The sequence below is a fragment of the Sardina pilchardus genome, chromosome 12 (genome assembly GCF_963854185.1).
Source record: "Sardina pilchardus chromosome 12, fSarPil1.1, whole genome shotgun sequence".
NCBI classification, from domain to species: domain Eukaryota; kingdom Metazoa; phylum Chordata; class Actinopteri; order Clupeiformes; family Clupeidae; genus Sardina; species Sardina pilchardus.
In genome coordinates, this window is record NC_085005.1 from 18866714 (window position 1) to 18938802 (window position 72089).

General features: G+C 43.3%; 4 protein-coding genes across 5 annotated transcripts in view; 2 read left to right on the forward strand and 2 right to left on the reverse strand.

Moving 5' to 3' along the window:
* The window catches only part of znf513a (zinc finger protein 513a), an 11619-nt gene extending 5995 nt beyond the window's left edge, over positions 1-5624 (forward strand). For both annotated transcript variants that reach the window (XM_062550214.1, XM_062550215.1), the window contains 2 exons: positions 3124-4062; positions 4699-5624. In XM_062550214.1, coding sequence (XP_062406198.1) covers positions 3124-4062; positions 4699-5615 — 1856 coding nt within the window. In that variant the 3' untranslated portion in view covers positions 5616-5624. The remainder of the gene's footprint in view (positions 1-3123; positions 4063-4698) is intronic.
* Positions 5625-8331: 2707 nt separating this feature from the next.
* snx17 (sorting nexin 17) lies at positions 8332-48014 on the reverse strand. The gene is made up of 15 exons (XM_062550374.1): positions 47286-48014; positions 41725-41799; positions 38799-38916; positions 36070-36134; positions 30484-30594; positions 28132-28222; positions 23830-23917; positions 20264-20333; positions 18739-18831; positions 17008-17211; positions 14740-14868; positions 14191-14268; positions 13034-13108; positions 12551-12592; positions 8332-11749 (listed from the first exon to the last, which is right to left on the reverse strand). The coding sequence occupies exons 1-15, from the start codon at positions 47343-47345 to the stop codon at positions 11630-11632; spliced, it is 1419 nt and encodes a 472-aa protein (XP_062406358.1). The 5' UTR covers positions 47346-48014; the 3' UTR covers positions 8332-11629.
* Positions 48015-49129: 1115 nt separating this feature from the next.
* atraid (all-trans retinoic acid-induced differentiation factor) lies at positions 49130-53092 on the forward strand. Its single transcript, XM_062550598.1, has 7 exons — positions 49130-49217; positions 49397-49530; positions 49791-49859; positions 49956-50027; positions 50140-50261; positions 51646-51746; positions 52188-53092. The coding sequence occupies exons 1-7, from the start codon at positions 49131-49133 to the stop codon at positions 52290-52292; spliced, it is 690 nt and encodes a 229-aa protein (XP_062406582.1). The 5' UTR covers position 49130; the 3' UTR covers positions 52293-53092.
* A 134-nt stretch (positions 53093-53226) lies between these two features.
* Positions 53227-67150, reverse strand: eif2b4 (eukaryotic translation initiation factor 2B, subunit 4 delta). Its single transcript, XM_062550597.1, has 13 exons — positions 67024-67150; positions 66425-66465; positions 66157-66334; positions 65509-65769; positions 63785-63867; positions 62658-62749; positions 58361-58475; positions 57041-57117; positions 56715-56817; positions 56438-56565; positions 55936-56113; positions 54258-54438; positions 53227-53753 (listed from the first exon to the last, which is right to left on the reverse strand). The coding sequence occupies exons 1-13, from the start codon at positions 67082-67084 to the stop codon at positions 53554-53556; spliced, it is 1698 nt and encodes a 565-aa protein (XP_062406581.1). The 5' UTR covers positions 67085-67150; the 3' UTR covers positions 53227-53553.
* Between the last annotated feature and the right edge of the window lie 4939 nt (positions 67151-72089).

Genomic DNA, 72089 nt, shown 5'->3' on the forward strand with positions numbered 1-72089 from the left:
TTCACTCCTTAACTCATGCACACCTGACATATGATACTGATGTGTTGGACAATAGCTGTGTTAGCTGGAAATAACCAGAAATAACCAGAAACTCAGTTTAGATTAAACTGAAAGGTGTTGCTTGTGTCTGCAGAATATGATAAAAAAAAAGAAAAGAAATGGCTTCGATTATTGTTGCAGGAAAATCATTGTGCCTAATCATGTTTAGATTGAAAAAATTTAGCCACTTAATCCTACCCCTAACCCTAACCTTAACCCATGCCTAACCCTAGCGCCTTCCAGGCAGCGCTGCCTTGAAGACAATGTTGGGCCCAAAACACCAAGAAACCCAGACTAGTAGCCTATTTTACTAATGTATACAAATAAGACGGTCATTGCTGTTCAACAGTTCTGTCTCTTTGATTTCTCTTCAAAATGTGTTATAATATAGTGTGTAGTTTATGAGATCATCACAACAATAATAACAACAATAGCAGCTAAATGTTGATATATGCTATGCTAATCCTGAGTGTTCAAAAGTATATCAATGTGTGTCAGCATACACATTTAAGTCGTTTATCATCTCCAGCACAGTCTACCTAGATAGCTTTTAGAAACCTCAAACTTTAGATGAATTCCCAATGTCTCTATATTGTTGTTTGGTTTTGAAGGGGAAATGCCTTTGTGAGAATTTATTGGCAAGGTTTGATCCTTACCCAGCCCACAGTGGCTCTTTTTGTGTATGTTTCCTTCCCTATCGCAGGCTTGGTGTTCGGGTCTGTTGCGTTATGATGCAAATGGAAGCCATTAGCAGCGAATGAGTGTTTTATGGTGACACATCAGTCAGGGAATGGTTAACATCCCTCATGTGGTGTGTGTGTGTGTGTGTGTGTGTGTGTGTGTGTGTGTGTGTGTGTGTGTGTGTGTGTGTGTGTGTGTGTGTGTGTGTGTGTGTGTGTGTGTGTGTGTGTGTGTGTGTGTGTGTGTGTGTGTGTGTGTGTGTGTGTGTGTGTGTGTGTGTGTGTGTGTGTGTGTGTGTGTGTGTGTGTGTGTGTGTGTGTGTGTGGAGGGGGCTGGGGGCTGAAAGGGTGGGGAGCTGTGGGACTGTTTTGCTGATGATGGTCTTGTCAGGGTGAACTGACGGAAACCGAAAACTGGTGGATCTCCCCCCACTGAAAAAGAGACAAAGAGAGAAAAAGAGAGGGAGAGAGGGGGAAAAAAATAGCATCCTGCTACCATTATTATATAAAGGGTCGTCAAGACGACCATCATCATCAAGGACACCATTACGGGAAGGCATTTATTCATCATCATCATCATCATCATCATCATCATCATCATCATCACCGCTGCCGCCTTCTCCACTCTGTGTCATTATCATCATCATCATCATCATCATCATCATCATCATCATCATCTCCCCTCATCACCATCAGGACAGCCATTATAGTCATCATCATTATCATTAGGCAGAGTAATCATCCACCGGGGGTTTGCGAAAAGCCCAATATAAAGCTCAGACCAGGCAGTCGTCTCTCTCACTCTCCGCCGCGCTCTCACTCCCGCTCGCAGTCTCCCTCTCACTCCGCGCTGGGTTTGGGGAGAGAGAGACGCCGTGTCTGTGCTCCTCTCTGTCTGCCTGTGTGAGTGTGTGTGTGAGTGTGTGTGTGTGTACAGCAGCAGCAGCTGCAGGCTCGCTCGCTCGTTCACTCGGTCTGCTGGTCATCTCTGGCTGCCAGAGAAGGCCGTTTGTCCAGCCAGACAGCACAGCCAGACAGAGAGGTGGCTAGAGAGGGCCAGCTCCCTTCAGGCTCCCTTGCCGTCTCCACATCCTCCTCCTCCTCCCCCCATTGGCTCTTATTCTCAAAGGACAGTGTTATTTTAACGTCTTTTTTTTGTTTTGTTTTTGTTGTTTGTTTTTCGTTTTCTAAAAAGCCTTTCAAAGCTTGTTGGAAGACCACGATCTCAGTAAGTATAAAGCGACGGGAGGTTTTTGATTACTTGAAAGGTGATGAAATAGCTTGAATACGGGTGTCATTGAAGGGGGGAAAAAAAGATCACTGTAATAGTTTGTCGTGATGCTCTTCTGCTTTGTCGATTTCAAGTTTGTTGTGGGATACTTGCACTGGGTGTTTAGGGGCATGCTGTTGCTGGGTTTGTTATTGTTTTTTTCCACAAAAAGGATTTTCTGCGTGTGTTATGATAAACTGTAGGGAAGTGAAGCATGCAATGTAATTATGAAACACTGTTAAAAGATTTCAACACCATATGTATTGTCTGTCCACGTTGAATGCCTTGGATTAGCGATTCAATTCAACAACTTCTGCTTGTTGATGGCAATCAATAGAAAGGCTGTGAATGAATGAAAGACAGAAATACATTGTAACAGATATTTAGCATTTATGACATTAGACATTATAGTATGTAATTTTGCATGCATGTATATCACACTGTAATGCATATGTAATTTTGCATGTCTAGATGTATTTGCTGCGTAATAATACATGCATTATGTAGATGATATAGCGTATACATACAATGTTTTTATGACCAGTGTGACCAGTTCATTATCACCAGAACAACGCTAATATTTAGATCTAATAGGGAACTTCCCCATGGCATAGTGAATATTTATACTACTGATTATGTTTCAGTTTCAGTCAGCATAAATGGGGAGTTATCCTTCATGAAGCGCTGACATGACAGGATAATATGGTGCCCTGGTTCTGCTATAGAGGAAGCCTTTGATATTGTGAACCTCTCAGATTACCTGCTGCTACACGTGTATGTGAAGTTGCGTGGTCTGTTTTACAAATGTCTCCGGATGATTTCTTGTCAAAAAGGCTTTATTGGACTTGCAAATAGCTCTTCATAACTTACAGTAAATGGGGATCACTGCAAGACTAGATACTGTTTTGTTTTTTCTTGCAAGGCATGTAAATTATAAAATAGTACTTTTTCCTCTATGATATACTATGTGTTTGATTTACATTTTTCAAATATTCTTCGGAGGTCAAAGAAAACATAATGATCCGGCATAGGGATTTATGTCACAGTTGCTGAATTACAACCACATGTTCACAAATGACCACCCACCCACCCGTCGTCACCTGTCTGCTTTGTGTCCACCTGTGTCCCCTGCAGCTGACCTGGGCTTGCCCGTGTTCTCCCTGGCCGACGAGGAAAGCTCCTCCTACAGCCGCCTGAGCATGGAGAGCGACACCGACGAGCCTCGCGGCGAACGCGACGCGCTCACCACCGCCGCCGCCTCCTCCTCCTCCGCCGCCAACGCCTCTGCCTCCACCACCCCCTCCTCCGAGTCGGCCTTCCCCTCCTACCTGGCCTGCAGGGCCTGCGGACGGCTGTCGGAGGACCCCTTGGGGACCGGCCTGGACCTGGTGGGGCCCTACTGCCTGCACTGCTGCAAGGCCGGGAGCCTGGGACTGAGGGAGGGGCCCGGGGGTTACCGGAGGGCCGCCGGATGTCCCGCGGCCTCGAGGTCGGAGGCGGAGGACGGGCTGCTGGACAGGGAGGGGCTGGGGTTGGTCGCCGGCGACGACGACGGCTCGCTGCTGAAGCTGCACTCGTGCCACCTGTGCGGCTTCTCGTCGCGCTACGCCAACCACGTCAAGCGGCACATGAAGACGCACAACGGCGAGAAGCCGTACCGCTGCCCGCTGTGCACGTACGCCTCGGCGCAGCTGGTCAACCTGCAGCGGCACCTGCGCATCCACACCGGCGAGAAGCCGTACAAGTGCCAGAGCTGCGCCTTCGCCTGCAGCTCCCTCGGCAACCTCAAGAGGCACCAGCGCATGCACGTCGCCAGCGGGGCGGCCACGATCACCGCCGCCGTGGCCGCCACACCCGCTTCTGCCGCCGCTGCCGCCGCCGCCGCCGCCGCTGCTGCTGCTGCTGCTGCTGCTGCACCACCACCACCCAGCACTAGAGGGCAGCAGCAGCAGGGAGAGGGGAGCCGAGTCCCTGGCGGCCCACGGAGGAGTGCCGTCAGTGGGGGACACAGTCTGCGGAGGCCCCTTAGGAGCCACAGAGCCAGGGCGGAGGCAGCTAGGACGAGTAATAACGGTAAGGAGGAGCTGGTAGAGAAGAGGAGTGATGTTATGGTGTGTGCACGGTGTGATGTTACGTATGCCTTACAGCCAGGCTGCACCGGGTCCGCAATGGAATCACTCTGTTTACGGAGGGTTTTTTTTTTTTAAGAATGGTCTAATTTTTTTCCAATGTGCCCATCACTGTCGTGTAGCCAATTCCACTGATTATAGTGGAAGCTGATTGATCCAGCAGCGGCTCCACTAACTAAACGCTTCAATTACGTGCCTGATGTAGCCTCACTGCTAGTTCACGTTTTGATGTTTCACCTCCAGTGTCTTCTGTTTTCTGTGTGATTTTCAAATGCACTACGGCTGTTATCAAGTTAGCAGGAACAGGTCTGCACCAAGCAGCGCAGTCATTTCTTGCCTCGAGTTATAGATCTTACACAGTCTTGCATAAAAACAGCATCATTCTGTTCTAATACAAGAGATTACTCTCTTTGTTATTAACCTCATGACAGATTAATTCATATTTAACAAGTATCTGTGCATGAGCACCTTGTCATGAGTCGCTGTTATGATCCACCGGAGATGTTAAGCTTCAGAAGCAAAGGTTAAATTATTTATGACTTAATGTTATTTGTTCTATTTATATTTTTCCCTCTTCCAGACATGGTGTCCCGAAATGACTTGGCTCATCTACCTGTGGGTGGAGGCGATGGAGGTTTCCTGCAGGCTTTCGACGGCCCCAGAGCAGAACCACAGCAGCAGCAGCACCACCACCACCACCAGCACCACCAGCGCCCCCCCGATCTCCACTCTCCTCCTCCTCCTCCTCCTCGTCGTCCTCCTCCGCCCGTTCCCCCTCAACAGCCCCAGCCTCCCGCCTCGCTGCCCCCTCTCCTCTTCCCCTTCACCTGCCGCCTGTGCGGCGTGGCCCTGGACGACGAGGACGGCTCCTCCGCCCAGATCTGCGCCCGCTGCACCCTGGAGCTCCTCACCAAGGACTCGAGCGGCCCCGGGGAGCGTTCGGGCGGCGCCAGCGAGCGCGTGTACACGTGCGCGGCGTGCCCCTTCCTCACGCACTACCCCAACCACCTGGCGCGGCACATGAAGACGCACAGCGGCGAGAAGCCGTACAAGTGCCCGCAGTGCGACTACGCCTCGGCGCACTTCGACAACCTCAAGCGCCACCACCGCGTGCACACGGGCGAGAAGCCCTACAAGTGCCACCTGTGCGAGTACGCCTGCGGCAACCTGGCCAACCTCAAGCGGCACCAGCGGGTGCACTCGGGCGCCAAGCCCTTCCAGTGCGCGCTGTGCAGCTACAGCTGCAACCAGAGCATGAACCTCAAGCGCCACATGCTGCGGCACACCGGCGAGAAGCCGCACAAGTGCCAGGAGTGCGGCTACACCACGGGCCACTGGGACAACTACAAGCGGCACCAGAAGAAGCACGGCCTGGCCGCCGACGGATGGGTCAAGGTGCAGCTGCCCGGCGGGGGCGAGGAAGGCGAGGAGGACGAGGAGGAGGAAGAGGAGGAGGAGGAGATGATGGTCGAGGAGGAGGAAGGGGAGGTGGTGTAGGTGCGGACTGAACTGATGGGTGGTGCCAGAGGTGGGGATTTTGGGGTTATGGAGTAGGGAGGGGGGGGTGAGTGTTGGAAGAGAGAGATGAGTGGGATGAATATCTTAAATAGATGGGAATGAACAGATTGAATGCAATGGACGGAATAAACTGATTTAATAAATGCAGTTGCCTATGAGGTGATTGCACACTTGAGATAAATCGATTGAGGAAAGGGAAGAAATAACTTGAGCTGTGAAACAGTTGTATAGTGAGATTTCAGATTGTGTTCAAAGGAGAAAAAAAAATCTACCAGCATAACCTTGGATGGTGTTTCTTGGTGTTTGTCCTTCCCCAGATTTCTTTTTTTCTTTTTTTTTTTTATCATTGTGAGTGTGTGTGTCCTTAAATCATCCATTGGCTGCTATGTTGACCAATTGTGCACAACTTTTTTAAAAAGACAAACTTTGTACACCAACTGGAATGTTCTGTTGCCTTGGCGATGAAGAGAACCGGAGTGGAGTGGAGTGGAGGCGAGGGTCTGCCTTGTGTCTCCGCTTGACAGAACATTCACTGCACACACCTTCTGTGAGTCCTGTTTGCCAAACATGCCACTGACACTAAACCGAATGCTCCACGCACTGATGTCCTAAGCCTGGCCTGCCTTGGTTCTGCATTCACTTCTAGGAAAGGTAACACGTGCAGAATATTATGGGATGCAGGCAACACTGTGACCTTATGCCATACATGTGAGACATTTTTAGATATGCCAATCATGTTTGATTTTTTTTTCTCTGTCTGTCTGTCTGTCTGTCCCCCACAAAGTCCTTATCTGCGAAACTTGGAAAGTTTTTCGTGAACGCTCTTAACGCAAGTTCTGAACATTTGAATTTCAGCGCCGCAGGGACTGGTAGTGGCGTTGGAGGGTGTGTTGCGTTTTGGCGGTTAGTTGAGTCTTATAACTGTGAAATAGCTAATTTTGTTTTTTTGTCTTGTCAGTTTTTTGGTTGTTGTTTGTTTCACTTGAAGTCTGATAGCAAGCATGAGAGTGTTAAGTTGAATATGTACTATAAATAGCGTTTATTTTTTTAAACGTGACTGCCTTGATCCATTTGAAAATCATATTTTTAATATATAGACTTTTTTTTCCCTTTTAGTGTCCCTTGTCTGAGGAATGTTAAACCACATTTTGCTGTCTGTGGGACTTTATTGCTCGTCAAGGGAAGGGGTGGGAAGTGGGGTGAAAACTATTAGGGACCATGATGACGACTATATGCAGTTAAAAAACTTTCAGGTTGCCAAGAGATGATTTGAGTTTGAGGTGAAGGTGTTTTAGATGTTTATGGTGCTGTGGAGTGTTCTCTTGTAATTATGCAGTGGTTTCATGATTGCCTTAAGTATTCTGAAATTAAAATAAGCATTAAAAAGTTGGTTGTTATTCTCTCATTTTTTTTTCTCTCCTTTGTTGAGGAGTCTCTTCCACTTGCCGGTTTTTTTTTTAAATAAAAATATATAAATATATATATATATATATATATATTTACAAATATATATATATATATATATATATATATGACGTGATGTGACCTCGAATAGCTTACAATAACACCGCATTTTAGTCCTGATAAGGGTGTTAGTTACATAGTTACATAATGGAGAAGGAAACCGCAGTTACGCACTGCAGTGAGCAGGTTACATCACCTTTTGTGGGCTTAGCAGCTTTGTTTTTTGAGTGCAGTTGTGTCAACCTGCAGCCCGTTTGTCCCTCTGAATTCTCTAATGCTAGCTTGCAAATGATAGCGTTTCGTTCTGGAAACGTCAAAGACAGGCCAGTGGTCACTGGGTCTAACATTCAACCAGTCAACAACCACCGATTCATTTCCCTGGCGTTAATTCTAGAATCTACCACAGGATGGCACTGTGTGAGAACACAACACAGAGATGGCCTTTTGGGTGGTTGGTTGTGAGACACCACGTTTTAACCTTTCTGCTTGACATTTCCCATGAAAATCATGCTCATTGCGGGAGTATCAGCAATAAATTGCCGGAGCCCAATTCTCATCACCTTTTCTGACTGCAACCGTTATAACTGGGGATGGTACCTCTTTGAGTGAGTTGTGTGCGTAGCCTAAATACAGCGCTAGCCTAATCCCCTACGCGCCCCTGAGGTTGTGCACTGTGGTGCTGCTACAATAGCCGCAGTGGAGGACAGAGAGCGAGACACAGGTGACGAGGCAGAAGTAAACAAGCCGGGTGCTGCTGGTACAGATATGAGAAATCAGAACAGCTTGCGAGCAGAGCAGACGCGTTGAGCCATCACCCAGGGAGAATGACACGCATGCGGGCCTCAAGAGAGTCTGTGGAAAGAATAATAAATCTTCCCTCATCCTAGCTAGGGCTGCAACGCGAGGTGAAGTAGGCGGTGAAGGTGTGGCCGTTTAAACGATCCCACTGAAATCTCAACCAAGCCAGAAAAAGTGGGGGAGAAAAAAGGAAAACAAAACCCATGAGGTGATGTTTTTATGGATGCGCATCAACCACATGGATCTGACTGCTAGGTTCCAAAAGCTTGTGAATATATCCAGACTTGGCGTCGCACTTGGCGCCACACATGTAATCCTGTGAACCAAAAAAGCAGCTAAATTGTGCCTTTTGCACTCACGTCATCATGATGTCAACTTGCCATTTAAAGCCCATGGTGAAAAAAGAAATGAATGATTCACTCACATCATGTAGTTTGTGATATTTGGCACCTAAATTTATTGGAGTTCCAGCACTCTGCAGTTCCCATTAATCTTTTTTTTCGCTCGACAGTTCATATGGCAGTTTAAAGGAAACCATGAAATCATACTGATAGGCAAGCCATAGGCTACTCTGTGCCTCTGAGTACAAACAGTTTTCCCCCTTATACAATTCAGAGGCTGGTGAATACAGCTGAGATCAGGGACAAACATAATCACAGGATACAAAAATTCCATGAAAGAACAATGATACTCTAGAATTTGTTTCAAAATGACAGTCTAGAATTTGTTTCAAAATCGACCAGACGTGAGCTTATCCGATGGGTGCTTGACCCTTTCCCTGGACCTTTAACATTTAAAACACGAGACAGGTGACAAACAGATCCTCTTCCTCAACCACTCCAGGTCAGTCAACATTCTCATGTGTTCAAAGGAAGGCTACACAGGAAAAATATGTCACATCAATGATGGCCATTGACAAATACAAGAAGGTGGTCATTTGTGCTCCAAGGCATGGAAATCAGCACTGTTGCGGCACAATCTTCTGAGATGATTTGAAAATAACAATTCCTTTCGTTTAATAGAAAATGGATTTTTTTTCTCCCTCTAAAAGAAAATAAAACAATACCCCTGGAATGACACTCAACAAAACAGAAATGTACAATGCATAACTAGTATTCAGATCAAGAAGGGGGGTGGGGGAAATCAGATGTGGAATTTGTAAACACTTCTCTCTTGCTATGATATTCTACAATTCTGTAAACAATGATACATGTTAGTTTCTAATATTTGACACAGTTTAGATTACATTTGTCTACATGATTACAATAGATTACTAGTAAGAGATATTAGTAAATGCTCAGAATACTCTTAATTGCATGTACATATATAAAAGTGACATTATCATGATTCTTAAATGCTTCTTTTGTGCAAAATGCTTTAGTAAACTATAATTTTGGCATTTATGAGAAACCTTAAAAAATCTTGGTTGGAATAACAGCAACAATGACAACAACGACAAAAAAAAAAAGAAAAAAAGAAATCTGATGATAGCTCCTCAGTATCCCCCTTTGAAATATTACCGAACGTAGTTGTCCATGGTTCGTTTTTGTTTCCGCTCTCGCTCTTTCACGCTCTTACAAATTCAATAAATTAGCTATTAGTCCCTCTTAATACTGTGCAATGTTATAGGTTCAGCAAGTGCAAGCAGTTCTGCCAAACAAACAAACCCCATCAGATTCTTCCAGAATTCTCCAAAACAAATTTTTTGAGCCATGGACTCTCATTGGCACAGAGGCGAGGATGAGGTTGAGAGCCAGTCCACCATGCCCAGTACTGGATCAGAAGAGAACAGTTGGGTACTAAGGCATCTGAACTATTTTAAGGCAGCTAAAAAATACCTTTGTACAAAAAAACTTCAAATAAAGGTACAATATGTAGATTTTTTTTGCTGCTCAAATTTTTTTTGAACAAATACTCTTTTTTTGCCTGCAATTATAATGATCAAAAATCAATATTCAACTTTTTGAAGATGTGACAGAAAACAAAACAAAAAAACAGATAGTGAAGAGGCACAGGATAAACAAATCAATAATAAAAAAAACAGTCCTCATTATGATCTGAATTTTCTGAATTTTAGATTTTTCTTAACAGCAAAAAATATCCCATATTGCAACTTTAAAACTGCAGATGATGGGCAATCAGAAGCAACAGAGAGTGAAGGCAATGATACACCGTGCAACCTTTTTAGCAGTGTTGCCTGGCAATGTTATTCTGGCACATTCTTACTGACCCTGGGCAAAACATTTATCTGCAGAACTTTAATCATTAGCGTGCGGCTTATCGTGATCATCCAATCAAATACCAGGGAATCAGTCATGTGATTGCCCAGTAAAAGTGCTCAGAAAGTTGCCTCATGTGTATCCACACCTTCCGCCCCTGACTCACAGAAGCCACACACTGCTTCTAAGGTTCAGCAAACAACAGGCTAACATCCTGAACACTGCCATCACAACAACACCAAACACTGGATTGGGCATACATTCTTTACATTCTAATACTCACTAAAGGGGACCTTATGTTGTAATTGTGGGGTGTGGGGGGAATTCAATGTGATCCTTTAATCTTCATTTATTCATACTCTGATCTGTGTGCTACATTGTTTTATAAATACTATGGTTCACCAACCAAACTTTTGTTTAGGCTCAATTCCGTTTCAACACATTTGCCATAAACACTCCACATTTCCAGCCAGATGGCAGAAATCCAGAACAACCATTGATAATTAAAATACTCATCCTCATTTTCCATTTTCTTTTGAAATGTAAATGAAATACTTTGTGAAAGAAATACTGAACCGGAAGATGCTAAATGATACCATGTCCTTTAAGTTTGACGAGGAGGGACAGGCAGTGACAACTACAATCTGGGACTGTGGTGGGGTGTCTTGACTAATCATAACCCCAGGAGTTCCTTCAAACTGATAAACATCAGGAAGAACTCGTTGGGCGATGACCTTCGAAGTAGGGCAGGGTGATGTCTTAAATTCAGCTGTTTTATTTGTTAAGTATTTCAAAATGGAGAAGTCGAAATGAGTGCCATCACTCAAAAAAACAGGTGTTACCTTTTGAAGTTGGGGGAATTTTTCCTTTAAAAATCGACTTATAACACCTACATGATTGGCACTTTTTAGAAACTCCAGGGACTATTTGAGCATGAACATAACAACCAAAAAAAAATAAAAATAAGATAAACACTTTAAAAAGTCTTTACAGTAATCCTAGTTGAGACACCCAATGGGATTTCTCTAATGAGAACAAGCAAGAACCTTTGATCTTGAAAACCTACTGAGGCTGGGAAAAGACCCTAAACAATAGGAATGGGATGAGATAACAGCTTGGTGCTATATGACAGCATTGGAATGATTCAACATAAATTTAGGCCATGGTTTACCGCTGTACAGCCACGGAGGGGGGGGGGGGGGTGGCTGGGTGGGAAGAAATGCTTCAGAGATGGATGGTCAGGCCAAAAGCGACGGGCTGATGCCTGGCAGAGCGGGCCGTTGGGCTACAAGCCTGTCCAACTCTGCTGGTCTCTCGAAGATAATCGGTGGCTCCACTCTGGCATGCATCTCCATTTCTCTCTCTGTCTCTCTCTGTCTCTCTCTCTCTCTCTCTCTCCATGACGTTTCTCTTTGTCTTTCTGTCCATGTCCAGCGCTCCCTTTCTCTCTTTCTCTCTCTTTTTTTCTCTGGAGCAGTCAAAGGGAGGGGAGGGGGGGGGGGGGGGGGGGGGTCACAGATCGTCATCGCCAATCCCCTCAAATGCGTAGTTGCCATGGAAATCGTTGCCGCTGATGTCGTTGTTGGAGCTGGAGGCGGTTATGCCTCGGAGCGACACAGAGGTCAACTTAGTCTGCCGAGGAAAAACAAACAAACAAAGACAAACAAACGTCAACTGTCGATACGCAAATTCACTTCATTTTTTCTATGCACACAGTGAATAATGTCAGATTTGTTTTATTAAGTCTGATTTCATGTATCAGCATTGTTGACGCATTCTCAAAAGAGACAGAGATATTTCAGACAAAAAGAAAATTATTGTATCTCCCCCAAAAAAACTGATATATAAATCTCTATGGTCATTTAAATCTTTATAGAATGTAATCCTAATATCAGTTTGTTCCAGAATATAGGGAGGAGTCTGCACACTTTGATAGACCGTGCTGCAGGTGCATCTATTTCACAAGGACAAACAGCGTAGGCGGTTTATTGATAAACTGACATTTTGGTCAGTTAGACCTTTAGACCATATTGTTGATAAATTGACGAAATTGATAAACTGACCGAATTTACCGAAAACGTTAGTTAATAAACCGGCTGTAGTGAGCCGCAAAGGGGTGGAGTAAGTGCTGGAGCATTTTTCTTTTTTTTTGTTTCTCAGTCTGTTCCAGAATAACATGTCAGTCAACAGTGAACTCCATGTGCTCTGCACTACATCTTAAAAAGTCTGGCATCATTTGCACTGTGGAAACTACTAAACCCTGTTGTGACAATAGTAGCCAATGCTTCTACAGGCTTTTGTCCAACAAACAAAGAATCTTTGAAGCTAGTATATGCATTCTTCATTTTCAAATCATAAACAGTATGTCCCTCATCTAAAATCAGGCACAGATTGTGTAACAGCCCTGTAACAGATATGGGAGAGGTCACCTACCGAGAGTTTGACCACTTGCTCACGGTTCGGGTCAGGGGAATCCTGGAGAGGCAAGCAGAGAACCAAGTTAAAGCCACATCCTAATACTCTGGTTTGAATTTCTACATGGCCGGACTCCCAAACCCAACACTGCCACTCCCCAAACCACCCAGTAAAATGTTCTCATCCAAACAAATCATTTTTTGGTGTAAGATCCAAGAGAAATCAGTTTAAATATGTATGCCCTAAAAAAGTCACTTAAAACCCTTTAGGACTCTTTAAAACTTAAAACATTACAAATGTCTTCACTGGCTCTCAAGGACACTCTGTCTGTCCTTGAACTGGTTTAAACATGTAAATGTAAACATGTTTATTCATCAAAGTGAAGTTGTGGACTTTTGCGACCTAAACCGAGATTGATCTTCAGAACTGTAAGACAAAAGGCATCGTCATCAACGCTCTATTCAACCAGCTTGTATGGTTGAATGAGTTCTCCCCTCTTACCAGTAACGGAGGGGACTTCACTGCCTGGTTGCTGTCCGACCTATGGAGGGCGCCGTTGAGCCGTTTCTTCTGCATCTGGGAGGTTGAAGAGACAAAGACATTGAGAGAGAGAGCCAGAATGAGAGGGAGAGAGATTGACAGATTGAGAGAGACAGACAGAGACATTGACAGTTAGACAGAGAGACAGACAGACACATGAGACAGAAGCAGAGAGAGAGAGAGAGAGAGGGAAAGAGAGAGAGAGAGAGAGATCAGTTGCTATCTTTGTGCCTAAGGAGCCCTGAGAGTGAAGCGCCTGTGGTACTGACTGAGCAACCAGCCTGCATCAAACAGCTGTGGGCTCTGTAGCTAACTACACTCCTGTGACGTAAATGTACCTCACTGTTTCACCATCATCGTGAGAGAGATCCATTATCTTATTCTGAATGAGGACGCAAGTCTGAAGAAGGGCAGTAACCCGAGACGTTACTACTTTTTTTTTTTTTTAATTAAAAACGATTAACGTGGAGTGCAGTGTGCGGATTCAGCTTTGTTTTTTTTTGTTCCATTGTCTGCCATGGTACTTAGGCCACAGATACAATACTACCACCCTTCCATATACTGACAGCAATAAAGTTTACATTAAAACATTAACTGAATGAAATATTTAATAATGGCGGCAGACAGTTTGGCTGCAAATGAGGAAGTGGAAACACAAGTGGGACTCATGAAATATACAACTGTGCCGTTTTAAACAAAAAATTAAAAAAAAAAAAATATGCACTGATGCACTGTGTGTGTGTGTGTGTGTGTGTGTGTAACTGTCGTGACCGGGTTTCTAAATATGCTGCAGTCTGACTGCTGAATAATGAGGCCAATAAGTGAGAAAAGCAAGCCATAGATGGGGAAAAATTAGGTGGCAATATGAGTGAGAGAGTGAGTGAGTGAGTCACTCAGTCACAGTCTCTCTCTCTCACACACACACACACACACACACACACCAAGTGACGCATTACCATACATTCCTATGCAAGTGTCGACAAAGCCAATGAATATCTCAATAATGACACATGTACACAGATACACAGACACACACACACACACATGCATTATACCCACACAAACACCCACACACATGACTCACACAAACACACACACACACACAGACAGACACCAACCTTTTTGATGCTACCACCAGATTTCTTCACCATCAGCTCGTCCACCATGGACTGTAGGCAAATGCTCATCATGATGGCCTGTCAATCAAGTTAGGAGCACGGGGTCAGATCAAAACACACAAAGAAAACACTGATTGCTCATGTAGGAGTTGGTCCATAAGTTGGATGCTTTAATGAAACATCTCTGACTTCGATGGCGAGACTTTTTGAAAGTTTGCAACTGTGTTTGTATATAGTTAACGTAAAACCATAACAACACCTGAAGATTTCGAAACCAATTATGATTCAAAGGAGCACACACCATTTTTGTGAAAATTAGCCTATTTGCCGTCTGCCCCAGAGCTCAATTAGAGAATACAAGCTTTCAGCTATAGGCTAACCTACTTCCTGAATTATGCTAAGCTAGGCTAATGGTGTCAGACTGTGTTATTGCTCGTACAGCAAAGAGTATGTATCTTCAGGTAGATGACAAATAAGTTCATGTCCCAAAAAAGTCGGTGTGTGTTGGTGTGTGAAATGTGGATTAAAAAGTCTTTTCTGCTCACTGACCTGTGGACTGGTGATTGTGACCCATTGCAGACGGTCTTTGCTCATCAGGTACTCGAAGGCCAGTTCAAGCTTGACCTCACACTTGGCCGAGCTACAGGGGTTAGCCGATCCATTCGCCACCGGAACCTGCTGCATGTGGGGGCGGGTTGTGGTAGAAAAGGGAAAGGACAGGAAGGGGTTTAGTGTCACTTTACCATCACAGTAAAGCTACTGTTATACTGCACAGCTTTTCAGAAATCTCAGGTTAATATCTTATAGATAGACACATCGGTCACATTTTTAAAGAGTGGTTTACTACTGTAGTCATAATGGATGATTGGAGCATACCACCCTGGATTGGTCTATACAGCCCAACTGAATCAAGTCATGCCTGGTTTCGTCCTATTCCTATTCCTAGTCCTACATTACCAGACAGCAAAATCACAGAAACAAGTGGCCATTTTATTTCAAGGTCCTTTTTATTGACCGTGATAGAAATCCAGAAATGAAAGAAAACAACATTTATTGAAGAAAGTAGCATCCACAACTACCATCGCAACTCAACACACCATAATATCCGTGGAACTTGTCAACTCCGACAGGCCAAAGTACTTGAGACTTAAGCAGACAAATCGCGGTGCCGGCCAATTGCAATCCAGGGTAAAAGTTGCAAAGTCTAACCCCAGCTTGAGGGGATGCATTTGGCTCTGTTGTTTATGACTTTGAATACCGCAGTAAATGTCACTTCATTCCCACAGAACATGGCGAATCCCCGAGACGTAAACACCCCTCACAGTGAGGACAGATGTCGCCTCAAATGCATCGGCATCTTAGGTGTCATCACTCTCAAAGTCATCAAATTGGCTTCCTGTCAGGCCGAGGATCAACAGAGACTCAATACACAAAATGCAGCACTAACGGAGAACATAGCAGGGCTCAGTCAAAAAAAAGCTTTCTGTACCAAGAGATGTGCTGTCGAACAGCTTCCCCTACAGCTTAAAGAGAACATGTTGCATTTACTAATTATAAACACAGACAACCAAAAATGTTCTCATGGGCACAGATCTACGTGTGGTCCGGATGAGTCATACAGCTGGTGTAAAATCAGACAGTTTAGCTCTGTAAATAACCGCTCTCCTTTTAACTACTAGGCCGTAGGCTACCCACTTCATGAAACCTATTTGGAGGATATTTTTGTAAGGGGGAAAATGTTCCTTCATGAGGTGAAGTGTTTCTGTGTTTATATGATGGTACCAAATCTCTTTGGGGGTAGGTTTGGGCAAATAAGAGTGAACTGGGCTGAAGCAATCATTCATTGCTCACTTCCTTTCCTGGGTCTATGGCATTAAACAGCAAGCAACATGTCCATCGATCCATTGATCTGGTCACACACAATCCCTTATTTCTGTTGGCCTTAAAACAACCTCTATGTACTCTCCAAATGAAACTACTGAAAGAGCCATTCATTAGCAACTACGCTAACGCATGTCCTTGGCCTCAGCAGACCTCGACTAATAGCAATCACGCCAGGGCTCATTCTGACAGGAGTGTGAAACCCTTAATTAAGTATATAAATTAGGAATGCAGAAACGTGTCTCAGGAGACTGGGGTTTTCCGATCGATGGACTCAGAACAGTCCCGAGAACTGGCATTAGCGTTTAGCTGAGTTAGCGGCTTTGCGGAATTAAAAACAGCAGAGTGGACACTGCTGTTCCCAACAATGGCAGGTCACTGCCGAAACACAAAGGAAGCACTGACATGCCACCAGTGCTTCCGTGATGCATTCTGTTTGACATTCATCATTCATCATTCCCATAACCGTTAACCACTTCTAATGGGAGTTTTTGCACAATTAGTAGCTGATGCTTAGTAGCTGCAGTTCCTCAGAATGTTTGGAGTTGTGTACAATAATTTCCCGCATATAAGCCGCATTGTGTATAAGCCGCAGGGCAGTGTTTTAAGCAAGTTAAAAGAAACAAAATCATATTAACACCATATTAATTGCCCCCCTGTATTAACCTCATAGCGGAAGAAATTTTGCAAAATCAATGTATAAGGCTATAGTCTAATAGTAATGGCTAATAGTCGGGAAATTACGGTATATGGCTTACGTCCTTCATCACTCTAATGTTGTAATTAGCACTATAGATTGTGTGGATAAGCTGGCTGGCAAGAGGTGCTGATGAATGGGGACGACACTCACTAAGAGGGAGGACACTTTGTGACACTTTACAAAGCTGTAAACAAGCGAGCGACTGAAACAGTGAGCAGACTGGAGGGGGCACTTACCGATGACGTGACCCTCCAGCATCTCATGCGCGTGACCTTGAAGCTGCCCTCCTTCATCTGCTCGCTGGGCAGCTTGACGTGGAAGTTGAGCTCGTTGTTGCCCGCGCTCACGATCACGTGGCAGCCCTTCTCCGGGAAGTCCGTCACGCACGGGTCGAACTTGATGTAGCCGTAGTACTTCAGCGTCTGAGCCAGTCGGATCAGCTGAGGAGGAGACACAGGTCCATGGGCACAACTTAAATACATCTCCACCAGGCAAGATCCTCCTAAGACTACAAAACAGTAGTAGGCAGCTATGGCCTACAGGTTGGGAGTGGGACACACTAGTTAGCCTTTAGCTAGCCTGTAATTAAAAGGGAGCTAAAGGCTAACCTACTTCCAGTGAATCATGTTTAAGGTGTGTCATGGTGTCAGACTGAGCTATTGCATACTGAGAGGAGAGAAGGATAGGCATCCTCTTATCTGACTTAAATCCATGGCCATAACTTAAAACATCTCCACCAGGCGAGATCTTCTCAACAGGGGAGCTACACCAGGCGCGTAATTGAAGCGTTCTGTTCGCAATGGGCATGCTGCAGCAGATAATACGCACTATAATCAATGGAAATGGCTACACCAGACACGACAGTGGCACGTACATTCGAAAAAAAATAGACCAGTCTTCTAAAATGGATTTTACACGTTGTGAACGGAATGCTTCAGTTACGCGCCTAATGTAGCTCCCCTGTTACTACAAAAACAGTAGTAGGCAACTGTGGCCTACAGGTTGAAAGTGGGACACAAGCTTTTAGCTAGCCTGTAACTAAAAGGGAGCTAAAGGCTAACCTACTCCCAGTGAATCATGTTAAGGTGTGTCATGGTGTCATGGTGAGCTATTGCATACTGAGAGGAGAGAAGGATAGGCATCCTCTTATCTGACTCTAGAATGTGGTGTGTTCCTTTAAGACAGAATGCAGACAGACTGAAAATAGTTTAAACATAATGACACAAAAGTCAACAGCAATTCATGAGTTTAACACACCTCCACCGGTGGTTCTTTTCCTTTCTTTTGAAACCTTAAAGGGATAGTTCGGGTTTTAAGACACGAAGTTATATGGGTTCCCTGTCAGCAACGTTGTGCATCAGTACTGACTTACCCCCCCACAGCGTCCTGTGAGCCGAGATCCAGCCGGTTTTTGATCGTTTTTGATGCCGGACTATTTTCTTCAGCAAGTTTCTGGGGTCACGAAAGTAAAGTGTTTTTCTTCTCAAAACCATATGCGTTCAACAGAGTGATATATTTGCACCACAAAAACGTTGTCCAGCTGTCAGTAGCGCGCAGTGATAGGAATCGCGAAAAATAAGTAAGTGATAACGAGGTTTGAATTTTTCCTGGACAACGTTTTTGTGGTGCAAATATATCACTCTTTTGAACGCATATGGTTTTGAGAAGAAAAACACTTTACTTTCGTGACCCCAGAAACTTGCCGGACTACTTTCTTCAGCATCAAAAACCGGCTGGATCTCGGCTCACAGGACGCTGTTGCGGGGTAAGTCAGTGCTGATGCACAACGTTGCTGACGGGGAACCCATATAACTTTGTGTCTTAAAACCCGAACTATCCCTTTAATGCTTAATTCTGGTTAGAAACTAGAAGCAGAACCCTTGATGTGCAGAGTGAATGTGCTTGCAGGCGTAGGCTCCACGGGGGTGTGTGCATTTTCCCCAGTGGTGGCAGGGAGACAGAAATACCTCTTTCTTTGAGCCTTTCTCCTGCAGTGATTTGAGCTGTCTGTGCTGGTCTTTGTTGACTAGGATCCAGCCTCGCTCGATGTCCGACACCGTCTAGGGAGAAAAGGAGACATACTTAATCTCCCAGCCGACAAAAACGGAAATCCACCTCCATCTGGGGGGAAATCAGATGGTGCTCTATGGCGTCTACACATGAGTCATTGGCAGAATGATCCACGGTATTTCAAGCACCTACTGTACACCTAAATAGACCCCGGTGATACAGACTGATTTCAGTGTATGGGTGCATAGCGTTTTCTTTTTGAGTAATGGTACTTTATAGGAATGTTCCAGAAGGGTGTCATTGTAAAGTTTAGGCTTCTGGCCTGTTTTGCAATTGCTTTATAGTTTTGAAAGTGTATGTAAATGTAAACAAATAAAAAAAACACCTTAGGTTAGAGTGAAGATTTGTCAGTGTAATTTCAGCGTTTTTCTAGACTGCATGTGGACCCCAAACTTCACAATCACATTTCTATTGTAAATCTTATTGTAGGAAATATTTTGGAATCTTGCTCCTTTAAGAATGTAATGACTATTCCAGAGGCTGTGATAAACAGCTTGTACAAACCCCCCATCCTCCAACCTCCTCTTCAATCCATTGCCAAACAGGACTGAAGGTGTATCACAAAGAAGGATTACCAATTTATCCTGACAACTGCAGTGGAGTAAACCCCTACACACTGGGCTGGTTAACACAAACTTTACCCAGATTTGGCAGGATTTGTGTCAGCTTTTTAGTCCACGTGTTTTTCCAACTCAAAAATCTGGCTTCCAGAGATGGTCTCTGGAGGGTTGTGCTTGCAACAACACAACCGCAGCCAGCAACTGTTTCTCTTTTTTCCTTGTCATAACGGCGGGAAAAGCAAACATAAATAAAAGGCACACTTGCAACAAAACCCGAATGACAAAGTCCAACACTTTCAGTTCCCATTTTGTGCTTTAGATGCAAATGTGACTTCCTTGCACACACGCGGGAGTGGAAAGGACTGCAGACGGTGCAGCTGACTGCTCCAAAACGCCCTTCTTGTTCTCATTACAGTTAAAATTCAAAACCACCCAAAAGCAACATCTACAATTACAGCAAGCCCAGCACAGCTCTCCCATATTTGCAGCTTTTGAACTACAACAAAAAATGTTGGACTGCTTTGTTTTCTATTGGAATGTCCGAACTGCTTGCGAGTGATGCAGCTGCAAATGTGTGCGCAACGTTTTGGGCAGAACTGTCGTCAGACCACTTTCAGGAACTACTCCGAGGAGCAGTATGAGAGAAGAGTGTGCCTTGAATCCTTTATAAATGGAGTACAATGTTTAGGAACTGAACCGTGGTTAATTGGATCTGCTATACCATGAACACGGAAAAGGGTTTTTAAGTAGAAGAAAGGAATGCATTTTAGTCTAATACTATGTACTACCTGATCTATAAAATCCCTGATGGTGGTTTTGCTCTTCTAAAGACGGGACATCAGGCTAAAGCCAGCTGGTTTACCTGAGAGTATAACAAGTTCAGGCCCACTCTGTTGTCCATGACGTCGTTGTCATACGCCGTGTCCCAGTAGCTGGGGAGAGAAGAGAGGAGAAGAGAAGAGACGTGATTAGGTAGGGAAAAGAGAAACTGCAAGTCAATGCCCATTTTTGTTCAGAGCAGAATCAGCAAAGCGTGACAGCAGCAGTCAAGTATGCGAGCAAAACAAATGGATAAGAGTCCAGCCATTTATCACTGGATGCAAGTAACAAGACATCATTCATTACATCATCCGTCTTTTTCTTTGATATAGGCCAAGACTCTTTTTTTATATACCGAGGCCAAAGAAACTTGTTACCTTGTCCTCAGAGCACCTTTTACACACTGAGATCACTACGAGGTTCAACACACCTACACAAATGTACTGTAGACATCCATGCGTGCACACACACCCACACACACACACACACACACACACACACACACAATCTGTACCACTTCTGCCCTGTTGCTTACACCTGCCCCTACAAGTGAGGAGGTAAAGGTCCAATCAAATGTAAAGGCTAGGTATTTAGCAAACATTTTTCCCGAAAGCGACTTCTAGCTCAGGTCACCTAAGCTGTGACCGTACCTGCCACATCTGCACATGTGAAATAGAATAGACCTTAACAGGACATTATTTCGCAATAAATGACCGCAAGGGTGTGACCCTGCAGTGGAGGGATGCCAGAGTGGGCAGCGTTCTAGAGTTTCAACATCACATTGCTGCTCATCGGTCATCAGTGGTCATCCAAACCCAATGGCCAACCTCTCCGGCCTCCAGCAGCGCACAAAATCCATCCGGCCGAAACCCCTTCAAGTGCTCCTGAGGGCCTGATTGCTTTGCCTGACCCGCTCGATTGAAACCAGACCTTTATCACTCATCGCCGTTGTTTTCGTGCGCAGCGACAGCCCTGGAGGACAGCTCGCTGGCGGCGGACAGCGTTTAAAGACAGACACGCACTTTCGAAACCGTTCTACACCCTCTCTCCCGAGTGACTACACTCAGCAACACATCAACGCTTCCTCGACGCTTCCGACAACCGCTCCGGGGAGCAGAGCGAAATAACATACCGCAGGTCCACCGTAACCATGTGTGGAAAACGCAAGAGGATGTTCCTGGTCGACCCCAAGTGACCCGCGTTAATGAAAAGTGGGTGAAGGAAACGAGATGGCGAGTGGACTTGAGCAAAACCCTCCAAGCTCCAGAGAGCCGAGAAGGAAAATTGGATCGAGATCCCGTGCGAGCGAGCACCGTCTGTCGGCACAGTTTAATTACAGTCGTGAAATATTAAAGCCGCTCCCGACTGAGTTAAGGATGGATAGCATAATGGAACTGTTGATGGAAATGATCTCTCAAACTGTGATATGAAATGCATGTTAGAATAGCTGCAATAACATTGGCGAAGCCGCGGCTCCTGGCTTCAAAGATCAGTGCAAACTTTTGGCATCTCGATCCTATCCTGTCGACAAACAACATCATCATCATTACTTTCCGTTCCGCCGTTCCAGTTTGGTTCTCAGAGGAGACTTGTCCGCTTGATCTTTCTGATGTTTTCCCATCTTGATTGATACAAAAACACAGAGAAAGATACTGACAAACCAAGACATACACGCCCTGATATACCGATGCACCAATCTTTCTCTTTCTCTCTTTCTCTCTCTCTCTCTCTCTATCTATCTATCTATCTATCTATCTCCCTCTCTCTCAATCGCTTACTCTTTCAGTCTCTCTCTCTCTCAAAAGTAGGTCAGCAGAACTGAGGCCATCCTTGAGGGAAACATTAAATTGAGGGGGCGACATGTCCTGAGCACTTAGCGTATGTGTTTCTTTTAAAAAAAAATGATTGAAAAGAGGTGTGTGTGCACATGTGTATGGCAGTGTGTGTGTGTTTGAGGGGAAGTGATGTGTGTGGGTGTGGGTGTGTGTTGAAGGGGGGGCTTTGTGTGTGTGCTTGAAAAAGAGAGTGATTGTGTTTACTTCTAGATCTGGATTGTTGAGATTGTTGGTATTGTGCGCGTGCATGTCTGTCTGTGTATGTGTGTGTGTGTGTGTGTGTGTGTGTGTGCATATAACTTGGGATAGCCGAGTCATTACCAAAAGCAAAGTCAGATTAATTTCCCAATTTAACAGCCACACAATCAGGACCTCTGGCTCACAGATTCATATTTACTGAGTATACAGTATACACGATTCCTTCAGCCTCCTGTCCTTTTTTTCCAGCTCTCCGTGAGAGTGTGGAGGGGCCTTTCGCACGAGTAGGAAAGCCGACGTATTTATGCAGCTGGAGGAGGCCAAGCGCTGGGGGTGCGGAGGGGTCGAGAGCTGAGCGCCGGCCTCTGGGTTAAACACCCCCGTAAGCCAATCAAGTTGGGTGAGCCGCGCGGTTCCCATGCACGCCTGTCACCAGCGCACTTCACACTCCACACTCCTACGCTGTGTAAGTGTGTGTGTGTGTGTGTGTGTGTGTGTGTGTGTGGTGTCAGAACTTGAAGAGAGGGCAGGAGGAGGGCACTGCGTTGAAATGAAGGCAGATGATCTGACAAGATTCAGTCACAGGCACCCACATGCCTGCAGAGGATTCACTCTGTGTGTGTGTGTGTGTGTGTGTGTGTGTGTGTGTGTGTGTGTGTGTGTGTGTGTGTGTGTCAGGACTCATGAGGGGTGGTGTAGCGCTCCGCTATCTCCATGACATCTGGCAGTGCATCAAAAGAGAGTGAACTGTTCGCTTGACACGACTCTTCTGAGAGATCACAGGGGATCATGCAGAGGTCAAAAGGGCCTTCTCCTCTGCTAGTTCACAGCGTTCAGTGCGCCATGTGCTTTATAGGCTTGGTGTAGGGTTGCATCAATGCATAGCCAAGGCATTTGCAGCTGATATGGTAACATCCAAGACATGTGCATGGTAACAGACATGAACTGGAGAAGTGGACTCCCATTCCACTTCAGACACTTCATTTGAGAAAACTCAAAAAATGCATCTTCCATTTGCTTCTAATAATCTTCAAAGTGCTGACAACTCTACTTCTCCTTGACTCTGGAACTCATAAAAGTGGGTGTCATCACCTTCTGGCCGTTACGTGATCAAGCCAACACATCTTTGGGGCATAAATTACAGCAAGCACTGACAAGGCGAATATGAACCCGCTTGCCGTGGCCAAAAGAACAAAGCATTCTACTGCATTGTCTGGACTGCAGCAATGGAGCAGAGTGAACAAAGGCAACACACTTCCACGTTCACAACTTCCCTCTTTCCTGATGCATCTCATGGCCGGAACTAATTTTGTAATGACTAGGCACATCAAACGGAGGTGTTTTATTGGATATTGGTGCAACAAACAATAACAGCCAATCATGGACACTACCACTAGTCAATTTATATCCCACTCCATGTTTGACTTGGGGATGGGATTTTGTGTCTTTGGGATTAAGAATCTCCATTATGCATTTCTTTGGTGTGGATTGACCTTCCCCTTTTCTGTGTGAGGCAATAGGGAAGAGGAAGTGGAGGAGTAGCCGCGTGGGTGAGGGCTACGGAGGGCGCGCCTACCTTTTGCGGAGGACGATGTGGAAGTCTGGGCTGTGGAGACTGGTGACCGACACGTAGGGCAGCTCGAACTCCTGCAGCTTCCTCACAACTTTCTCATCACCAACAGCAGTCAGGGAGAGAGGGGAAGGGGGCAGGGAGAGAGAGAGAGAGAGAAGGAAAGAAAACAAACAAGAGAAAAATCAACATACTTTTCGGAATCAGAAATAATAACGGCACACAGTGATAAGACGAAGGCATGAGAATCCATCTGGCTAAAATTCAGCCGTCCAAATTCATCACAAAGGAGCTACAATACATGAGATGGGAAGAATAAATGAGGCTAATAGAGAATTTTTTAAAAAGTGAGAAAAGGGGTGGGAGGGACAGTAAGTGTCTCTGTGTGTGTGAATGACAAACAAAACAGACATCCGCTTATGAATGACGAGACACCATTCTGCTTTTTTTATCCTCTTGTATCAAACCGCAGGTGGACAGAACAATCAGCAGCCTTTTAAACCGGAGCGAAACACATAGTTGAATACCACTGCCACTGCCTGGGCTTTGACATTTTTGCGCAATCACCAACGGCCATGAACTGGGAGTGCTGCAACCGAGGTGGCTAGGAGCTGTTCCAAACCAATCACATCGCTCAGCTATGGCTTCGGGCTACGCATACTATAGGTAACAGTGGCAGGGAGGAGACGACCACACCCAAATCAACACGCTTTGATTTCTCCTTTTGAACACATCGACATTGACGGACACAGGTTTCAGGACTTCTGAGTAAATTAGGAGATCGACATTGAAAATGTGTCTTTGCCAGTTGAGAGTTTACAGCGATCGACCTTTGAAAAGTAAAGGAGAGGAGAGGAGAGAATACTGAACTTGCCTAAGGAAAGGTTACTCTTTACAATTGTGCTTAAAAGGTCAGAGAAAGTCCTCCTGCTGATCAATTAATATCGTCAGCCAAACGTTGGGAGTAACCGTTCACGTTAACGTCACATATAAGTGTCATATTGAACACTCCCTCTCTACGGCCGTCATAAAAAACAAATTTTAGAGGGAAGTGGGGTATCAGTTCTCTTCAATCGTTCCCAGTAACTGTCTGCTATGCTACAATTCTGGGTATGGTTGACAAAGTGGAGGAGGAAGTGTCGCTGTTAATGGATTAGAAGCGAACAGTTCTTGGGAAAGTGACCGTCTCCGTGCTTGTTTGCCTTTAGTAGTGTAGACGAGCCCTAAAACAAAAAATGTAATGGACACATGTCCAGACTTGTCTCACTGGCAGGCAGAAGCCATCTTCCTTCTGGCAGCGCTGTGTGGGAATAGTGCCGTGAACAAATCCAGATGTTTTATGGCAGCATTTGGCTGCGATGGCCATCCTTGACCTCGGCTCGCAGATAGGGGTGTGAGGGATCGGAGGGAGAACAGCTTTGCTGCAACGTGGGAAATTCACAGCCCCACTGGAAGAAAACAACAGTGCTGAAAATACTACATCGACAGCTGGGGTGGAAAACAACATCTGTAATGCTTCCAGAGCACTTGTTCAACAACACTTTGATACCGTACTTACATAACCATAATGCCTCATTATACTAACTACAGCTTTACGTAATTACACAAGTATCTGTGTATTAATCTGTGTATGTCGATAAGCATATTACTCTGCACTTGATAATAACATCACACTGACAGATATTCCGTCTAAAACGTGGCTAAACTATGTCTTGCTGATAACGACAAAGATTGGGTATTTGTGCATGAGGCATTCCAAAAAAGACTAAGACGTCTTAACTACTTAGAAAACCCTCGCTGGGACCTGCAGGGAGGGGTCCAAACCACGGATAGATTAGCGGCCGGGCAAATGCCAAGCCCAGATTTCTGGTACAGCCTGTACCCATGTTTGCAAAACAGCAGCCTTTCAAGGCCTGGAGCAGGTCCTGATCGAAGTCTGTCTTGCATCGCCCTCAGTCAACAACAGCTTGGCTTCTGTGTGTGTGATGACAAACACACAGTAAGTCGCACTCTCGAGCCCTCTCCGCGGCGCGCGTGGCGAGTAGCCACGGGTGGACAACAGTGTGCCAGAGAGCGACTCAACTCCGTGGGGTCCTCGGGGGCTTACGCGGGACTCCTACTGGGGCTGTGCTCTGTCCAAACTGACAAGACTCTCTTCCAAGTTTGGACTGAGTGATGAAGAAAACAAAAAACGGAAAAAATTCAAACTGGCAGATTGAGTTACTGGAAGCGTTAAAAATGGAGATTACTGTGGCTCCGAGGCTTGCTGGGGGTAGCCAGCATTGGTAAAAAAATGCAACACCTCAAAAATGTAAATTACTTCTTCAAAAAAAAAAAATAACGGGGGAAGGGGAAAAGATGAATCTCTTTCCCTCTCCCCTTAATCCAGAACCAAGAGGGTCCATCTTGGATTGATTTATTAACATCCCTAAAGGAGAACTCTTTGGCAGCACACACGACTCACACTTATGTATTTACCACTGAGGAGACAGTGACAATGCACACAGCAAGCAATTCCATTGATTCCTCACCGCCATGAATCATTCTGTTTATAATGCATTTCAGAGCCTGCTTGTACTGTATGCCTGGAGAAATATTTTGTTTATCGGAGCTCCTCACTCAATTTATTTGGTATTGAGCTGCTTCTTGAGTGCCTAAAGTGTTGAGTAGATTCACAAACATTTATACATTCACTTCTCTTCTCCAAGGCTGAGGCAAACTGGAGGTTGAGAGAATGTGAGAGTGAATTATCAACGCATAACCAGAGAGAATTGGACGCCCCCCACACCAATTCCATCTCCCGTCTTTCTGGATGCATCTGCTGCTGCGGCAAAGGGAGGCAACCAATGAAGCCAAAACAATAAAGCATTTTTACAATGCACACTAGGCAGAAAAAAAATATTTCTCTATTTATTCAATATTTATACACCTACCTATACACATCTATATAAAAAATATGCATTGTGTACATATGAGTCTTGTTTAAAAGCATTTAAGATATGAGGGTAAATTGTATGATTACTGGAGCTCAGCAAAGAGCAGTGCAGAGTGCATAAGTGGAGTTATGCGGAAAGCATCGGAATGCAGGACGTTCTTGTCCTCAGAGTCAGCTGGCTCAGGGAAATGGGGAAGGGGGAGGGGGAGGGGGAGGGAGGGGGTGCAATCAGCTGCAGATAGCCTCAAAGAACATGGTGACCTGGCTGTGATGGGATGACTGTTTCTCTGATGGCATCATTGTAGATCCTGTTCCATGTGTTTCTGACGCACAACAACCCATGACACATGAAATAATTCACACAGCAAAAGTGCTTCAAGAGAGATTCTAAGACTTAAAGCGGCAATACGTATAGTATATAGTGTTTATATTTGTATTGTAAGAACTGAAAACAGGTCTCGCTGTTCATTAAGCTTGACTACACTTCCCAGAATGTTTCACTATTTTGTTTTTGAGGATAGAAGAGGAACAAGAGTTTTTGTGAAAAATGGTGCAATGCTATACTGTATGAGTCCATAAAGCATACTAACACTCCACATGTTTTACATACAGTTGTTGCCCGCAGTCTACGGTCATCTACAAACATGAGAGATGTAATTGACAACATAATTAAATTAGCCTGAGAGAAACCCAATCTGTTCCCAGAGCTATTGGGGCACATGGCTCGTGCTAACACGCTAATGATTATTACTGACAGGGCGAGACAAGTCGGCAGCAAATGAAATTCCCTCCTCCAGATTCAATTAATTACTCAAATTAGTCTACCACAGCCTACCCTCACGACAGGCCGATTGGTGACCTCTCACGTTACTGTGACCAGCACACATGCTCATTCTGTTTCAGCCCTGGGACACAATCCACTTTCACAACAATGACACAGCATACGGAAATACTGTATATTCAAAAGATTTTTGTCAGGAAACATACTTTAGATGATAATTTATAAATTGTGAACATTTATGTGGGTCCTTTGTCATCCAACACCAGATACATACAATGTCACTAAAACTATAGCTTCACATTGCACTATTTATTGGCGTTGTAAGACACACATAAAGTTAAGTTAAAGGTGACTGGAAAAAAGTGTCTCCTAATTATCAAAGTGACAGAGACTTGCAACAGCAGGAATGGAACCCAAGTCAACCAATGGTCAGTCAGTGCCGTTACAACTGCTCCATCAGGCCCGACAACACATAGGAAACCCACAAGTGTTACTGTATACAGTGCACTAACTAAGCTCCATAGATATTGACTGGTAGAAATGTACTTGTAAATGTAAAAGGTTGGAAGGTGTAGGAGAGGCCATTACTCACAGGTATATCCTCCCTCAGCCGACTCTTGGACCAGCGAGAGGCTGAAGTATCCCACCAGCTCGTCGGGCAGGTCGAGCTTCGTCGCCACCGCCTGCCAAGGACAAAAGCCACAGACAATCAGAACAGGTCTCCGATCCAGGATGCTCCAAAGATAATTGATTCAGGGTGGTGTGGATCTGTTCTCATTTAGCAGGGGAGAGTGCACCCGGCCTCGTTAGTTCTGTTGTAGATCTATGGAAGCCTCTAAGCCTTGTAAGTGTCATTACAAAAAACGTACACAATTCTAATAACTCAAATACAATGTATGCATTGTCTTTCCTCATAATAATGCGTTTGCATTTGTCATGCTAGTAAAACCAAGACACTTTTTTGTTTATCATTGTTGCCAGACACGCCACACATTATGCAAATTGTCTTTATTTTCCATGTTCTGTGTCAGGCTGTGTATTTGAGCACAACATGCACGCTTATTAGAGAGAGCTTTGTTTTCACAATGGCACTTAGAAGAGAGAGATGAGACAGACAAAAAAAACACACACAAAAAGAAAATGTACAAAAGAAGCATAACATATAACCAGGGACAAGGACATCTTACACAAAGTGCAATGGCAGGTACAGATAATCTGAAAAAAGAGGACTACAGCTAAAATCTATGAGGAATTCGGCTGACGGCGGCCGCCGACAACTCGGAAAGGGAAAAGCTGTCCAGTGGAAATGTGGAGGGGTGTTTGAAGCATGAGCCCGAGAGAAAAGGTCAAACCCCCTCACTGTGAGCCAACAGGGTCCATCTGTGCAATTTCTCTCCCTTCAGGAGCGGAGGGCTGGGGAGCCAGGGGAGGGGACGCAAACTTCCAGACAACTTTGACTTCTCCGAGGCAGTGACCCAAATTGGGCTGTCCGACAGGCCAAGGCTACTCTGATCGATGGACTTTTGTGCCTGCAGGCAATCGATCCCATCTGCTTTGGAAGCATTTTCCCGGGCCTGAGAATTCTATTGCATTTTTTTTTCCACCCCTTCCTTTCTCTGGTTAATGGACAAAAGAGGTCTTATGACCAAGTCACTCGAGCGGGACAGAGAGAGCTTAGGGTTTACAGTACACTTGGGCACTTAACCACTTTATAGCCCTCTGGTTGCAGTTAGGGGCAACTGGAACCAAAGTGATTACAGTGAAGGACTTTAAGGACATGTGCACTCACTGCAAAGGCATTCTGACGTGTGGTCACCTGAGTGCAGCTCGAGACGCAGGACACACAAGCACACAAACAACACACGCTAACACATAGGTGCATGGATAATGGGAGTTAAACACACTCACAAATACCACACACACACACACACACACACAACAGACAAACAAACACACACACATACACACACGCATAGCATGGACAATTGAGCAAACACACACACACACACACACACACAAACAAACACAAAACCACACTCACACAAACACACACACACACACACACACACACACACACAAGACTGCTTCTGCACGTCAGACAAAAAGTGTGTGATAGACTACAGCTGAGAGCGCAATGCACCTCAGCTTGAGCCTCAGGAAATGAGCTGACTCAAGGTAACCTTTGGATGTGCAAGATGGTGAAGGACATGACAAACATGGAGGGAGAGAGAGAGAGAGAGAGAGGGAGAGAGAGAAAGAAATAACACTATAAAGAGAGGTAGAATGACTGAGAGAAACAGAAATAGCAAATATGTCTGCTGATAACGCATCCCGTTTGTCAGCATAGTACACTGTCAGTTGGTTCCATAAATGTGCAATGACAGTGAGAACTGCATGACACATTCCTCCGCTCAATTCACAGCACTAGTTGCCAGGGCCAATGTTTTTTTGACACCACCCGGGTTATGTAGAGTTGATAGACTGAACCCAAGAGGGGCTTTTGCGTGCTTCATGTACAGGACAGATGGATAAGTGCCTGTCGGAGCACTGGAATGAACTCTGGAGCGGTCCACAAAAAAAAAAAAAGGAATAAAAAAGGAACAAGCAAACAATGGTTTCACAGCCTATTACACCTCATTGCTGGCAGCCATATGTGCAGGCTGGCATCACTCTGGGCGCGTTTTTTTTTTTTTTTTTTTTACGATTTTTTTTTCGACGGCTGGTCGGATGGGCGGAGGACACAGAGGGCAGACTGTAGACACAGCCTTTGGCAGCAGGACACAGGAAATGAAAGAAAATCGAAAGGTGGATATGAAAAGGTGGGAAAGAGGGAGGGAGAAGGAGAGAGAGAGAGAGACAGAAGAAGAGAGAGGGGGCAGTGCCTTGTGTGGGTATACTGAGGGGGGGGGCCTCAGTCACAGTATCCCAAGAAGATGTACAGTACCTCCAGAACGTCCTCCGTCTGGTCAGACGTGAGGATGTTGACTCGCACTTTCTGACCGTTGGACAGGTGCACCTCCAGCTGGACCTCCTCTGTGGGGATCTGCTGTGTTTCCTGAGGGAGAAGCAACACAGGCAGGGGTCAGACAAAGAGACAGTGAGAGAGAGAGAGAGATAAAGAGAGAGAGAGAGAGAGAGAAAGAGAGAGAGAGAGAGAGTGAGAGAGAGAGAGAGTGAGAGAGAGAGTGAGAGATACTTAGACAGACAGAGGTAATGTGATCTGGATCTAGCTCTTACTGAAGGCAATACACCAATAATCTACCTCACAAAGTTCTGGACAAACTCAAAGCAGCAGTACAAATGGGTTGCATCAACACATTGAACATCTACCGGTCACTTGGATATGTAAGCTATAATTCATGAGGAAAACGTTTGAATGAATATGACTATAATTAATAATTATATCATAATATGACTATAATCAAAATATTTATTCAGTCAGGACCACTTTGTCTCGAAGATAGCATTATACTATTGCATGATATTCCTTTTAGCGGTATGCTCTGTTTTGGGGGGAGCCCTGCCCTTCAATGTTCAAACATGGAAAGTCCAAGGCAGAGGAGAGCAGCAATAAACCCCCCATGGGGTACAGAAGAGAACAAACATCAATGACAAAACATTGCAATCAGCAAAGCTGTTAGACTGACAGTCAGCTGGGCCATCCAGGGAAGGTTTCCAAAGTGATTTCATGCTCCCTTTAAAGAGTATTGTTTTTGTAAGTACCAAAATACATTATTTTGGTATATAATATTTTCATATTGTGTGGCTACTGTATTTTGAAGTTTATTTCTACAGTATGCACTTAACATTAGGGACATTGCAGGTCAATTTGAGGTGTGCACCCCTAAATATTCTGCTTGGGCTGATTATATTTTTAGAAAGTGCCTACAGAACTCATAATAGAAAAAGGTTAGTCTGTTGCCCTGGTGGTAGATAATGTTGGCTGTGGATTTTACTTCTTTTTGCCTTTCAATCAAGTCAGGCTTATACAGCGGGGAGTTCTGCCATTTACAATAGTCTGCTTTCCAGGGGGTTTCAGGCCTGTAAGTATGAAGAGTCAAAGTAACAATAATTAAATATAAAGTAAATTACAAAGTAAAATGTCATGTAAGTCATATCACCAAGTATCAAATTTAAATATATCAACGATTATTAAATGTAATCTAATTTAAAGTTTAAATCAATGTAATTTGAATTTTGAATTACATTACACTTTAAATCAATTGAATAAGAAGTTGAATTAATTTGAAGTCATACATTACATTTACATTTCTCTGTTGTTCTCATTTTGAATGAGACTTAAAATTTCAGCCTCATGCAATTCCGTGCGCCACCATTTAATTCGAACGCCTTTACTTCAGACTTTGCACTTTGGTACTTCAAGGTTGTACTGTCACTGTCAATCATGCTATGTCCCCCGCCCCCCGCCCATCCACTGAATCTGAGTTGATTTATCAGGTCTTTAGGAAGACTCACTCACTCCGGGCGAAATTATCACCACGTTGTACACTGTACACCGAGGTGGGAGTAACAAAAAAAACAAATCAATGGCGGTGGCTCCGGGGGTCGTAACTGGAAATATTAAATGTGAATAAAGGTTTCTTGACCACTTTTAATGGCTTATTTTGATACGGTTTATTGATATGCTAAACAAATGTGTTCAGGACACACTATCATTGAAGGTTAGCTTGTTAGCTTGTAAGCTTGTTGACCCATTATAACCAATTGAAAACACATAGCAAGCTAGGCGACTAGATAGTTAGCACGCTGATATGAACTGTGGTGTTTCTGTAGATTATGAATTGTTGTCAACATGAAAACATTCAAACGGATTTTTGTGTGTATGCCACTTGAACATACTTGGGCTAAATAAACCCGTCTAGCTAACAGAACACTAAGCTAACCACTAACCACTAAGCTAACCTGTTGACCACTGAGCCGAAACGCTAGGTGTGTGACAACTGGACAACACCCCCTGGGTGAAATTTTAGCAGGCGTATTTCGCGCAAAGACAGTAGAAGATCTCGCATGGTGACATGCTCTGTGGAAACCCAGCGTCAGACGAAGGACGAAGGCTCTAGTGATGGTGATGAAGTGGGGGAAACTATTACTAAAGAACTGATAAATCGACTCAGATTCAGTGGATGGGCGGGGGGCGGGGGACATAGCATGATTGACAGGTGACAGTACAACCTTGAAGTACCAAAGTGCAAAGTCTGAAGTAAAGGCGTTCGAATTAAATGGTGGCGCACGGAATTGCATGAGGCTGAAATTTTAAGTCTTATTCAAAATGAGAACAACAGGCAAATGTAAATGTGATGTATGACTTCAAATTAATTCAACTTCTTATTCAATTGATTTAAAGTTTAATGTAATTCAAAATTCAAATGACATTGATTTAAACTTTAAATTAGATTACATTTAATAATCGTTGATATATTTAAATTTGATACTTGGTGATATGACTTACATGACATTTTACTTTGTAATTTACTTTATATTTAATTATTGTTACTTTGACCCTTCATATGTAAGCACTGACATTTGGTGTGTGTGTGTGTGTGTGTGTGTGTGCGTGTGTGTGCGTGTGCGTATTCCAAGTACACTCATGAGGCTCCTTAAGTCTTTGCCTGAGCACTCTGCAGATTCATCTTCCTCCAGCACCCCTACTGGCTTGGGGGGGGGGGGGGGGGGGGGGGGTGTTGGAGACATTGAGAGGGATGTGGGAGGCACGCCGCCGTGGCCGTAAATCTCCGTGGCGCTGATGAAATGACAAGGCAAGCCTGATCTGATAACCCAGGGTGCATTGCTCTACTGCTGCCGCAGAGAAGCCAGTGAGGAGAGGGGGAGCAGAGGAGGAGAGGAGCGGAGCGGAGGAGGGGGCACAGTGCAGACAGGCTCAGACTGCATAATGAGACAGCTACTGCGCTCTGTCTGTGTGTGTGTGTGTGTGTGTGTGTGTGTGTGTGTGTGTGTGTGTGTGTGTGTGTGTGTGTGAAAGTGAGAGAGTGAAAGAGTGAGGGATAGCAAATATGTGTGTGTGCATTGTGCTATGTGCAATCAGGTGTGTGTGTATGTGAGAGTGAAAGAGTGAAAGAGTGAGAGAGAGTAAATATGTGTGTGTGCATTGTGCTATGTGCAATCAGGTGTGTGTGAAATTGAATGCATGTTGCATACTTATGCGTACAGTGTGTGAAGTGTACACAAGGTGCATGATGTACATAAGGGAGGGGGATTAACAGATAGGCACAGCAGCATCAGTTAAGCCCCTAAAACCTTAACCACAAAGTCTGAAGAACATATACAGGTAAGCCTAACACAGATGTAGTGTAGATACAGCAGCATCAATACAACTTTGCTTTGTTTCTTTGTTGTTCTGTTTGTTTGTTGGTTTGTTTGTTGTACTTTCCCGTATTTTCTTTGTTTTATACTGTATTTTCCTTCCACTATGTAAAACGACCTTGGGTTTGAGAAAGGTGCCATACAAATGAAACGGTTAAAAATAATTAACTGTTGCTGGAGACATTCAGGCTACAACAATTGCGTTTGCGAGCACCGATACACCAACACAAGCCCTGGGCCCGACAAGAGAACACACATCCTAACAACCACATCAGCCACAACGAGCACAACATTACACACGTCACCATAGAAATAACCATAAACAAACTAGCGCGCAGGGTAAACATCACTGCCGCCAGAGGCATACTATGGGAGCATAATACCGGCTCCAGTCCACACAAAGGACAAAGCACTCAAGTCATAGCCGAGTGCTCAACCATTCATAAGTACGCCATTGGCTGCTGATAAATAAACACAAATCCGAGTCTCTGAATAGTAGTTCTTCAACAGAGATTGTAAATCAATACCGTTATTCACAACATGGAGCACTTCTAGAACACGGCCAGATTGCGTACAATGTTATGAGGGTCCACCTCACGGAATGAGTGTCGTGCATGGTGGTCTTTTGGGGTTAAAGGTCAAGATACTGATTTGATTCATGGCACATGTTTGTATTATATTGATAGCCGTCACATATCAGGAATAGCTCCCTAAATACTTAGAGGAAAGCACCCAGTGATTACATCAACATTGCTTTAAGGGAAAAAATGCACCTACGTAGCAGAGCAAATCGGACAAGGACTAACCTGTCAAAATCATCTACAGAACAGATAGTTGCATGTTGCAACACAAGGCCTTAGGGAGGGCCTTTCAAGGTAATCATTATTGGAGAGGGGATGTTGTCTCTATTTTAGCGTGTTTCAGTGTAAAACTATATACTAACATTAATGACCTAAGAACACTGGCCAAAGGGGATCTTTGACTTTGAACTCGGAGCAAGGCACTGACCATGCCTACTGTTTGAACAAGAATGGAACAATATTTGCAAAATCAGAGAGTCAATCTTAACTCCAGAGATTGCAGCATGCATTAAGACCATGTTGTTTTCTTGTAGAGCTAAACTTTAGGGAAAATGATGCATTTACCATCTACAAATCTATTAAATAAAAAAAACTGGGCACTTAAAATGCCTAAATCTTTGTACGGCTAATTAAAACAGTTCTGCCTTGACAAATGGGAGTTAAATTCCAGAGGAAATAGAAAACATATCTAGCTTGGATTGTGCTTGCAGGGGCACTAGCTTGTATTAATAGCACTTAAATTCTTACCAAGACTTTTGGAATGGGCAGATTTATCACTGTTCTACCTAAGAAAGCAGCGCCGCATTGATGGATCACATAGTCAATACACCCCAACGCCCAATTCAGACGGGTCATTGATTTGGGGATCACTTATGAATTCCCTTCAATAGCTGTGCTGACTGGCAAATAACAGATTGCAAAGAAGAAGGTCACAGAGAATGAGAATGAAATTGGGATTTAATTCTTTGACATGAGAATGCAGCTCCAAATTTGAATAGTGACCTTCACTAGAACATTGTTGTGGAGCTGTCCCAGCCAAGAATGAATACTTTATCAGGAACTATTTAAATGGTCTGTTCAACTGCTGATTCAGATGGCAAGCACAGACTCTCTCTCTCTCTCTCTCTCACACACACACACACACACACACACACACACACACACACACACACACACACACACACACACACACACACACACACACACACACACAAAGACACACACAGACACACACAGACACACACAGACACACACAGACACACACACACACGATTACGAAACCGTAAACAACAGAAACATGCACAACCCACAGCAATGGTAAACAGAGATTGCTTTGGCTTTTCCAGTCAAATCAAAATGCAAAGGCAGACAGACAGAGGAGACAGTGACTTAAGGCAGTGTAGTCAAATGACAGGATTAAGAAAATGTGTACCCTGCGCTTTTTAGGTACATTCCAGGCTTGCAGAGTATTGGTAAACACTGGCCATCCTGATCCTATACATCCCAAATGAAGACTACTAAGAGATAGGAGATGCTATGAATCCTCATGTGGCCCATTTAAGGCCAACGTTACCTGTGTCCAGGTGTGCTCAGGTGCGCTCTCTTACCTGCTGGGCTTTCCTCAGGAAGCTGTTGAACATCTCGCTGGTTCCTAGCATAGGGTCTTGTCTCACTGTTAGGGCGAGGAAAGGTGTTGTTAGGCCCATGTCAAAAATATATACACACATAACAATCGTATGCAAGTTATCAGAAGTCATCCTAGATCAGTTCAAGATGACAGCGGCCTGCACTGGTTTAATGAAGTCAACGCTACACCATGATGTCATGAAGGGAGTGTACTGTATATTAGCGGCACAATGGAACCACATGATCTCATCTTTTCCAGTCCACTGTTTAGGTTAACTAAAGCTAACAACTATGAACGTCTATGAACAAAAAAAAGCCAATACGCTGCCATCACATGTAAAATATGAAGTGGACCGCCATCATTTTACTTTTATGAGAAGCTCGTGGAGTGAGCTACTGAATGATTGACAGAGAGAAAACATATTAAAAGTTCCTTTTAACAGCAAGAAACAAACTGGTCAGCAACTGTCCGGCTGTTGATGGCTGTTAATTATTACTAACACGGGGAGAAAAAAAAAAAAAAAAAAACACCGCCACCAGCAGTGGGGCCAGTTTTCAGCATGAGCAGCCAACATTCCCAACTGAGAACTGACCTGCAATGAAAATACTTATAAAAAATAAAAAAGGTAGTGCAGCTGAAAAATGTTAGGGAAAATATATTTTTTTTATTTGCGCTGGCTTCTTGTTTACGTTTTGTGGTCTCCTTAACCCTTGAAGTGTGTCCACTCTAAATGTCGTCTGTGGAAAGTAAACAGGGGGGGCGTTCGTGGAGGGTGTCCAGTGTTTATTTTCACGCTCGTCCCGGGCGTGCCCCTGCTACGCCGCGCTCACAGATGGTGACCCCAACAGCCCACGCCACCACACCGCAGATGTGCACAAAATGAACTTATTCACTCAGGGAGCTGCCGGAGAGTGTGTGTGTGTGTGTGTGTGTGTGTGTGTGTGTGTGTTTGTGTCCGTATGCTGACAGGAGTCTGTGTGTGTGTGTGTGTGTGTGTGTGTGTGGTTTGTATGTATGTATGTGTGTGTGTGTGTGTGTGTGTGTGTGTGTGTGTGTGTGGGGTAAGTCTGCGGGCAGAGCTCTGTGTGTGTGTGTGTGTGTGTGTGTGTGTGTGTGTGTGTGTGTGTGTGTTGGCAAAGCTGCCTGCCTATGTGTGTGTGTGTGTGTGTGTGTGAGTGAGTGAAAGGGAGTACGTTTGTATGGTGGTTTGTTTTCCGTAACTGTGTAAAAACTATGATGTAACTGTGCGAGGCTGGGCCAGCTGAGAACAGCCTGTGTTGCTCCCAGACTATGAGCAAACACGCTCAACAAGGCTTAGCTTGTTTGGCGCAATGGGCCAAAAGTCCAGTGGATTAGAACAAATGCTTCACGGGGCTACCTGCCCCATTTACTTTTCTTCTTGATTTGAGTGTGTGCAAGCACGAGTGTGTGTGTGCGTGCACATGTACAGTATGCAAGTGTGTGTGTGTGTGTGTGTGTGTGTGTGTGTGTGTGTGTGTGTGTGTGCGCGCGCAACACTTGTCAGTGTGCGTTAGTCACCTCTGGCCCTGTTCCTGCTGAATAGTTTGGCAACAGTGTCCATTTGGCCATAATTTCACTAGAGAGTCAGAGCGGCCAGGACTGGACAAAGGAGAGGAGCGGAGTAGAGCCGCAAAGGCCCGGGAGGGTTAATAAAACCAGGTGTTTCAGCAAAAAAAATGACCCCGACCTCAGCTACCCCCCCATTTCTGCATCAGCTCTCCCCACCATTTGTGCATTCATTTACTTTTCCCGTCATCTTTTGTCCAATCTGTAGCATGCAGCTGCAGCTCCAACTTGGAGCCTCCATGTTGTTACAGTAATTAATATTAATATAAACATTACCATGCTGAATCATCATTATTTTGGACATACCGTAATTTTCGGACTATTAGCTAATTTTGATAATTTTCTTCAGCTATGAGGTTAATACAGGGGAGCAGTTAATATGGTGTTAATATGGTTTTGTTTCTTTCAACTTGCATAAAACACTGTCCTGCAGCTTATACACAATGCAGCTTATATGCGGGAAATTACTGTAAACTTCACATTTCGTCTCTGTGGAAATGGGAAAAGGTATGAGTTCGACTTCAGTATGGACTTTAGGCTACAGGAGGCAATGGAAGCAAACAGGTAGGCCGACGACAGCCTAGGCTAAACAAACAGGATATGTGCTGTTTCTTCACAATTACTGGGTTGAACACACACAGTGGGTCATGTAAGGACTCTGTTCATGTTGTACAGCACTTGTCATGACATTGACATTGATTCTCCTAGGAGGCATAAAAGCACTGTTTAGTACCTGCCCTCATAGCACAGCTTGTAGGCGTTTTGGCTGCTTTAGCCGCTAGTATCTGGCTAACTCGCGTCAGACAACACCGATTTTCTTTACGTTTTTTTTTTTTTTTTCCGAACGACAGCATTCCGTAAACATGATCGGCTGAGCTCCCTCCGTGTCAAAATTAGCCTAAGTTCTCCTTTAAGTCATGGGGGGGGGGGTTCAGTCAGTGCCACAGGTCTGGGGGGATGGCATGGATAGGTGGCTAGGAGGCTGCTATAGGATCAAAGGCACTCCATAAAAATGCTGCAGCATTGGAGAGTCCCACCTCTTGAGGTTGAACTATGACCTTGGCTCTGCTGAAGTAAAGAGAGAGAAAGGGAGGACAGAGGAGGACTTCTTTGGGTGCTTACCGGCCTGCATGTACTTCTCCAGCTGCTCCCTCCTCTGCTCCACCTCTGCGGGCGTCAGGGTGAAGATCTTCTTGGGAGGGAAGGCAGGCACCACATTGTTCCCATATTCCTTCTTAATCTGGTGGGAAGAAAACAAATACAAAACATTATTCCTGACCTTATTTTAATTTCAAAAAACAAAAACATTTTTGGGGGCTTTTTCTGCCTTTTAATGATAGATACAGTGGAGAATGACAGGAAGTGAATGGGAGAGAGAGCAGGGGTGGGATCCGGAAAGGACCACGGGGCGGGAATCGAACCCGGGTCGCCGGCGTATGGTGCAGGTGCCCCAGCCAGTTGCGCCACAGCTGGGGCAAAAAACAAAAACATTTCTAAATGTCTCCAGAGTTTTGAAAAGCTGTTCATCTCCTTAGTTAATGTTAAGAATGAGAGCTCCAGTGGGCCTCCTTGAGGTACAAGTAAAACGATAATTATTCATTCACAATAAGGGGATTCATGATTAGTTTAGAGATACTGGAAACGAGCTTCCTTCCAGCAGCAATAACGGAAATTATTATCTCATTACGTTCAGATTGCTATGAACCAACACAGACTCAACTACAGTTCAAAACATTGCTGCCCCAGATTCTCCCAGTTTGCATTCCCCAAATTCATTCAGAGCCAGGTCTGAATGAACTACTGTAGAGCAGGGATTCCCAAATTGTGTTATCGTGAACCGGTGGTTCGCGAGCTGCTTCTACAGGGGTACGCGAGATGAAAAGGGCTATGGCGGAGAGGTGTTGGAAATTAACTTTTTAAATCATTTATAATTAATACACAATTCCAAATCAGGTCATAATGGTATATCATCTGTAAACGCTATAGTAGGCTATGTCTTCGTTAAAAAAAGGGCGGCTTATTAAACACGATGCCTGGAATGCGGCAATAGAATGTGTTGTTTTTAAACGTGTCGATGGTGGGGGTACGTGAGCCGAGTCAAGACAAAGAAAGTGGTACGTGGGGGAAAAAAAGTTAAGGAACCACTGAACTAGAGGATGATCGTCCATGTACACAGTCGGACCAAGATGACACAGTGTTATCCAAAAGACCACCCAGTCTTATGGACCCTTCCTGATCTACTTGCAAAATCTCTGTCTGTCCCTTACATGTTTCTGTACCCTGCAGTTCATTTCACCAACACAAGCTACAAACTCAAACACGCGCCAATTGAAACTGAGGCTGACACAAACTAAACAGAAGAAAAACTGGATGACGTGGGGACACGAGGGGAGAATATGAATCCAACCTGCCAACCTGGCAACCATAACTCAACCCTCAACCAGAGGCCCATTTATGCAGCCACATGGGGGGGGGGGGGGGGGGGGGGCACTGGGAAATGTGTGCTGCCTGCAACATTTGTTGAATGTGACAAGGACACATATTATGCCAGCAGCCTTATTAGCATTTCCAATTTGGCCATGGAAAGTGGTTTGCAGGAAGATTGAGGAGGATCTCAGGGCTTTAGGCTCCACCACTGAAACCCGTGCGTGTGTGTGTGTGTGTGTGTGTGTGTGTGTGTGTGTGTGTGTGTGTGTGTGTGTGTGTGTAGGAGTGGGGGTTTGATCCGACTGGGGTCGAAGGGGCTCCTGTTACCTAGCAACAGTGACTGGCGGAGTGGGATGAGCAGCCTTGAAGAAAGAATCTCTGAAGCTCAGGCTACTTTCTTATCATTTATTCAGCGTACAGCCACGCCGCCAGGGGAGATTCCGCCTCGTCCTCAGGGCAGGTGTATTCCTATTCACAGAGGTGACTGGCTGAGCAGCAACTGATAATTATGCCTTCAAAAGGTTTTTAATCAACGTATCCAATGAATGGAAAAAAAACTACAACTACAAGTTTCCTAATGACGCATCAGTCAAGACTACCAACGTCATTACTTTGTGGAAACAGGTGTCCCCGGAAAACTCTTATCAACCAACCACGTACCAAAGATAACTATCTGAATGCAAAGAGCCAGACAGATGAAAAAAAACAAAGACAGAGACAGACGATAAAACCCGAAACCTGTGTTTGCCTCTTCTCTACCTCACACATACTCATTTTAGGCTGGAATGCACAACCATCACCTGCAATTAGAAAACAAACTCCTCATCTGAGCCAGTGAAATCCCTCCATCCACCACCACTGCATTCCACCCAGCGCCAAGGGGGAAACTCCTGCACCCTCAACGCAACGATCTGACCACCTCCATCTGCCTAAGCTGATGTCTACTTGAGTCACGACACGTGTTCCAAGTTAGACAGTTCGGGCCTACATTGCTCTATTACCGCCGTTGCTGCTTATGGAAGTTTTAACTTCTGGCAGACCGCACTAGGCACGTAACTGCAGTGTTCCATTTGCGGAACGTATGCTGTAACAATTAGCTTCCACTATAATCAATGGTACTGGCTACAACAGACATGATAGCAACGAGCACATTATTATTATTATTATTTTACGTTCCGCAAACAGAATAGCCTGGCCATAGCCCTCCTACGTATTTCCGCTCAATTTTCATTTCCCTTCACTACGTCGTCTGGGTCTGCGGTATATTCACAGGTTTTCTCAAGACAAAAATTTGCACGTCCAATCAGTGAACAGAAGGAGTAGCTGAGAACGATGACGTTGAGGTTGTGCGCTAGTTTGAGCATGACACGTCACGACCAAACGTTAGCGATTGGTTAAGGCAGATCTGAGTGGCTCTGGGCAGATCCAATGGAATGGAATGGCAATGGAAAGTGTCCAGACTCTCTGTACATTATGAATGTACCAGAGTTTGGTAAGACCAGGCTACAAACAGAATGCTTGAGTTGTACTCCTGGTGTACTTATTATCCTTAAGACATTCACACGTTGAAGCCATAAAATGTCCAATAGCCCAAACTGAAGTGACTCTTGCGCTTACTTACTTGTTCATGAAGGCCCAGGAGTTGGCTGTAGCGAACTCTACAGTGAAGGACGCCGTTGACATGGATATTGTAGGCCTGCGGGGACAGATATGAAGAAAGAGGGGGGAGTGAGAGGGAATAATATATCGTGGAGGGAGAGAATTAGATAGATGAATAGCAAGAGAGAGAGAGAGAGAGAGAGAGAGAGAGAAAGGAGGGGATGGATAGAATAATATAACATGGAGAGATTACATTAGATAGATGAACAGCAAGAGAGAGAGAGAGAGGAGGGATGGAGAGAATAATATAACATGGAGATAAAACATTAGATAGATGAAGCGCAAAAGAGAGGGGGAGGTGTATGAGAGAGAGAAAGACAAGAGAGGGAGAAGGACACAGAGAAAGAGAGAGAGAGAGAGAGAGAGAGAGAAAAAAAACACAAATGTGTTAGAGGGAGATGTATAATTGCCTCCCATTCATCCCATTTGTCAACGTCATTCATGACTCATACAACTGAGAGTGAGTGTGCACAAGAGAAGTGGCCACGGTCAGCCGGTCAGTCAGCCAGCCAGCAGAGCTTTTTGCATGGTCTGCGATCGCTTCAAATGCTCCGACCCCGTCCCCTGGCTCCGCTCTGACAGTCGGAATCAGAAGCACAAGAGACGAGCAGAGAGAGACACTCACAATCTCCAGCGGGGCTCAGAGTCAGACGGAACCGGAGGAATACCAATTCACAGCAAAGGGATGGCATTTCTCAAGCAACGGAGAGGAGTCCCTCAGTGTAGCCTTGGCTAGCACACAACAACAACAGGCCTAACACAAAGGAACAATCAGGACATTTCCAAGCTCTCTCCACCATCCATCTACAAAAACAACATCTCTATGTGACAAACTGGAAAAGCAACTGATGTTGCTAAAGAACACTGACAAACACAAAGATGTGTTGACACTGACTGTTGAGAGTCATAGTGCACACTCAGCTGACTTGAACTTGATGCCCTGCTCAGATGCTGGGGAAGGGAGTTAAGCAGACAATCCCAAAGGGCCATTAGTTTTGCCCACAACAAACTAAAGACATCAGGCTGCTTCCTGTTAACCAAGAGGACTATACAAAAAAACAGAGAAGCCAGAGGTGGGTGGAATTTCGGCAAGCAGAGAGGAGAAGTGCTGGCAACAGCCTCACATTTCTGCTTTTCAGTTTTATGTGAACAATTTGGATGCTTTTGTGTAAACATTTCAAATGTGCAAATTCGCCACAATTGCTTGCCTCTGTTTGAAGAACGCACCTCTATACCACCATACTATATCTTCTCCTCAGACATCACTGCTATCTGACAATATGTGCCACTATGCATGCAACCAAACATAACGGTGAATGAGGGACTATGCTGAAGAAAGCAGTTTTTCCTCTTTTTGTTTGGTTAGTGTCAGCATCTAACGGTTCCATACTCATCAGAAAAGAAGGAAGGAAGAGTGAGCCAAACCCTTCTCGAATCTCACCCGGACTGCACATAAAGAGGTCAAGGTTAAATGTTAATTTTCTTTCCCTGGACAGTGGACACAGAGGTTAAACAGCACACTAAACAAGATGGTGTAGCCCTGGGATCCGAGGCAAATGTGGAAAATGTGTCTCGTCACTCATATTCCCTCGCCCCTTGTCTGCTCAAAGAGAGTGGTACTCAGCATCTCTGTTGTTTTCCCCAAAGAGCTGCTACCAGACATATATATGTATGGCTGCTACAGCCACAGAAAGCCAAAGAACATTTGAAAAATGCAATATGATGTAAGGCATCAGACAGTGGACAAATATCTGCTCCAACAGCTGACAAACTCTTATTCGCCTACAATGTTTACATTTCATATATAACACCTGACCTAACTACACTTAATATAGAAGAAAGGACACAGCAGAACATGAGGCAAGGCTGACACCATAACACAAGTTTAGTAAAGCTGAGCATCTAACGCAGTGTTGACTACCCGCATCCCCAAAAGTGGTGAAGAGAGATTTCTCAAAGCATGAACCAGATAAGAAGCGCTATCTCAACAGAGATGGCTTCCTGTCCCACCCATAACGATGCACCAACAGTTTATTTTTTGGGGGGCACGGTGCAGGCTTCCATTTACCGACACCAAGGGTATGCGTGTCTGTGGTGAAACCAGCGTCTTCCAGATGACTCACGTGCTCTGACGCTCACAACAAGCAGGCTGAGTCAAGGACAGACTGCCAGTCCTGGCAAGGTGGAGAATAGGGCAGACAGACCCAACTGCCCACGGGTGCAATCAATACAGGGCAGCATTGTGTGGAAGTCATTAACCCAGGGGATGGCAAGAAAAGTGCTGCTTAAGTGAAACAACAGTCTACAATAGTCCATGATGGGCACAAATCGCCTGGTGAACCCCTCGGCAATAAACTACAATTTGGCACAGAGCGCTCGTATAATGCCCAAAATAGAAAGGGAAGAGAACTGATCTCTTGCCAGAAGTCCACCCAAGGAAGCTACTTCAAGATGCATTTCTCCACACCTGTGTAGCCTTATGCAGCATCTACTATAGCTATTTGACAGTGAGTGACTCTTTTGTTCATATTTACAAGATGAGCGACGCTTTTAAGAGCAGACTGGTCAATTCTAAACCCACAGGCCTACATCAACATCTGCCACCAAGGGACATCAAAAAAGATGTTTTTGAAGATAACAGACATGAGCAATTTACTTTGATGTGTCGGTACAGTATGGTATGGTGTAAGTTCGTTTTTGGTATACAGATACATGAAGAACATAACTATGGCCCAATAACTACTAGCATGAGAGCCCAATATTTTGTCCAGAGCTGACCAGATGTTTTTGTTGTTTATCTGTGGACCTAGAGACTTCTGGTACAGGCACTTCTGCCGATCAGTGCGCTATCCCAAATGGTGTTGCTAGCCCTTTGCACTACAGCTGCACAATCAATCAATTTTGAAATCAAAATCGCAATTTGAACGAAAACAATTGGCTAATTGAAAAGGCTGCATTCATGATGATTTTTACATTCATGTCATCCTCTTTGTACGTCTGACACAGAAGCTCTTCTTACAAGAGAGTCCTCACCAATCAAAAATGGCCCAACTTAAAGCAAAACTCGGAATACTGAACAAGTGCTTGACTTTCAAAAATGATACCACAAATGAAATCACAATCGCAACAAGCTGTCAGCTGTCTGTCAACGCATTTAGATACTTTTTAAGAGGGTTTTACTACACATTACTACAGCCTGTGAGCTATAAACCAAGTCCAGCGCCTGGCCACATACTTCACTTCCTTACAGTTTCCAAGCTTGTTCTGGCGTGACGGAAACAAAGCAAACTATATCTGGCCATCTTTTCACTGTGCCTATAGTATCATGGCTTACAAAAAGAGTGGGCCACAGATTCATTCTTCCTGGCCAACAGGAACTGTAAGCCATCATAAAACAAGAGATTCTATCAACACAGGAAGCGTGCCACTAAAAAGTGCAGTTCCCCTTGTGTTTTTCCCCCTTTCCTGCATGTAGAGAGACCCTTTGCAAAGTATGCATATTTCTGGAAGGGATGGTTCCAAGGTACACCAGTGAAAACTCCTTGCTGATCCAGAATGAACCGACTTCTGAGGCTGCCGAATGTCACATGGACACAAAAAACACTTGTCTGAAATGAGAGCTTCTACACACAGAGAATATTTCCCCTGGGGAAGCCTTGCAACTGACTGGCATACAGTCAGGTACAGCATTGCATGTTTTGAAATAAATTGTTCAAAGCACTGCACTGCACTGCATTGAGCTATTCACAAAGAAAGGTAAAAATTGTATGTTTTTATCAGAGATCACATAGACCTAAAGGACGTGGATATGTGATCAAACAAAGATCTGAAAAATCATTAAGGCTACTTCATTTGATACTTGCACTAACAACAGACATGGTCTGTGACAGTTAGCGGTATAAAACTGGTTCAATCTCGGACAGGAGCTGTTGTTTGTTTTAAAATAAATCTGTCTCTATTTCATCTAAACAGCTTACAACCAATTGGACTGCAATCGTATGAAAGAAATGGCATGCTTCCACCCCACACAAGCCCTAACACCTCTCTCTAGACAACGCTCAAATCAAGTGGACAAGATAGCAAGGTTAGGCCTATCTTGTTTTAAATATGGCAAAACTATTACTTGTTGACAGAACACAGGCTTTCAGGGATAAGGCCTACACTCACAATTGCATTTTGCATTTATTCACTCAGAAGTCTCTTTTATCCAAAGCCACTTTGGAGGATTGAGGAATAACGTTTAAACTAAACTGCAGAAGAGATCTTATAATTAACCAAGATTCACTGTGTGATGCCATCAGAAAGACTCAAATAGCCTTTAAAATAACAAATAAATTCAACATCCTGGTGTGATCTGGGTGATGAAGGCAGGCACTCCTAAGTCAAGCACCTCAGAGTAGCAAGTCCCTGCAGCTTATGGTGAGTCTATCAGAGGATGAGTGCGAAATCTTAGAACTCTTACTCACTGCTGGTAGTATTATTCACAGGTTCAAAGTATACAAGGCAGCGATCATATTTGAATTGGTAGACAAACAGGGGTTTTCACACTTGACTGTCACAACCGTGATATAAGCCTCCTGACAAAATCAACAACATGACACATTTCTCAATCAGATCTGACATAAGACAATAGTTAGAGAGACTACTAAAGGCTGGTTGACTTCATATTTGTTCTTCTATGATGTAGGCCTGTAAGGACCTTAGAGCTTCAGTGAACTGTCGAGTCAGATCAGCTAGAGAGCAACTGAACGTTTTATCTCTTCTTTATTACAGAATATAAAGCAGCCTAATTGAACCTAGTCTATCATAGTCCACCCATGCATTTGTGGTCAAGTGTAGAAACTAAAGACTTACTCAAACCAAAAGGGTAGTAACAAAGTAGTAGTAACAAAGGGAACAGTGCCATATGAGGTTCAGAAGGACGCATTCTGATGCTCTTCTTCAGTAGAATGCGCCCTACTGCCATGCCATTGCGCAACTCTTCAACACAACTCATGTCAATCTAGAGGAGCGTGTTAGTAGTGAAACACAACTGGTATATTACAGGTGTGAGGAAAATATACGAATAACAACAATGTATGTGCCAGCACACACAATCAAAAAAGTAAACTGTCGCAGTTGGAGGAAGTGGCCATCGCTACAGAAAAGAGAAAACCAACATAAGGCCCACTGTCCATGTTTAAACAAGTGTCTACTGAATTGAATCTCTGCCCATTACACAACTGGGCTTTTATAAATGGTAGGCTATACGTGCAACTGTGGATACGTAACATTTGCTCAAAAGCTCTGGCGCATTTATTGCCAGGGTCCTGCATAATTTGAGGAAGAAGCATTCGGCTATCACCAGACCATCTAGTGGCCACAGTTTATACGTTTACTGCAGGGACTACAATAACGGTATTCTACAAATCCACTAGCTGCTATCCCTTTCATAATTGCCTACTGGCGAATTCCATCTAACCCAGAGGTATACCTGTCCACTGGGGGGGGGGGGACACAGGCAACAGCACGTAGGCTACTTACCACATACGTGGATCCATTTTCACCGGAACGGACCTCAGTCTCAGGAATGGAAAAATGCATTTTGGCTTTTAACGTAGATTCCCCAACAATTTGGCGAGAAGGCACCAGAGAACCAAGAATGCAAAAAGTTGCTTGATTCGTGAGAGGAAAAATAACAGAAGACGGCGGGCACAATCGCTCTCACTTGCTGGAGATAATCCACAGTTTCCTTGTTCCACGGAGTCCCGTTGTCAAAATCAGAGAGTCTCTTCAGTTAAAGTTCAGAAATTAAATTAAAAACTCATACGCCAGGGGCTAAACTTTCTTACTTTACCGTCTCTGCAGCAGCCATGTTGCGATTGTAGTGATAGGTGATTCCACCTTCATTGTTGGCATTTCTGTCCTGTTCGTCGAATCTCTACATCTAAACTGGCAAAGGTATCGACATTCTAGCAACGATATTTAAATAACCAAGACAATGTCCGTCGGGGTGCATCCCAGTAAAATGACAAGGGGAAAAAACAACTTTTCAAATACTCTGCATGAATATGAGTAACGCTAGGCTACTTTGGTTTGCAATCCCCCGTTTCAGACGACAACACGACCAGCATGCACGGTTAAAAAAATATAGGATTGTTGGTAACTCTTTGAGGTTTCCTACCCTTCAAGGTTAACCATTTTAAAGTCGAGCTACGGAGTAAAGGTCTAACATAAAATAAATGTGTTAGCGCTCAAGCGGCGTTTCCCCTGCTTGTGACACGGGACAATGTAATATATTCAGTATGTATCTTGCACTAAAAGCATTGCAACAGTCCCTGGTACTGGCCATTTCGTCAAAGGGGAGGATCCTCAGAACATTTGACATATTATGCTTGAAAACCTCGTCATAGGTCATTTAGAGCGAAAATTAATGCAGTTTACAGATATAATATATCACTAAAATAGAATAGTTCAATACTTATGACAAAGCAATGGGAAAATATAAGGGGGAATACTCTCGAACCCCCCCATGTAATGATGGTATTTCCCACAGAGCACATATTCATGCAGTTCACTCACAGCACACCATCAACTTGTAACATTAACAAGAAAGTATGATTTAGACTTTTTCTTCCCAATTCAATAAGGTTAAAGCAACGTTTTGTCTTAACTGGATGTTTTCTATAAGTCTAGCCGTCTTGACTGGCTCATGAGCAGGATCCGATACGCTCCCAAGTCGCTAACGTTTTTGACAGTGGATGTGAAAATTTGTTTTAAGCTTAATTTGTATTGGTTTTAATTTGGCAATTTATTTCTGTAGGCTGTGCGAGAGTGAGAATGGGAGTCCAGGGATGCTAAACCACATTCGTGTTTTCCCCCCTTTGTTTTTCTTTCTGAAAACATCCCCATCTCAAAGGATGCATGATGCTTGTTCTTTGCCAAAATAACAGAATGCTGTCATACCGTAACAAAGAAAGAAATAGATAAAATAAAAGAACAGTCTGTTTACAGTCAGTCACAGTCAATCTGGATACTAAAGACAAGACGAGTCCAACTGGAGGATTAAAAATGTATAACCGCAACAATAGCCTCTTGCATTGTGCAGGTCGACTAAGACTAAGACGTCAAAGGCATTCAAATTTAACACATTTGGAAAAACATGATCATTCTGAACTATGTATCAGGTTGGTCTGACTGTATTGTGTCAAGAGGAGCCTGCTGTGACCATAAACGCACTCTGTAACTTGAAAGCATCTCTTGTGTCGATGAACTGATGAGAGAAGTCCTGCATCGTATGCAAAATTGCTGCGCAAGACGGACTGCCACGAACAGAGGCACAGCGCGTGTAATCACGTGACGGTTAAAAAGTCACATGACAAGAAGAAGATGACAGCTGAAGGGTTGTTGACATTTGGGACTGTCTTTTTTGTATTATTTTATGGAAACCACGTTTGTCACGCCACTGAATCACAGGTAAATAGATGCATAATCGTAATACAAACTCCACGAGGCCATTGTAATTCTGTCCACTGGTATTTTTCGTCTGTTGATGAAGTTGAGTGTTGTCTGTCTCAGAGTTGTCCTCGTCCCATATCCAAAAACAACTCAGCAATTTATAGCCTACGTTACTCGTGATCTGACTGTTTCCTCAGGTATGTCAGATGTGCGAAGGCACTGTGTTGAACGGTAGCGCTGTTTGGAATTTTTGCACATCATCTGCTGGTCGGATTGATGGACGATGCTGCTTACAAAAGGACAATTCTAGCGATGCCGTCTGTATAACTGGGTAGGCAAGCTTTGCGATTTTAAAATGTACAATTACATTTTTACCAAATGTTTTTTGTTTTGATTTATTCATACATTTGTTCCTACATTTCACTTAAACTATTGTGTAGACATACTCTTTGATTTTATTGTGATTGAACAGATATCAACTACTCATATTTTTGTCTTGTTTGAGGTTCATGTTGTATGATAGGCCTGCTAGGTCTGCTCTTTTTTAAGTGATTGCTGAGATGTTCCTATACATTCACATTTCTATTTCAGACTAGATTTATCACACTGCAATTTAAGTATTGTGGAAGATCTCAGTGAGGCCTCCACAGCAACAATGATGTAAGTAAGGCTAGAGGAAAATGTCAGAAGATGTCCATCGTTTTAGTTTTGTTTTTGTAAACCTAAGGGTGTTCTCTACGTTTTTCTCTTGAGCAGAGATCTGTCTTTCAACCCAATTTCGAACCTGAGCGATCTGGTGTTCCAAGGCTTCAGTCAGCTGTCCTATGTGTAAGTATCCTTAAAAAGATATTCTTGTCATATTGGATTATTGAGATAATTCACTAAACTCCTCTTTGAAAGTAGCCTATGCACATGATGATTACTTGAATGTGCTTTGTAGAATACTTCCCTCAAACCTAACATGTCCTGGTGGCAATGCATCATGGGAGAAGACAGAGGTCAAAAAAGAAGACAGACTGTGTGAGGGACAAATTAATGCCTGCAATCAAACAGGGCACATGTGTAAGTCATCACTTACTTCCTCTGAAATGTGCCTCTACTTGTTACAGTTTTGTTTACACACACTTTCTGGTACTTGAGACACAATGGCCATAATATGTAACTCATGCACCAACTTCCTGAACCAATTCTGCTGAACTATAAGCAACATTTCTGCTTTAAACTCAAATTGAAGCTCTAAAACACACTGTTTCCAAAACACTACGCACAAGTCTCTGCATTTGACACAATTTTCATGAAGAAAATGTCAAGGAACACACTGGCATTCAAATTCTAAAGCTAACTGCCCTACCAATACCATGCACACTGACTCATCACATGGGCAAACCTGTCACACACTTTTACAATTAGCAATCACAGCTTTAATATACAGTAGTAGTAAATGCAGTGGCAGAGCCAGAGAAGTGAGAGGAGGACGGGGAGGCCAAGGACCGTTATCTCTGATGAGATCTCAGCCACTAGAACATTGCAGTGCTGCGTATCAATACAATACAGTACAGTCCAATACAATACAATACAGCTCAATGAGCACAGTAGTACAGTATTGCCTGTGGGCTGTTCTGTAGGACTGTAAAAATAAAGTATGTTTCGAGTATAGTAAAAAAAGTATTCCTACTTTGTATTCCTACAAAGGAAAGTATTTTACTATTTGTTTGGCAGCTGAAAGATTACCAACACAGGGGGTTTCTGTGTCCTAAACAGGAAACTGAAATCATGAACATGGTCCTAGAGAATAATGCCATAATGTTACGGCAAATACAAAGACAAATAATAGAAAACAATGAAATATTTCAAAATATTGATAGGGTAAGCGTATCAACTTAGCTTATCTACTGTTTGTACTGTTTGTAGTGTAACACTGAACAAAAAAAGGCGGAAGTCATTATAATGAATGGAGAAGAAGTGTTTTCAATTCATCATAGTGTTTTACATTGAGCGCATCAGTGTTCAACTGGTTAATGTAAATGTCTAGTCATATGATGGTTTGTGTGTTTCTTTTGAGAACAAAAGACCATTTTGAGGAGAAATTACATTGTTTTGAAGGTAAAGTTTAGTTTCGCAGGAGAATTGAGGGGTTTTGCCCATTGTGTTGTGTGTGTTTTTGGATTTGTGTACAGTATAGAGTTCTGAGAGTATGAGGCATGCTTTCAGAAAATGTGTGTAAACAATCGAGAAAAACTGTAATAGATAGCATAATTGATTGTGTACATTAAAGGTAAGATTTGTGATTATAATGAGTTTACATTTGCTGTGAAGTAATGAAATTATATCCATAAATAAATAATACTGTAGTAGTAATAATAATAATAATAATAATAAAACATTCAGGTTGGTTTCCAGGCCATAAACTAACCATTTTGAATTATGTTCCATGACCATTATCCAGCTTGGGACTGTCCACAAAACTCCCTGTGCTCTCCCTATGGACCCGGTTTCTTTGCATGTAGTTGTGCAGAGGATTTCCATGGATACAAGTGCCTGAGAGAGGTTTGTACTTAGCATCAGCTTCATCAGTTTGACAAGTACAAGGTACTTGCACTATATTGTCAAAAGTATTGGTTCACCTGCCTTGACCCCCTTCAGTCACATCCTTTGCCGCTATAGCAGCTTCAACTCTACTGAGAAGGCTTTCTGCAAGGTTTAGGAGTGTGTTTGTGGGTATTTTTGACCGTTCTTTCAGAATGTTAAATCTTGTGGCTTAAGAATAGGATGTGACTGAAGTTCATATGGGGTTCAAGAGGCCAAATACTTTGGCAATAGTGTAGTTTGTGTGATGCGCAATTGCGTAATATTGTTTAGTTGAGTAAATACTTGTCAGGCTGTGGTTAACTTGTAGTCATTATGAGACTGTGAAGGGGGAACTTGGAGTTATGGAAATACTGTGTCAAAGGTGCTCAAGACCATTTTTCCCCTTTTGGTGCATTTTAGGGTGAATTTCCCACGGCGAAAGTATTTGGGATTCTTGGAGGGTCTACCGTTCTGATGTCCATTCTGTTATGGGTTACCCAGAGGAGGAAGGCCAAAACCATGTGACTTAAAGGTTTCATCAAGATGCAACTGTCTACAGATATCTCCTCAGATCATGCTGATTCTGCGGCTTCTGTACCGCCATTTTGAAGAGAACTGACAATTGTTTTAACCGGACACGCTAAGCACGATGACATTTTTTTTTTTTTTTTAATTATGTTTTAAAGAAACACAAATGTTCACGGCAGCTATTTCAAAGATTTATTGCTACTGACAGGAGCATGACGTTATGGAAGGGAGGAAAATGCAAAAATGTTTGGCTCCATTGTTTTTTTTTTAATCAAAATTGTAGACTATCTTTCTGATCTCAGTGAATCTAGAACATGTGTTTGAAAAAACTGCTAGAAATTGTTTTGCTACTAGATGGGTTTCACACTTTTAAGAATGATATCAGATTTAATGTTAATTTTTAAGTGATGTAAACATAAAAATTATATTGACAAAGGTTTTAACGATAACACATAAAAGTGCCAAATTATATGCTGACTTATTTCAGAAATGCACTGGAACACACTTGTCACTACTGTATATTACACACTTCTATAGATTTATATCACCTTACAAGATATGCAATAAGTCAGTATTTTTCATTTTGTTTTAATGTGCAGCACAGGCTTGTTTCTCCAAGAGAAAGAAATAAGGGCACAGCAGTGCTTCTGTACATTTTGTTTTGACTGGAATTGGGAGGTTAGCTCTTTAAGGTTATGCTGACACAGTGCATGGCATTGGCTGAAATGTACATAATCAAAAGTTTGCAACCTTTTGTTGTGTAAAGAATACTAAAGATTTCCCATTTCCTTGTTTAAGTCATTTTGCCAGCCTCATTTTTTTGCGTTAGCTTTAGTCTCTCTCTTTCAATCAAACACACACACACACACACACACACACACACACACACACACACACACACACACACACACACACACACACACACACACACACACACACACACACACACACACACACACACACACACACACACACACACACACACACACACACACACACACACACACACACACACTTTTGACTTAAACCATTCTCTCCATCACTCTCTCCCACTCACATTCCCTTTTGACTTTCACCATCGCGCTCACTCACACGCACGTACGTACACGTTTAAACAAAACAATAACAACAAACGAAACAAACAGTGGCGCCTTTTTTTCTTTTTTAAAAAAAAGCATGTGCCTTTTCAGATATATTTATATATATTTATTCATGCCAGTGGCGTAGCACAATCAGCCGCTTGGTCTTGCCGTCTGGTTTACTGGTCCACATTTTTAACTCGTAGAACCACCGGTACGGAGGTGCAGGGGATCATGCCCAGGTCTGTGATGACCAGATCAACGAAGTCCGGCGGGGTGACATCATACACAAGGTTGAGGAGACCCAGAGATTTTACATTCTGCCAGTCTTGTAGCTGCGTCTTACCCTTCCGGGTCACAATAAGGTCATCAGGGTCATCTGGGTGGCCAAACAAAAACAAGATTGGAATCATCACAACAAAAACTAAAAAAGCCTTGAGTCTAGCATGTCCCATGTTGTTATGTTATCACACCAACATTGCACTGGAGTTAACCACAAAGCATTCCATTTTCCCTCTCAAAACAGATCTACAGACACCCACCCTTTCCTAAGTATGGTCTTGCACCAGGGCTCAATGTTAACTTTTAAAACAGTCTTAAAGGGATAGTTCGGGTTTTAAGACACGAAGTTATATGGGTTCCCTGTCAGCAACGTTGTGCATCAGCACTGACTTAATATGGAAAAATGTGGACAAATGCACAAACCACAACTAAATATATTTTTTGCCACATCTGCATGAATCTATGCAGATATTTGCTGATTTTCTGTTATACGTTATAAGTGGTGTACCAACATCCTGTTGCTATGGAACATGGGAACATTAAAGAATGCATGCAATGCATCCATCTAGCCATCCATCCATCTAGCCATCCATCATCTCACCCAGCTCGTTGGACACGAAGGAGTCGGTCTGCACTCGTTCGCAGAACTTGTACGTCTCACAGCACACCAACACTGGCACGTTGTAGGCCTTGGCCACTAGGGCGATCTGAGACGTGCCCACTCTCGACATCACATAGCCGTTGGCCAATAATGCATGGGCACCCAGGAAGACTTTGGACACCTGCGTAAGAGGAAGAGGAAGAATGAAGCATGGATGAGTGTGCCTATTGGTCTGGCTTCACCAGACAGTTAAGCACAACACATATATAGGAGGCAATATAAGTTTGCCGAGACATTCGGTCGCTTACCTACGCACACTATAGCAGAAATTTTCAACCGACAAACTTTCTACAAACAATAGATTTCATTGAACGGCACCAACAAAAACAGAACTGGTTCCTCATCTATGTGGCACGACCAGAGGTTCTCGACCTTTTTAGAACAAGCACGTTGTGGCGGTGGAGCACCATGTTTTGATTTAATACAATAGAATCTGAGTAATTAAACTTTTGAAAGTAGAGTGCACCGCACTCGTGTCAGTGTGAAGAGGGCAGAGGGACATATTCACTACGAGGCACTTCATTCATGGTCTATTTTAAGCACACTCCATTTTTATCCATGTCTAATGTGGTGGTTCAAAGCACACAGAAAGAGGTACAGTTGTTGATTAGGCATTTCCCAAATTCCATTGTCAGTAAAGTAACAATGTCTTTACCCTTAGTTCATAACTTTGCACATAATCTTCAGCAGTTCTGCTATTGTTTGTGTCACCTGCTCTAGTTCCAGCACTACTGCCATTGTTAACAACAAACACTTTACATTAAATTGGCCTACAGTAAATGCCTTTCCCTTGAGATAAATATCACTCTACCTATCTCTTACCTATCCTATCAGATTGTCAGAATGTCCAAATCTTTTCATTTTACGAAGAGCTATTCCAGACTATCCACCTTATTCCTTAACCCAGAAATATGTATCGTTGCGATGGTTACGAGACTGTTTTCAACTTCCGTTCATTCTGTTAACATGTGCGTTCTCCGTAGCGAACTAGATTATGCCTCAACTTAGATTTCTTTCGAAATGTTGACAATTCTGCCCTCTGCATGTATATACTACATCATATATAACCGATATAAAATATAAAAGTTTACTTTTATATGCATTATGATATGTTAAGCACCGTAAACCGTCGCGTTAAAACAGATACAATGCAGCTTCGCCGGAAATAGAAAACCGTTTCGGTGTCATGGCGACCCCCATTGTTGGCTGCGGAATATCGTGGATAATCACAGTGAGATGGGTTCAACAGATACATAAAGCCAAACTACTATTACCACATCCACTGTAAAGAAAGCCATAAAACTGTATCCTTTTGTAACATATGGAGTAATGACTATGGAAAAACTCACCCACCCAGCTGCAATGAAAACAACATTACTACTATACCACTGCTAAGTTTCCTATTGTGATGTATGTGTGTGTGTGTGTGTGTGTGTGTGTGTGTGTGTGTGTGTGTGTGTGTGTGTTGTCTTGTGTATGTATAGATGCAAATCCTTATGTAATGAAACTGCTATAAAGCTGCAATTGCAAGTAGAGGTAATTCATATGAATGTATATTATCATCAATATTATTGTTGTTGTTGTTATCATTATTATTAGCCATTGCGGGGGCCCTCACCTCTGGCAGGATGTAGGAGACGGCGGAGATGAGGACGTAGGTGCAGCTGATGCCCCTCTTCACCAGGCGCCGCAGTGCCTCGCGCCCCTCCAGCCGCGGCCTGCTGTCCACCACAACCACCCGGAACTTTCGCTTTTTCTCAAAGGCCTCGCACAGGATGTGGTTGACCAACGAGGAGCTAAGGATGGAGCAGGACGCAATTAGGTCAGTACAGACCGCAAGAAATGCCTGATACTGAACACTTATATTCACAAGGGAAGGCCCAAATTATCTTTAGGGTAATTGAAATAGCATGACATAAGTATCATACAAGTCAAGGAAATTTCATTTCTGTAACAGAAGAGCTCATGATTTAAAAGTTATTATTCCGGCTGTCAACCAATTAAAACAATTAATCTAATTAATGACATACTCTGTGATTAAATAATCTAAATTAATCACATGCATTTACTAAAAATTGCCATTGCCTTTACTAAAAATGTGAGTTATTGAATGCTCTTACCATCCATAAATGAGAATGAGGTCCCCATCACTGATCTTTTCACTAGCAAAGTCAGAGATAACTTTAGCTGCCAGCGTGATTTTCTCATTGATGTAAACGTCTATACATTCCAACAATTTTGCCTTGGCCTGAAAGAGAGGAGCACAACAGTTTCATACATTAGAACAGAACAAATGAAAGCATTTATGTCCAATGATGAGAATCGTATATATCTGGTGAACATGGGACCACTTGGATAAAACAATTTGCTTGCCAAGGCCCCCTAGATATTCCTTACCTCCTCCTCTTTGCATTGACTGGGGATATTGGAGATTTCCTTCTTGATGTACTTAATGGCGTTACCCATACTTGCCGACAGGGGGCGACATTGATTGAGAAAACTAAGAGCAAAGGAAAATTAAAATTCAGTACATTTATATTGTTTGCCCATCCACATTTTCTGCTTGGAATTCAATGGGAGTGGTATGTATTATGTTAAAATGTGGCACTTTATAAATGTTTAATTCCATATTTAATAGCTAACCATATCCTAATACCTTAACAATAACCTCTATGGTAGTAAAGAAACAATTAACATGGGTTGTTGCAGCAGCAACTACGCACCTAATGTAAGGTTTAAGCTTGTTCACCAAGTCTCTGGATAGTTCCTCGTTTGGAGGTGTAGTGTAATCCTGGATCACCTGAGTGATTAACAGAAACATGAGTCATTTCAACATGTGGGGACACGTGTACATAGCTCTGAGAAATAGATCATTATTCAGCACATTTGGACTATGCAAGATTTGCCAAAGAGAACTAAATGTTGATGCACAACTCCCTCACAGATTATTAACCAATCATTCAGATAACCATGAGTTCTCACACGAGTGTTGAAATATACAATAATATACATGCAGGGTTGGGTAGTAATCGAATACATGTAATCTAGATTACGTAATCAGAGTACAATAAACAAGTAACTGTAATCAGCCCAGAATACAATACAAAAATGTGTAATCAGAATACAGTTACATTGTTGGGGATTACCTGATTACATTTCATCATGCAAACAATTAAACTTTTTTAATGATAGCCCAGCCAGTGTTTTAATTTGACAAAAACAGCTCATTCGTTTGCACTATGTCATTATCATCCAATTGCCTGTGTAGGTTCTTGGAGGAACCGTCAACGTTAGCCAACCCAGATAGGAAAATCAGATTGGCAAATAGTGCACCGCTAGTTGCATGCCACTTGTGGTTCACCGTTGGACCACCATCTCTTGAAATTAACTTATCATGAATATTAAGAAAAGACATTAAGTGTTATGAAAATGATGGATGGAGTAGCCTATAACCTAACTGAATAAATGAAAACCAATAGTGAAAAAAAATATTGAGGCAACTCGCTAGTGGACCGCCAGAGAACCGATGAGCAAAACGCCAGCGGACTGCCAGGTCTACCCCCGGTGGGCTGACAGTGGTCCGCCAGTCTCTTGCTATCTGAGAATAGACCCATTCCAGTCGGAAAAAAAAAAACATTCAATACTTCGCCACATCTATGAATTAAAGACAGTGGAAAATAAGATTGTGTATGTTGTGTAGCCTACAAGTTGTGTAAAAAGTAATCCTAAAGGAATCAGATTACGTTACATGTTTTGCGTAATCCAACTGATTACGTTACTGATTACAAAATTTGCCATGTATTCTGTAGTCAGTAATCCATTACATTTCAAAGTAATCTGACCCAACCCTGTATACATGTTATATACTACTTATATAAGTGTGTGTATATATATATATATATATACTGTATATATAAGTATATACAGTTACAGTATACTTCTGATCTAGGTGCTTTGGTTGAAATATTACAAAATTTCCTGCCTACACCTTTATCAGCCAAAGTGCAACAATGGCTCTGAGTTAGCTGTTGTGAGGAGAGTACCTGTTTGAAAGCATGCAGCAGTGCAACTGAGCGAGCATTGGATCCAGCCACGATACCCTGGGAGTACTGCAGACCCAGCCTTACGACTGAGGGGTGGATTACTGTGGAAGGGATGCTGAAACAGACAGCAGCAATCAAGCACAGAAAATTCTCAAGAGGTTCATACAAGTGAATATATTAATGCCATCCATGTCTTTTCTCTGTTTTTTTTCCAGAACATCTACAGCCATTTGTGGTTCCACAGTAAGTGGCCTGTTTTGGGGAGAGAAATATCCTGATGCTGCAGTTCCGTAGGGCTCGGGCACACACCTTGCACAATATTCTAGGAATATTGCCGCCATGTTGGCAGTGTACCGAACGTAATATCCATTCATTCAGATGCAGAAGACAAGAGGCAGAAATATAGTATAAACTCAGGGCTGTACGCTAAGCTTTTTCACTAGGAGCACAGGTGCTCCTAAATGAAAAAGTTTAGGAGCACAGAAAAAAATTTAGGAGCACTATGAAATTTCCTTGAAAACCTTCTTGCCTTAAGCAGGATACAGATCATTCACAGCAGTGGCAATAGTCTCTGCTCAAACACAGAAAATGGCTTGTCTTGTTTCTATTTCATATTTTGAATTCAGAATTTGTATACATTTTGTTATCAATGTATAGCATTTTAGGATCTTACTTATAGTTTAAAATATTCAGTAAACTGAATACTTCATATTGATTACACTGTAATGATATTACAGGGGTGGTGTGTAGGTCTAATTGAGTGCCTGTCACTTTAAGATGTACGTGAACATAATAGGTTTCATTCGGTTTTAGGAAAAGAGTCAAGCATAGTTCAAGGATACATCATGTTTTCATTAAATAACTTAAATGTTCAAAAAATGAACAAAGGTAAAGACAAATATTTCTGGTGTAATAGAAAAGATGAGTGTCCACTGTCCAGTAACGTTAACGTCTATGATTTAGGTAGCCTACCATGGCATGGCATCGTGAGTTGTCACTTTTTCCTTGGTCATGTTTAATTGGCTGGGTGCAACTTAGGCTATATCTGTTATATCCAATGAGTGACAACCAGAGCTCAAAATAAAACGTTACGGTATTCTCCTGATAACGTTAGTGGAATGGAATTAATGTGAATGTAACCTCCATACAAAGACGCAGAGTGGCTATGCGCACATTTGCAATGAAAATGTTCCGCCTTTTTAAAGCAGGTGTAGCCTACACCAAATCGTGGTTAAATCCATCATTTAGACAACAGAATCAGTCGGATTTCTTTCATAGAAGTCAACCAGGCCTATGTCAAATGCAGGCTGGGGTGAAGCTACTGTAACACGGTTTCCACACCGTGTTTATCAACCGTGATAATAATAATATTTGAAATGAACACGGTAATTGTAGGCTATAGTCAACATTCTTATCATGGTTTGCCGTTTCAACGGTAGGCTAATCGCTACAAAGTCACCAACTGATAACGAACAGATTGAAGAAAAAGAAGAATGGTATTGGAGTGACATTTCTTGCGTGTGTGAGAGACAGCGAGGTTGATGCTGAAAGCGTGAGTTTCCAGCCAGGAGCGTTAAGAGTTGTCAACTATGAAATTTGTATACAGATGCGCGAAAATTGTAATAGCCTATACTTTGATCCACTTGGTGTGGATTTTTAGGAGCAAAATGCGAATAAAAGGGTTGAATTCAGTACTCGCACCTGTGCTCCCATTTCATATTTTCAATTAGCACTAATATATATTTACTCGCATTTGCGACGAGGTGCTCGCAGCGTACAGCCATGGTATAAACGATTCTTTTCCTCTCGCTATGGTGGGTTGCGCTGTTACACCCCACTACACAGCGACATACGACCAAGAAGGCAAAAACTACAGTAAATGGCCGCGTTTCCCAAACACGTTAAGAAGCTCTTAACGCCAAGATCTTCTTTGGAGCGCTCTTAAGAACGCTGTGAAAGAAAAACGTGTTTCCCAAAGTCGCTCTTAGCTTAAGAAGATCTTTCACTAAGAAGGAAACGTACGATCGAGCTGACCCACTCTTAACAGCCTTCTTAGCGATCAAATGCTCAGTGATCATAGCCTGCCGCTAGGGGCACCTAGATTTCTAGGCTTTAGTGATCAAGCTGCGTCAGGGAAATGTGTCCTCCACTTTTTAAAATAATAAAACAATTTTCAATGTTGCAATGCACTCGTGGCTGTGGACCACTGGTGCAAGAAACATAGACTTAAAAAAATAATATTGAATTACACGTTTAGGTTTTCAACACATCTGCATATGAGTTTATAATACTTCACATACAAAAAACATCAACAACCCTGTGGCATTCCACGGATATCAAGGAAACAGATGTAATTGAACTAAGAACCTAATCCAATGAGGCTTCACCTGCTACAGTAGCCTACTCTAGGCGTTGCCAAAGTCCGCGATGTAAAAGTCCGGTTTACATTAATGCATAATATTATGTGCACCCCACTCGCAGGCCACATGGGCTGGAGGGTTACATCGTCTCGGATATTAATAAAGTAGACTAGCCTACATCACATGCCTACTACCACACTATCTATAAGAGAGATGGGATGCGTCTTGCATGAGTTAATATATGAATGGCCTGAGCTAATAAAAAATAGACCTAGGCTATATTGATAATCACCCTGTTTTATCAGTTTGAGTTTTTTGGCAGACGTAAGGAGCCGCAACCACACAGCCCAGGCTGCAGAAGTGCCGCAAGAGCGCAGCAAATTATCTTCAGAAACAATAATTAAGCTCACGATATTCACAACGGCCAAAACGTTAACGGTCTACGCAGGAATCCTCCCGAATAGCCACCCGGGCCTGCACACACACACACACACACACACACACACACACACACACACACACACACACACACACACACACACACACACACACACACACACACACACACACACACACACACACACACACACACACACACACACACACACACACACACACACACACACACACACACACAAACGCGCACGCACACACGATACATGCGTAGCCTGATTGCACCTGTAGGGGGACCACGGGGCGCTGCGTGTGACTTGTGCGCTTATTGGGGTGGGTGATCGATTTGCCTGGCATCGATTGATTCAGTTTCAGCACCACCGAGGTGAACAGCTCTCGTTAAGAACTTCTTTCGAAGCTTCTTTGGTTTGATCTTAAGGTTCTCCTAGGAAGGCAGTTAAGAGCGCGTTTGGGAAACACCCGTATCTTAGCGCTCCTTCTTAGCGATTCCTTCTTTGGAGCCTTCTTAAGTCCTTAAGAAAGATCGCGTTTGGGAAACGCGGCCAATAACAGGAACACACTAATAGGCGGGAGTAAATCCATAGTAATCCATAGTAAACTAAGGCGTGAGGCTGCCAATATGGCTGTGCCCACAAAGTTTTCACGTCATGATCCCGAGCACCATTGTCTGCTTGTCAAGTTTCTGCTTGATTGGACTGTGTCTTGTGTACCAAAAATTCAAAGGTAAATGAAAATGTGAACACAGCAGCTTTGTATTACTGCTGCATACACAGCTCTAATATGAAAAGCCAGAGAAATCTATTCCTTACAAGGAGGATATAAAAGTCCACTCAAAAACACTCACAGGCAGAAATGCATACATTGATTGATTGATTGATTTTAGGAAACTAGGACAGAGGATACACATCTACCATACTACACTATATCCCCTTATTATACGTCTCTTCACAATTCAAGTAGAACGCTCCATTGACTTGAATGGGATTTCCCAAAGTTCTACCGGTCATTATTTTCTACTAGAGGACCTCTGAAAAAAAAATAATGACAGCTGTCAATGTCAACTGAGTTTGTGCTTCTAATTCAGGTCTTTCATATCACTCCGTAATAGAGTTTCATTGAAAGTGAAAGTCAGCAAGTTAAGACGTTGCCACGCAACATCTGAAACTGTCAAGTTCTATCTGTGTGACGAACTATTTATTTTGTTAGCGGAAGCCACGAAACGGTAGCTACGTCATTGCTAAAGACACATTGTGGTAAGTTTCTTCTCTCGTTTTGGCAAGTAGCCATATAATAAGCGGGATAATGTATAGAACGCAGGTCATTATTGGGAAAATAAGTACCTTCAGGGCAAAACAAGACCCCTCCGCATCGCGTTGGGGTCCAGTTCGCCCTGTTAGTACTTATTTTCCCTATAATGACCAGCGTTCTATACATTATCCCTTACATAATATACTGTACACCACACACCATATACCAACCCTATATGAAAGCACCATAACGCACACTGTATAATAGTGGCATACCTGATTTGCTGTGTGAGGGGAGCTTTTCGACTGTACTGGTGCAGATGGGAGAACAGGCTGACTTTGTGGCCATAATCTGACCTGAGAGGAATCTAAAGACAGACAGACAGAGGGAGAAAGAGAGAGAGAAAAAAAGCAAGAGAGATTACTGCTTTGACTAAAACTGCCTCATGGTGTATGGAACAGTCTCTGAGGAGGAGAAGAGAGGAACACATTTAAAATGGCATCCAGGCTGGGTCACCTCAGAATGCAGAACGGAACAAAACCAACAAATAAACAAACAAACAAAAAAATTCAACCCACATACTGAACAATCCAAATCTATCTACGGCGAGGAGAAGGCACAACAAGTGAGCACACACTGCGCTCTACGAACCCAACCAAACCAGAACACAAGAACGATGATGTTGAACGAAGGGGGGAAAAAAAGTTCATGGATAAAAACAAAATAAAAAAAAAAGAGTCAACTGCACGCACGCACACACAGACACACACACACACACACACACAGCAGGGCCAGACCTTTAAGTAGCTGCCAGTTTGCCAAGGCGTCTGTTGGATACAGGAGTTAAAGCACATGCATTGAGGATGTGAGTGAATGCAAACAGCTTTTCATGTCAGGCCCAATGGACAACTCCAGTGGCTCTATTTTACTTGTCTGCATGAGACAATTCAGTGAATTAAAAAACATTACGCACAGAGAAAGGCTGCTGTGCATAAAGCATGCAAAAGGGAAGGAGGCATTGTGTGTCAGTATATCAGAGACAGTGGCACATGCGTTAAGTGTCTTATCCAGCATTTAAAGATGCATGAGTTTTTCCAATTTCACAAGGAAACTTACAGTGATTCAAGGCAATTCAATATATAATGATGCTTTTATTTTGTTGTTAAAGGGAAACTATGCAGGTTTGGCAATTTCATCGCCGGTTTCGCTTTCGACGCTTTTCGTTTTCACTCGTTTTATGCTTACTGTATAGTTTCTCTTTAAGAGCTTTTGATAAAGACATTTATAATTATAATAAAGCTTTAAGAACTTTTAATAATGACAATTCTGGGGGTCTGTGAGAATCTGCTTGACCACATGCAAATGAGAGAATAATTTAGAATAAATTAAACAAATGGTCAACCTGTTGTCTTTCTAGCTTCTTGGCAAGCTTTCTGACTGCTGCAGGGTCGTCAACTTGGACATGTTCTGGTAACCTCTTCACCACTGAAAATTAAGACAAAAGCTTGTAAGACAAATAGAAAACGTAACACCTGAACTCATAAGATCTAAAAGGGAGCTCTGCAAAAGTATCTCTCAAAATCATCCATCAATTTTGTCTACAGAATTCTGTGAAGTAAAATCTGGGGGGAGGTAAGGATTTTGAGAGTTACCTTAAGCCAGTTAACATCCTAAAAACATGGCCACTGCCATGATTAAAAAATGATGGATACAAAAGTATGTTGTCTGTGTGTGGATTGGTGGATGAACTGGCAATTTTGTACCCAGAGGATCAGCACAGCACAGCAGAGCCAAAACCTAAACTCAAAGCAAACCAAAAGACAGGCACCACCAAGGGACACCCAGGAGCAAAAAGATAATTGTGTGATGTACTGGCACAGCATTATAGAGGCTAGAATATTGTTGTTTCTTTCTCTCTGCTGGATAACAATCATCTATGAACTGACCACATATCAGCCCTCTAGGTCACTTGGGATACTTTAGAAACACAACTGAGCCATACTGTAGCACCAGGTCTTGTGAAGCTGTGTGCAAAACTAGATCAATATAGCATGAAACAGGAGTGCTGTAGACCATTATTTGCCAAGGTATGCTTATGTGTTTTTAAAATTCTCTATGGAAACTCCCCATAGGAGAGGATAGGATCCAAAATGCATACTGACAATCAAATGCTTACTGCACACAAACCCCTTTATGTAGAAGCATAATCTTGTTCTCAAATAAAGGCAACACTCTGAAGCTTCTTGTAGACTTTTTGGATTGTATGTCAGGCGTTCTGATATAGAGTGACTACACAAAATATGGAATAATTACACAAAAGCCTCTCTTTTTGCATTTACTTTGTTGATTCAATGGTTGTATAGATAGACTATACATCTGGACAACTAATATTGGACAAAACAACTTCTTGTGAATATTTCAGTACCCAATATGTTGCATCTACTGTACTTGTTGTAGTGCAGCTACACTGCAGCCAGATGTCATGTCAGGGTGGCACCAAAAGCGGAGGAGGGGGAGGAGGGCATTTTTGATTCAATTTAATTAAGACATAGTATGATAATCTTACAGTGTAATCTTACAATGTAAAGCACTTTACAGATTGTACATTAAAAACAAATAATTTTGGATTCCTAAGAGTCCAATCCTTCAGATGGTGTATAACATTACTATGCTTCATAGTAATATGGTGCAAACAATTGATTTTGAAAGTTAAGGGTGGTGGGGGAAGGAGGGGGTGGTGTTCCAACAAAGGAAGGAATCATTAAGAAATCAAGAAATCATTTCCAATACTTGTATCACTGACAACAGTTGTCCGGCCAGGATAATGTCATTTAAAAAATTGAAGTTGCAGCCATAAACTGATGTTAATGTTTACATATTGTGTTTTGGCCTGATGCGCCACCCTCCACCTATCTACTAATCACAAAGTCAGTAGTTTTTCAGCATCCGCGTAGTCAGCGCTGCTCTAGTTAGTATACACTGCTCTACAGTATTTTGAAAGTGATTGCAGTACCAGTTTTGGCCAAAATCCTACATAGAGTTCCTTTAAGCAAATTTTTGCCTATCCATTACATTTGGGATATCGAATAACTCCCCCTTCGGTTATGCCAATACCATGAGTCCTACCTGGCTGTAGCTCATTGAGGATTGCCTTGCCCTTGCTAGAGGACGGCTGCTGGCCCGGCTCTCCCTTCTTGACCTTGGATGCCCGGTCTGCCTCCTGACGTGCCCGCCGCTCTGCCTTCAGCTCGGCTTTGCTCTTGGCGGGCTTGTCTGCGGCGGACTGGGCTTCAGGAGCTGGCGCTGGGGGTCCCGAGGCTGTGGGCCCAGGGGCTGGTGCAGATGCTGGCGCAAGTGCGGGAGAAGGCGTGGATGAAGGCACCGTGACTGAGAAATAAAAACATATTTCTTATTCATGACTTGTTACAATTACACTCTGTGTGACTTATTCACAAACAGAGTTATAGACATAACCTGTTAGACATTCAAGGGTGGAGCCTGCAGGCCAGAGAATACAGGTGTATTTACGTGATAGTCAGTCTCTTATTCCATGATACCCTTATCTTATTGTTCAATATTTATCCAATCACGCAAGAGCTGTGGTAGCCTATTTGTCCTGTCTATGCAAAATTTTGATTTGAGATGTGATGGGACAGGAGCCAGGAGAGACTAGCCATGCATGTTCAGAATGATAGTTGGGGTTTGTGCTTTTTCAGTTGAAGAGCATAAAATGTGGCAAATTTGCCAGCCTATACTTCAAATATCAACCAATACCTTTCTGTGGAGGACTTTGTGTTGCCTTCTGTGATTCAGGCGAGGCAACAGGTTTCTTCCCCTTTCCTTGGTCATGCTCAGATGTACCCTTGCCTTCCTTTCCACCTTTTTTCTTCTGATGTTTTTTCTCTTTCCTCAGACGTTGTTTCTCTTCTTTGGTCAATTCCCTCCCCTCAAGCTTCAGTGAAACATCAACAAAGTCAACAACCGACATAACACAACCTTTATGTTGGCATCATGACAAGAAAGACTTAAAAGAATGACTTACTTTTGCTTGCAATATGACGTCCTTTTGCGATGCATCTCCATCTGAAATGCAATATTAGACTGTGGCGTGACTGCTGAATAAAAGTCGGGCAATGCCATGGAGGTACATTACAGAAAAAGCATCTACAACGTCACGAACCGGCCACTTGAGCGCTTGTAACATCTTTCATGGGGATGCGGTGACATTTCACATCGAGTGAGTGACTTGACAGGGGCGTCACGTTGAATAAGTTACCTCATGGAGCGACTAATAGCTTCCTTTGCAGTCGGCCACGAAGCGAAGGTAATAACATACACTTTGAAGTCAATACGTTTGTCAAATCAGATGTTTCTGGCCATGTGTCAAGGTGGTCACAATTTTACATACGGCAAATGATGCAACTTCCATTCACAGATGGTAAGTTGTTGACTTGTCAGTGTCAGGCCACGATGGAAAGCACTAGTTAGCTCAGGTTGGCTAACTTCAGATAGCTTGCTAGCAATAAGAGTTCTAGCGAATGTAACCAAACCAAGACACCAGGCTAGAAAACAACATTTCCAATTGTAACTCGCAGACTCAAGAGTAATTTACTGTCTAAAAGACAATTATATCGCTCTCACCTGCAGTATGATTGATGCTTTCAGCCTGATTCGGCTCTCCTTTCTCCTTTGCGTCGGCCATATTTCCCCTGCCTCACACAACGTTAAGGGAAAGACTGTCAACACTTTGTGAAAACACATGGAAATTTAAAACATCGCCCCCTTCAGGCTACACCGTACTGCCTCAAACAGGAGACACCTACACATCTACATTTGTGTTGTAGATTAAATAGTTGATAGTTTCAAAAATGGTTGTCTTTGCTTTCTGAAACCAAATGGTTAAGGTCACCATGCTCTATGAAATCTGGCGAAGACGGTGGGCTAATTCACTGAGTATATAAAAGTTAGCCTACATACATGAGCTTACTTTGTAGCCTAGCCTAGCCTACTTTCAGACTTTCAGTTTTTTGTCAAATGCCAATATGCTTCTAATTTGTCGCTTGTTATGTATTAGGCACCATACCGTTTATGATGCCAACAACTCCATAGTTTGTGGACCTACGAAAGACTTTGATGTTTTTTGTTTTGTTTTCCAGAGATTGATATTTCTTCTTTGATCATGTGTAAGTAAGCTTTTTGTGCAATAATTATGCCCAGACTAACACCTAAGGAATTCACGTAGCCTATTGCATATTAAATTGACTGAGATAATAATGCCAGAATAAGGTGGGGCTATGTTATGTGTTTTGTAAGAATTTTCTTCATTATCTCCAATAGCCTGTAACAGTGACATGATAGTGATAAATATAATAATAACTCTTATGATACGGCTGCATCTTTCCTCTGAATTATGCTGTTTTCAAAGAGGTAGGCCTAATAGGATGTAGGCCTAATTGGATGCATCTTTGTCCATTGTAATTTATTCTTATTTCACAATTGGTTGTAATTTTGTGTTGGACATTAAGGGCCTCTTTGTCAATAATATGTGACTGGCGAAATTGGGCAATTTAATGACTCACAGAGACAAACATATCACTAAAAAGCATGTTGGCATAATGTAAATAATATATGACAATAAACCAAATACATTTTATTTAATTGTTTTTATTGTTTGCAAAATGTAAAAAGAGAGAATTCAGAGCAGAATCAGAAACATCAGAAACATAAATTACTAATGACCTAAGATTGGAGAGAAAATTTATTTTTTTAATATAAGATATAAACAACTGTAACTGCCTGGAGAATTGTAAATCCTGTCTTTGCTGTCCCCCAGGGTAGCCGGCGCGGTAGTCACAGAGCAGTAGCTGGTTGAAGGGGACCAAACCTCACAGAAACACCTGACTTGGTTCCGTTTGACCAGCCACAGCAAAGCGTGGTGCGTCCAGAGACGAGAGAGAGGAGGAGACAAGACAGACAAAGAGAGAGAGAGAGAGAGAGAGAGAGAGAGAGAGAGATAGATAGATAGCAGTGGGCTGAGAGAGAGGAAGACAAGGAAGTGAAGGAGGGTGATGCAATGATGTGATGGCCGGAGAGATTTTCAGTTGACGGTCCACAATGTGTCCTCACGTGTCCTTCATTCGTTTCTCTTACCTGTAAAAGACACAACATGTATGAAAAAACCGACAAAACTAAAAAAATAAATAAATAACAAGTTAGGCTAAAATCTAGACTAAACATAGGTCCTGTGTCCTGATGACTGAGACTGGCTCCCTATATAACCCTCATTATGTGTGAAGGAAAGTCCCCAAGGGGAAAGTTTATCCTGTTCCCTGTGCTCTTTAGGCTAACAGGCAGCGGGACAGCTGTGCTCTGTCAATCCACCCGGAGAGAGAGAGAGCGGCAACGTGTGGAGGTCACTTAAAACTGCATTGGGGAACGGGAGCTCCATGGACGTGTGCCTAAGGCAAAGCACTCCTCATAAACAACAGCATTATCACCTGTCTGCTGTGTGTGTGTGTGTGTGTGTGTGTGTGTGTGTGTGTGTGTGTGTGTGTGTGTGTGTGTGTGTGTGTGTGTGTGTGTGTGTGTGTGTGTGTGTGTGTGTGTGTGTGTGTCGGTTTAGCAGATTCACTGGAATACTAGAGAGTAAAAGCAGTTTTGTACACACACATTATACATTCTCACCCACACATGCAAACACAAAGCAAATACATATTTGTTTAGTCAAGCATAGAAAGAAAGAGTGAGAGAAATAAAGAGAGAGAGAAATAAAAAGAGAGGGAGAGTTAGACAGAGAGAGGGAGGGAGGGAGGGAGAGAGAGAGAGAAAGCGAGGGAGAGAAAGACAGGCGCGTGGATGCGGTGCTCACGTCCCCCTGCAACCACACACTTCCTTACATTCCATAGCCAGAGTATCCATATGGGGATATAAGGAAGCATGTCTTCACAAGGGGCAACAACTGGATTGGCCTGTCAGCTCACACAGAGTGCTCATTCATTCATTCAGGGACCACAATGGTGTCACTCAGCAACGACTCAACAACCGTTGGGGAGCAAGGAACATTTGAAAAGACACAGGGAAGATCCCTCCAAAAAAGTTCCACTCGTTATATTCATTTAGAAGACACTAGTGACTTTGACTTGTGTACCCCCCCCCCCCCTCCCCCCACACTCACACATACAAAATAATACTGCAATCTATTGCTTAAAAAAAATAATATTGTGATGCGTATGCAATATTATTATTAGGCTATTATTATTATTATTATTATTACAAATGTTATTTTAATTAACTGAACAATTCAAACTATGAACTGAACCACATGTAATACTGTTACATGAGCCCATTTGAGTGTGACTAAACATCATAGCACAAAAAAACACAACAAATGGAAGGCCATTCCTATGGGATACTGAGAACACAGTACACCACGTTGAAGTACAAACACACTGAAAAGACAGATGTATAATTATACTTTTGAATAGACAGAGATCATAAATGGTGCAAAATGACTTCAAAATACCTTAGCATTCCTGAATCACCTCCATCATGCTGGTCCCATGTGAGTTTCTCTGCTTCTCCAAGTCGATGATGTTGAGGAAAGTCAGGCCCGTTCTGCTGCAGATCTCCAGGAAGCCCTTGTATGATCTGACCTTGCCTACTCTGCCCTAGATTGTATCAGTCACGCACCAAAGGTCCCTGAGGACCATGCCCGAGCTGCCAGCGACTGCAACTGTGACCACAGGCCGCCCTCTGCCTCTTTTCTCTCGTTTCCAGAGGTGTGCAACACGGGCCCTGGAGGGTTACAGTAGATCAAAGGCAGGTAGTGACACCTAACGTGAGAACACACACACACACACACACACACACACACACACACACACACACACACACACATCCTGTCTTGTACACACATCTTGAAGTCCTGGAGAGAACCTGTGCTATTTTGCCATATGTCTGCCGTATAGTGGTCACATCCTGCAGATTCCTGGCTGTCGTGATAATAAAATGGTAATTATACATCACCTTACAGCTCAAGACAAACCAAACTGTTGCACCTATCTGGCAAGCAAAGGAGACTTATCTTTAGAACTTACTGAAAGGGTCCCAGAAGAGCCACTGACACATGACAATATTTATCCAACCATTGCAAACTAAACGTCACAAATTAAACAGTGAAAATGTCCAGTCTAAATGAACTCTGTCAAGCGGCTCTTACCCGTTATCATTATTCCTCCATAACTGTGCACATATATTGTTCCAGTTTAATGTACTGAACTATCGCATAAAACGAGAATCCGTTGGCATAAAATATAGATTTCCACTAGCTCTCCCACAACGAGTCAAATAAGTCTCACAGCATTACTCCAAAGCCATTCCTCCTTCCCCTCAGAGTTTTGTCGCCAGCTTCAAAAGCCACCAAAACACACCTTCTTAACGAGTCCTGATATTTTCTACACCTCTTATTCTCCCTGCCCTGCTCTGTCTCTCCCTCTCTCATTTTCTTGTTCCTCTCCTCTCCTCTCCTGCGGTGCTCTTTTCCTTTGCCGGCCGCATGTTGCCAGGGCCGTCCCTCCTCTGTCCAGCCCGGCTTGTGAACTGTGCCCAGACGAGGAACACCACGCCTGGCCTTTTCTAGTCCCTGGGGCTGCCCCCTATGCTGCCGGCGGCCTCTCACCTGTCGGTGTCCCTCAGAGGCCTGGGCCTCTCCTGTGCCTGCTGTCCGGCCCAATCAGGGGCATGACAAGGGTGGGGTGTGTGGAGGGGTTGGATGGGGGTGGGGTGGGGTGGGGATGGGGGTTGGGGACGGGGGGTGGACAGAGGCCTGTGAAATCACACCTCTCAGCTGTTCGCACTCGCCTCGAGACACCCTACACCCCACTGCTCCCCTTTTTACGCCGAATGTCAATGGCTCCTTTTGAAAAAACGGGCCCAGGAAACAACTGCAGGCATTTTTATATTTTATGAGGGTAGTACAGTACACAGAGAGAAAGAGAGAGAGAGAGAGACATTAGATCCAAAGCAATGCTGAACCATGCCTTTTTGAACCATTGACCATACAATCCAGCAATCATGTTTCTGTGTTCAGGTTTGTCTAGTAGGTAGATGCCAAGAACTCTTTATCTGACTATTCTAGCATTCTATTTCATTGAGTTATGTATAATCGCAACAAAACAACCTATTTTCAGATTATTTTGAAATGATACCTCTAATACTATTTTGAAAAAATACCTCTATGCAGTGATACGGTAGGCTAGAGAAGAAACCAATTGTGGGCCATGGCAGTTATATGTCCAGTGCCACTTTAACATGAACCCATATTGACCATACTTTTCATCATTGATATTTCCCACGTACACATTAACAATAGTAATTGTCCTCGGCGTCCATTTTAAAAGGGGGGCTCTGAAGTGTAAAATACCCACCTGACCCATTCTGTGGCATGAGAAACAGTCGGGCAAGAGCAGGCTGAATTTTCCCCTACGGCAAGCATGGCGGGTGCCCCCCCCCCCCCCCCCCCTCAGGTCAACACCTGTGGTCTAAAATCAGGCCAGGCAACAGGAGCTCCGGGCCCCATTCACAGCACACCGAGGGGCTCCAGCAGGGGCTTAGCCTGAAACCCAACGCTCGGCAGGCTATTTTTGCTTAACGCAGCCTCCACAAATAGCAGCCTCCGACATTCGTAGCCTCATTTCTCCTTGGTAGGG

Excerpts from the sequence above, each read along its gene's own strand:
- atraid (XM_062550598.1), top strand. The coding sequence starts at position 49,131 with ATGACAGCTGAAGGGTTGTTGACATTTGGGACTGTCTTTTTTGTATTA. Across the intron at positions 50,028-50,139 it reads TTCAGTCAGCTGTCCTATGT|AATACTTCCCTCAAACCTAA; the intron begins GTAAGTATCCTT and ends TGTGCTTTGTAG. Across the intron at positions 50,262-51,645 it reads CAATCAAACAGGGCACATGT|CTTGGGACTGTCCACAAAAC; the intron begins GTAAGTCATCAC and ends ACCATTATCCAG.
- snx17 (XM_062550374.1), bottom strand. The coding sequence starts at position 47,345 with ATGCATTTTTCCATTCCTGAGACTGAGGTCCGTTCCGGTGAAAATGGA. Across the intron at positions 38,917-41,724 it reads TCCTGGGCCTTCATGAACAA|ATTAAGAAGGAATATGGGAA; the intron begins GTAAGTAAGCGC and ends TCTTCCCACCAG. Across the intron at positions 14,269-14,739 it reads TCACAATCACCAGTCCACAG|GCCATCATGATGAGCATTTG; the intron begins GTCAGTGAGCAG and ends CTTGATTGACAG.
- eif2b4 (XM_062550597.1), bottom strand. The coding sequence starts at position 67,084 with ATGGCCGACGCAAAGGAGAAAGGAGAGCCGAATCAGGCTGAAAGCATC. Across the intron at positions 62,750-63,784 it reads AGAAGCTAGAAAGACAACAG|ATTCCTCTCAGGTCAGATTA; the intron begins GTTGACCATTTG and ends GTCTGTCTTTAG. Across the intron at positions 57,118-58,360 it reads TGCTGCATGCTTTCAAACAG|GTGATCCAGGATTACACTAC; the intron begins GTACTCTCCTCA and ends TTAATCACTCAG.